This window comes from Pholis gunnellus (assembly GCF_910591455.1).
Source record: "Pholis gunnellus genome assembly, chromosome: 21".
Taxonomy (NCBI): domain Eukaryota; kingdom Metazoa; phylum Chordata; class Actinopteri; order Perciformes; family Pholidae; genus Pholis; species Pholis gunnellus.
In genome coordinates, this window is record NC_136548.1 from 11,915,769 (window position 1) to 11,987,857 (window position 72,089).

General features: G+C 42.0%; 5 protein-coding genes and 1 pseudogene across 6 annotated transcripts; 2 read left to right on the plus strand and 4 right to left on the minus strand.

Annotated features, from left to right (window-relative positions):
- Positions 1-6,484: 6,484 nt before the first annotated feature.
- On the minus strand, positions 6,485-9,675 carry LOC306712788 (neurogenic differentiation factor 2-like; annotated as a pseudogene). The gene is made up of 2 exons: positions 9,332-9,675; positions 6,485-7,568 (listed from the first exon to the last, which is right to left on the minus strand). The product of its transcript is annotated as a neurogenic differentiation factor 2-like (transcript).
- Positions 9,676-14,036: 4,361 nt separating this feature from the next.
- LOC306713268 (protein phosphatase 1 regulatory subunit 1B-like) lies at positions 14,037-22,982 on the plus strand (the record flags this gene model as incomplete). Its single annotated transcript, XM_079182921.1, has 5 exons — positions 14,037-14,165; positions 20,207-20,290; positions 21,774-21,849; positions 22,640-22,768; positions 22,846-22,982. 5 exons carry the CDS (start codon positions 14,037-14,039, stop codon positions 22,980-22,982), a joined length of 555 nt encoding a protein of 184 aa, XP_079039047.1.
- A 2,517-nt stretch (positions 22,983-25,499) lies between these two features.
- On the minus strand, positions 25,500-27,396 carry pnmt (phenylethanolamine N-methyltransferase; the record flags this gene model as incomplete). The annotated part of the gene is made up of 3 exons (XM_079183242.1): positions 25,500-25,935; positions 26,491-26,701; positions 27,225-27,396. The coding sequence occupies 3 exons, from the start codon at positions 27,394-27,396 to the stop codon at positions 25,500-25,502; spliced, it is 819 nt and encodes a 272-aa protein (XP_079039368.1).
- A 5,771-nt stretch (positions 27,397-33,167) lies between these two features.
- On the plus strand, positions 33,168-43,601 carry aldh18a1 (aldehyde dehydrogenase 18 family, member A1). The gene is made up of 18 exons (XM_079182237.1): positions 33,168-33,270; positions 33,424-33,535; positions 34,971-35,122; positions 35,836-35,985; positions 36,293-36,397; positions 36,524-36,676; positions 37,205-37,295; positions 37,741-37,865; positions 38,352-38,496; positions 38,930-39,003; positions 39,233-39,332; positions 39,759-39,979; positions 40,193-40,330; positions 40,487-40,682; positions 40,970-41,091; positions 41,202-41,388; positions 43,035-43,130; positions 43,286-43,601. Exons 2-18 carry the CDS (start codon positions 33,445-33,447, stop codon positions 43,480-43,482), a joined length of 2,343 nt encoding a protein of 780 aa, XP_079038363.1. The 5' UTR covers positions 33,168-33,270; positions 33,424-33,444; the 3' UTR covers positions 43,483-43,601.
- Positions 43,602-47,366: 3,765 nt separating this feature from the next.
- Positions 47,367-48,952, minus strand: crygmx (crystallin, gamma MX; the record flags this gene model as incomplete). The annotated part of the gene is made up of 3 exons (XM_079182922.1): positions 47,367-47,642; positions 47,973-48,215; positions 48,944-48,952. The coding sequence occupies 3 exons, from the start codon at positions 48,950-48,952 to the stop codon at positions 47,367-47,369; spliced, it is 528 nt and encodes a 175-aa protein (XP_079039048.1).
- A 554-nt stretch (positions 48,953-49,506) lies between these two features.
- Positions 49,507-51,545, minus strand: crygmxl2 (crystallin, gamma MX, like 2; the record flags this gene model as incomplete). Its single annotated transcript, XM_079182923.1, has 3 exons — positions 49,507-49,782; positions 50,275-50,549; positions 51,518-51,545. 3 exons carry the CDS (start codon positions 51,543-51,545, stop codon positions 49,507-49,509), a joined length of 579 nt encoding a protein of 192 aa, XP_079039049.1.
- Positions 51,546-72,089: the final 20,544 nt, after the last annotated feature.

Genomic DNA, 72,089 nt, shown 5'->3' on the forward strand with positions numbered 1-72,089 from the left:
GGCACGAGAATAATAGAGTTGATGTAACACAGGATAAAAGAAAAACGATTTAGAGAGACAGCTTGTACTATATCCTGTCTTCATTTTTTTACTTCCTCCCTCCATATAATTCCTACGATCAAACTCCTCTGGGATGTTGACAGCTAACAGCGACTGCAAGGCATTCATACCGTATATTCCTCTTGTTTTACATCCAGTAATAATTCTGCAAGTCACACAGAATGCACAGTTCAGGATATTAATTTTTTTTTTTATTCTACTATTTGGGGGATGTGAAAGCAGCTTTGGCAAAATGTAGAATATAGGGAAGTCAGTGCATTGCAATGCTGTTTGATGGATTCAGAGAAAATGTTGCTCGTTCACTTTCCCAGAAGCACAATGGCAGCATCACAGAGACGTCTTTGGCCATAAGTTACTGTTCAGTTTTAACGTGTTAAAAATACCTAAACTGAAAAGATTGGACGAGCCATCCAGCTTTTTTTTTCCTGACCTCTAACTTGATTTACATCCTAATCTGGCAAGAAGTCTCTACTATACTGCGATATATAAAAAAAGAGACTGCAGTGAGTCTTCAGTCAAATCTTACTCTAAGATGGCAGACACAGAGAGAGACACAATTGCAGGGGTGGAAAATGTTCTGTAAGTCTTGAGATAAACAAATTGCATGGGGTGTGTTTATGTGAAGACAGTGTGTGTTTGTGTGTGCGCGCGTGTGTGTGTGTGTGTGTGTGTGTGCGTTCATGTGTGTGCATGTGGGTGACCAGCGATGGAGGAGCCAGGCGAGGGTGTGATGTACTTTAAGAAGTTGAATGTGTGAGATAGAAGTGACCATGTGCCACGAGTGAGAAGAAACTGCAGAGAAGAAAGTAAAAAGAAGAGAAAGGTGAGGAAAAAAAAAAGTGATATGCTGGGATTGTTAAAGTGCTGTGTGGGAAGAGAAATTAGTGATGGGTGCTCGATGAAAGAAAAGAAAGAGGTAATGTAAGTTTTTGTGTGGGTAAAAAGGGGTTTGGGGGGCAGGGGAGAGGAGAGGAGAGGAGGGGAACAAAAAGAAGCAAACATGCCAGAGAAGGAGAGGAGACGGAGGGAAAGAGAGGAGAAAGGAGCAGAGGAGCGAGGGCAATGAGCTGGATTGAATACCATCTGACAGGTCCAGCTGGGAGTTTGCCCACCCCGCAGCACCGCAAAACCCCTCAATATGGAGGCCAATTACTGCTGCCCGCGTGACCGTGGCATGGCAGCATCAGAGACGCAACCCTCCTCTTCGCCTCGCCTCTCCTTTCCCTTTTCCTCTGCCTCACCCACCCCCCCCCCTCCTCCCCTCTTCCCCTCCTCATTCCCCCCCCCCCCCCCCCTCCCTCCAAAAATAAATAAAAAACACTCCCACCATCTGTGCAGAGTGACAACAACCTCTATACCTTACCATGCACAACACAGACTGTACACTGCACACACATACACACACACTTGGGGCAAACACACACATCAAACAGGACAAATCCTCACTCATGGGCTCTGTGTGCTTTTGTACTCGACGGCAAGTCTGTGAGTGGTTTGGTTTCAGTGAGTTTGTGTGTGTGTGTGTGTGTGTGTGTTTGTGTGTGTGTGTGTGTGTGTGTGTGTGTGTGTGTGAGTGTGTGTGTGTGTGTCCAAAAAACCACAGTGAGGTCTGATACCTTTACACCTTCTGCATGTTTTCCCCCTTGTAACACACAAAGACAGTTAAAGCAGGGATGGGCATTTAGGGAGTACACACTCACAACCACACACACACACACACACACACACACACACAGACACACTACCATTGTTCCAGATGCAGTGGAATTTCCCATTATGCCAGCTTCATCTCTCTTCCCAGAGCTGGGGCGTGGCGCTCAGGCTGGCAGGGTGGTGATGATGGTGGGAGGCTGCAGGGTGGGTGAACATGATGCAGTGGCACCCGATGCCCATTGCGGTGGAGGTGACTCCCCAAATTTAGCCCTGTGTGCACCCAGACAAGCTCGTCTAAGTGGTGTTTTTTGTTTTTGTTGCCCTCTCTTCAAGTGGTGTGTGGCACATAAAACATGTTGCATATACATCATAGAGCTTTCTCCTGTCACCCCTCTCTATCTCTGACACACACACACACACACACAGAGAGAGAGAGAGAGAGAGAGAGAGAGACTGCTGCGACTTTGTCACTCATCTTTTAATATTGAAATTGTTGTTCTGATGTTGGTTTATTTGTGGTTCCCACCTCTGTCACTGTCCTCTCCCGCTCAACAAAACGCTCTATATTATGTTTATGACACTGATTAGTCCCGTGAAATATTTTTTTTTAGATTAATTCCAATAATTAATCCGATAAATGTGTACCTAATCTGATAAATGTGAGTAAAACTCTCCAGATGGAGATTTATGTGCAGTAGGCCTGGGCCTACTTTGTGCTGCGTGTTTCCACTGCTGCGATTTTAGCGGATCAGTTGATCATTTTTAAAGCAGTTAAATGGGGCTCTGTGCGGGATTATTTAATTACAGTGATTGCATGCTATTTTCTAAACATTCATTTGAACAATTACGCTTGAATATGATCCCAATTAATTGATTTTATGGACTTTAGTTACGTCAGTTAAGCCCAATTTGTCATGGATATTTAAAATACCTATTATTACATTACGCTGAAATCCGCCCACTTAGGTGAGCGTCCAAAAGCAGAAAAATATGAGTAAACACACAACATATGAGGAATTCATAAAATAATTCGTTTAGATCAATACAGGGGTAATGCACTGCGTCCTCAATTCGTTTAGTTCCTGTAATAATAACGACAATAATAAAAAAAATAGTGCCAATAATAATTATATGTGTTTTTAATAAATCAATCCCTTTTATTTTTGGGGGGGTTAAAATTGAATGATCTAAATGAGGCTGGATCCACAGGTGAGTTTCACGGGTTTAAAGTCATACGCAGTTTAAAAGTCTGCATGCAGAAGCGAGTGACAAGTCTTTCACACAGCAGAAACATCCGTTTCGTTTCATGCCTCGGTCTCTCATGCTGAAGTGCGTGACCGGAAGAAGAAAAAAAAGGTCTCCTCTTTTGTCCGGGGCCGCGCTTGGACACTCAGCCTCCTTTAGCTGCGGAGAATAATGAACAGATGCTGAGTGAATTAGGAAAGAAATACTGGGTCCCTCCCACAAGGGCCACTTTGGCAGGGGCCGCCTGGCTGCCACGTGGCGCAGCTGGCACCGGGGTTGGTGGTGGTGGGCTTTACTGGTCTCTGGCTTTACTGGTGCTCAGACATTTAGCGACTTGGCAACTCGCTCCGCCATCAAGTCTTCTGCCAGCCACCGCCCCTCCCCACTAAAAGAACTAACTGAGAGGTTAGAGCAGAAAGTAAAAGCAGAAAGGTGTCTCCCACCTTCTCCTCCGAGGCCTGGAAACTAAAGTGGACCAATCATGAAACAGAGGGATGCTGGGAAGAAAGGCAATTTCAGTATTAACAGATTTGACGGTGACCTGAACCTGCCACAATACACCAAAAGGTTTAAATATTCAAATGGCTGCACTCTTACAAGTGTCTGAGGATTTTTCGTTTAATTGCATTTTAAAACCTCTCCATCTGGGAAAAGAAATATAAACTTAAGTTAGTTTCAATCAAGACTTCAATGTGACTAACCAAAGTGTCTAAATAATGTATGGGCTCAATGGCCAAAATGATAAATGTTAGTTACCTTTTAAAAAAGTTGAAGTAGTTTGTAGTAGCCTATATATAAATTCTTAATTGTCTGTAAATTATTAATGTTCTTTAGATTGCACAATAGTATATTTAAGACCCCTAATTTCCCTTTCTCTTCGTATTTACCCAACTATAAACTAAAGCTGATTTATTTAGACAAAAATCTAACTGTTGAAGGATACCATGTTAATGTTAGAGAAAGCAAAGCTGTTATATTTGAGAACAGAAAAAAGTAAAATGACCAAATTTATAATCTCACAAAAATATAAAAAGTATCTTTTAGCTTGTTGTTAATCACCAGATTCCAATTATCACATCAAGATTTCAAATTGATTTATTTATTTGTCTATTTATTTATTATCAGTGGTGCTAGTAACCATTTAGATTGTGTGGTGCGAGGTGTGTGAGAGTGTGTTTGGATGTGTTAGTTTATTATGTCCCTCTTCATTTCAAACCAACGGGCCAGTGATTCACCTGATTTTGCACCTGCCCAACTCTTTCAATGATGTGGTGAGTCAGATGAGCCTTTAGGCCACAATTAAATCAAATTAGGAATGTTGAAAAAATCATGACAAATACATATTTTTACAGTGTAAGTCCTTGCCATGTACAATCTGCTTACTTCTCCTCTATTCCTTTTTTGCCTTGGTCAGTGCTGGATGGGACTGTTTCCACCCTGCGGTGCCCGGTGCTGATTTCCCCTGGACGTCAGCAACAACATATGGGACCCAGGGCAGCGGTCCAAAGATGGAGCCTGCTCCCACTATTGATTTGAGAAATCACCAATGATGTGACCTAGCCTACATGAAGCCAAAGTGTCAAATATTCAATTTAAATATTGTTTAAAATACCAGGAATGTGCATACATTGCAACGTTGAAAAGCCTGAATTTTTATATTTTCAGAACTGCCTGTGAAAATATCAGTTTTTGCAATCAGGAAAGATGTGGTTTGTGAAGAGGTTTGTCAGGTCACTCATTTATTTTAATAGATTACTTAAATGTGTGACCAAGATAATTATATAACTTACACTCACCTGGGAAGTCTGACCGATGCTGATGTGACCAGGCCCAAATCCACTTTCCTCCTTTTCACCTTCATGTGAAAATTCACATTTATGTACGGGATGCCAAGTGTCGGTACATTTTCTCTCTTGCTCCATGTGGCTGAGGCCTTTTGCTCACTCACTAACTCGTCTATTACATTGCCGAATGTACTGAAGACTTAGAGACAAAGAACACACAAAACTAATGGTAAAAATGCGTATTTTCTTTGAATTGGGTTTGTGAGTCTCTCTTGGTTTCCAAGAGCTCATTATAGTTTAAAATCTATCTGTTGTTGCTAAAACATCAGTTGTTTTGTTGAGTTTATCAATACCTCAGATGTATGTTTTCTGTTAAAACAAGAAAAATGTACATAAAATATCTAAATAGCTTTGTGGCAGCTTGCTGAACTATGAACATAGGTTGTTGTAGTGCATGTGTATTTACTGTTCAGACAGTTTTGCAGATCAGGTCCATCTGATCTGAATAATAGCATCTCATTTTCACTAATTTAATAATTCCACCCTGAGGTGATCTCTAAGGAAACATACATTTATCACATTTGTCAGGATAAAGTCCTTATGAATGGTAAATCTAATTAAGGCCACTTCCAAGTTCAACGCCGCATCAATGTCCTGGTGTGTGAGAGTAAAACAAAAAGTGGCCTAAAAAATACAGTGTGATTCTTTTGTCTCGGGCTTTTCAGAGTTAATACCATTTTGAATGTGCCCTCTGCTAATTTTATTTTATTTCTATATCTTAACTGCCCAATATCCATTGTTACTTGGATTATTTGAGAGCAAGCATTTTGTTAAATTAAGCTTTAATTATGAGTAACTGTTAATCTAATTAGCCGATACAGCATTTCAGATTTTTTTTGTCTGTCAGTGTGCTTTTGCCCTGTTCTTCAGATATTTTAGATGCTACAGGCTGAGGCATTTATTAAGAAATATATATAGTGATGTGTGCAAGGTGACTATAATCTATGCCAATATTTAGTTTTCCCCCTACATTATTAACTGTAAAGCTAAAACTAAGATAAATATTAAGCACAATAGACAGTGTGGTATTTTACATTAAATAAAAAAATATTTTCAGAAAAAAAAGTTTTATTTGTGTCATCTCAACATTGTAGACGCACAATCTGCAGCTAGACCCTTCACCTTGTCAAGCTTGATTTGATCAAACAAACGAAAGAGAAGTACCTTAAAACATTTTTGAGGTGCCTGTTGAGACCAGTATCCATTTTGTTTTCAGTATCATTTTTTTAATCTGCAGCCAAAGACTCTCGATGATACAATTTCAGACGAGATTTTGTTTTTTTTATTTGTGTGGAGGTTTTATTATTTGTTATTGTTTAATGAAAAAGCCAGAACCACTGCTTCAAGCCTACATATCCACACAGCCCGATTGTGATGATGTTCAGAAGAAGAATTGTTCGATCATATCAGACAGTTATAAAACTTTATTTTTTATTTCTGTTGTTTATGTCATAACATGTTTAGGCCTATACATCTTTTATGTCAATTGCGCTCATTCTGCATACAGGATATTACTGGACACACGTTGATAGGAAGTACAACAGGGATGACATCAGTATAACACAGAAGGTAATCAGAGGACTTCATCGCTCATCCTTTCAGAAGCTTCTCTTGTTTCCCAAACAATATTACACGTTATATAGGATTGTCATTAGAAGGGCAATGCGTCTGATTGTGAGGGCTCAGTTGTGGAAAAAAGCATTGAGATCCTCATACGGAGCCGCCCTGTCGTGGTGCAAGTGCACGTCGTGGAAAGGCGGGATGTTTTCCGAGTGCGAACCGCCACTGCGCGCTCCCGAGGGCCCGAAAGGTATGCTGTGGCTGGGCCGAGACGTGGTCAGTCCGGAGTAATGCATAGAGTAATGATAGTTCCTGTCCGCCTCAGAGGGCGCCTGCTGTCTGCCGGACAGTCCGCCGTTCAGGCAGACGGGAGGACTGTGCGGGGCCTCGTAGTCCGGGCTGTTATAGTCAGGGGACGTCCCACCCGGCGGGTACACGGCCTCGTACCCAGGACCATAGGATTGGCCCCGCACGTTAAGCGCACCGCTTCCGGGCTGGTAGTGAGGGCTGGAGATGCGGGAGCACCGGTAGGAGTACGGATGGACGGAGAAAGGAGAGCTGGGCACGTGGAAGCGGGCTCCATCTGAACACGGTTCGGTCAGGAAGTTCCTGGTGTTGAGCTGCAGACAACCTGCCACCAGGTTGGTAGTGGGCTGGGACAGGCCTTTGCACAACATCTGCACGTAGGCCACCACATCTGGCCGTTTCCCGTTGCGTAAAATCTCCCCAAGGGCCATTATATAATTCTTGGCCAACCTCAGAGTCTCTATCTTGGAGAGTTTTTGGGTTTTGGAGTAGCATGGCACCACTTTGCGCAGATTGTCCAGCGCCGAATTCAAGTCGTGCATGCGCGTACGCTCCCGCGTATTTGCCTTCATTCGACGCACCTTGGTGCGCTGCACGCGCGCCGGCGTCATCTTGCGTTTCTTTGGGCCGCGCTTCTTGGGTTTGTCTCCACTGTTCTCGTCGCCCTCCTCTTCCTCGGCCTCATCATCCTCGTCATCGTCGCCGGCCATCTCAGACTCAGCTCGACTGCTGCCTTCCAGGGGCTCGTCCAGGTCGTCGTCCTCGAGTTCACAGGGATCGTGCTCTTCGTCCTTGTTCTTACCGTCCTCATCCTCATTGTCCTCCGCCCAGTCCGCTGCGAGCCTCTGGACGTCCGGCAGGACCTCGCTGAACAGACGGCTCAACATCGTGGCAAGCAACCTGCAAGAGACACAGTCGACACTTTATCTGGACTTTTTTGCACCCTGCTGCCGTTTACGCACCCATAGGTGCGCTGACAAAGCACAAAGGCCGTAGAGGCTGCTATATATGTCCCTCCCAATTAAGGCGAAATAGACTACCATTACTAATCCGTAAATTGTCATTAATAAAAGAAAAGGACCGCGGTATTTATCAGTAAATGTATAATTCCAGTTGTCATGTTTATCCTGACATGATCAGTTCATTGATACAAGGCTGAACTGGAAAATGGGGCCTTAAATCAAGATTCAGATCGTTTCCCATTTATTTAGCTAGAAGAAAGATTCCACAAAGAGTGAATAGTCTTTTATTAAAAAAATGAAAAATATTTTGATGGCATAAAGCAACAGTCTGGGCCACCCATCGGCCTCAACGTGTGCCTCGGTCTGTGCCCTCCAGCAGTCCGGCACAGGGAGCGGTGCTAGCCTGCTTCAGCAGGTCCCCCAGGGACGCATTAAGGGTGCGGGTCCCTCCTTCGTCCTATAAATTACCAACCTGGAAGAATTCCAGCACAGCCAGGCCTCACTGGACCATGGGTCCCAAACATTTTATGTCTTTGAATTTAACAGGTTTTTTATTCAATCTGCTTTCAATTCAATTTGATTAATCCAAAAGAGCTCACTTGAGTTTCTGTGATTAAAAAAATATATATATATTTTGTTTGAATCGTTGCAGATATATTATACAACGATGTTGAAATGTGCCTTCAGGGCCAGCACCTCTGCGGGTTCATGAAGCCAATGTTGGACCCTCGAGACCGCAGGCCACAGACAGAAACCATATCAAGATATTTTCCTTTGCTGAACTTTAACCCGTTCCGACGAGTATAGTTACATGTATAACAGAAAGGGATGGAATGTGCTTTATATATTGAGCTTTTTTAATTACACTGACGCGTTTCGTTAATCAAAGCTGCATTCAACGGGAGATTTTAATGTGATATTTCATCATGATAATTCGTTTAAAAGCTTTCCTAATGGATGCATTTCCCTCTATCCATGGTGTCACTGATTCACCAATAATCCAGACTAAACAGACGAGTTATTTATTTAAGCAAATATTTGTAAAAAGCTGAAACATCTTCAACATCTTCATGGATTATTCCAGTATTCAGAGCTCAGCTGTGCGTGTGGAGTCCAAGGACGTCTTTTTTTTCTAATCTTGTAAGCACAATGTAATTAATGCCAACCAATACCTTGTCAATTAGCCTGTGTATCTCTATGGAGAATTCTACCCCCACAGTGCGCTGACGCGCGTCGTGGACACACACACACACACAAACACACACAAATATGCACACACATATCTTAATGTTTTCTATTTTCTACTAAAACTCTTTCTACTCTCCAGTGCTTATTTTCTAACGTAATACGATGCAAATTATGAATACAACAGTGCTAGAGTATATATCTCTATCTCATATCTCTTAGGGATCAATGTGGATTTATAGATCTATTTAACCAACATCTACTTATTAAACGTGGTTAGATCTATAGGAGCGGCGACAAAGAGCCTCAAGAAGAGATTAAAAGCTATCTAATCGTCACATGCGAGAAAAAGATGCGAGAGATTTCAGAAAAAAATAAATAGTCCCTTATTTTGATAAATGCTCTGCCACTCTTAATTCCTCCCTCACAATACAACAGGCATTAACACACAAAGACAAAAAGAAATCTTGATCCATATCTGATATTCTCAAATCGGATCAGAGATGTGCAACCTACCTCCGTGTTGGAGCTCAGTGACGGGGCAAAGCGGGTTTGTTTACACCATCTCGCTCCGGGTGGGCATCACATCCACACGCCCTGTGCACGGATGCTTGTGCAGGCGAGGCGCTGTGTTCTGCTCTCACACCCCTCTCTCTGTCTCTCTCTCTCTCTCTCTCTCTCTCTCTCTCTCTCTCTCTCTCTCTCTCTCTCTCTCTCTCTCTCTCTCTCTCCTCTCTTGCCGCCCTGCTCTGACTGTCTGCTGCTGCTGCTATCCCCAGCCCAAACGCGTGGAGGGATCCGTGTGGCACCTCAGAGGCAGGACTGGGTGGGTTACATACCAGCTCTGATGCCAGGCCCATATGGCTGGCACGTCATTGGCAAGAGCCATCACATGTGAGCCGGTGATTGACATGCGGCCGCATTCACAGAGACTGGCTTCCCCTGGGGGAGAGGGACTCGCCATCTGTCACTGAGCTGAAAGAGAAAATGGAATAAGCAGTGAATGGCACAAAAAAACGCACTGGATTCAGACAGCTTCTGTTAGCCTCCATCTTTGGGAAAAACGGGGTTAATCTATATAGAAGGTTTAGGGAAACAATCCCCTTAGAGAAATAATTATAGCAATCCTATTATGATCAATTTTAGAATGATATCATCCAAATAATATTGGATTGTTAGAGGATTACTTATAGGCTAATGATTTTGTTGGATAAGGAAAAACAACAAATAATCCACATGAGCCCTGTGGGGACATTTATTGAATATTTTAATGATACAATCAAACGAATTAGGCCATTAGGAACAATTAGATTCCTTTAGAAATGCTGTAAACAGAGTTTCCAACGTAAGACAGTAAACTGCATACAAACAAAGGCCTGCAATAAATAAGGAACCCGCCATAAAGATCAGAGTCAGGGTGCAATTTCCTAAACGAGTCAATTGAACTGAGCCAAGCAGAGCGTCTTGGTTTGGGTTGCCAGGCCTGGCACAGGTGCCGGTGGGCGGGCTGGTGCCAAAGGTGGCTGAGGCACAGATTGCGCAGAGGGGCCAGAAGACGGGGCAGGACAAGAGAGAGAGAGAGAGAGAGAGAGAGAGAGAGAGAGAGAGAGAGAGAGAGAGAGAGAGAGAGAGAGAGAGAGAGAGAGAGAGAAGGCTTATCATCGTGATGCCGGTGGACAACAGTTTATTGGCTCCTGCCACATTTTCAGAGAAACAACCAACATGTTTGACTGATTAGATCAATGTATTTCTGGTCATGGTTGTCCAGATGCAGACTTTTGGCCGGGGTCACACCCCAACATGGTGCCCCTGTGTTATAATCCTGAGGGACACAAAATGTAAAGAATGGTCATTATATTTGACTCAGTATATTAGTCAAAAAACATTTTAAATGTCGACGATCTGATTGCAGAAAGGTTCCTCCTTGGTCTTTCTCCACGCTGTACTGAAATGTATTTCCATGGAGGCTTGAGTTCTTTTCCAAGTAACAATACGAAGACAATACACACAAATGATTGTATAATGAGGAGCTGGATATGCATATCTGTCCCCCCATAAAATAACGGTTTGATTATATGATTTTGTTTTATAATTTTGAGGTTTTCATGTTGTATGTTACAGGACATCATGGAATTCCTTTCAGCGCTGAGTGTGAATCTTATACTTTAGTGACCACAATATGTTTTTACCAACTTTGAGTAACAAAACTGTGTTTTAAAATAATAGTAATTAAAAAAAACGTTAACAATTAAAACCTAGATGAGAGTCTAGTTTATTGTATTGTTTTACTCAGATTGTCTTTGAGTGGTTTCATTTAAAGAGGAACATGTTGACATCCAGCAGATTTTTGAGGTTTAAAAAAGTGTGAAACTTGAACTTTGTGTCATAACTGCTCGGTTTTGGGTTTCATAAGTAACCTTGAAATAATGCTGTTATCTGTGCAGCATCAGTTGCTTGTTTGGTTGAGCTCACACAGAAGCAGGGACTCTCAGTTTATGTCCTTTCTCCAGCAACGTGTGGGGGACATCTAACGGTGATAAAAGGTTACTGCATGTCAGGGGGGGAATGAATGAAAGTGATGTCATTCCTTTTGCTCAATATTAAACAGGAGTGATGTCTTTATTTTATAGATGTAGATGTTGTTTTGCTAATTATGAATTATGACTTTCATGGAAAGAAGTTTTCAACCTAATTCCTGTATTTTCAGACCTTTAAAGAATAATATGATATTGTTAATTTACATGTTAGGCCTATTTAATTAAATACAATTCCAAACCTGTTTCCAGCATGTCTAATTTAATACTACATCTTTTTTTTCTTCTGGTTTAAATTACCTGAATGGTTCATATTTTAACTCAGGATAAAAACGAAACGAAACATGTCATAATTACATATTCTCCTCCAAAATATTAGGATTTGATAAACTTCTGTATATTTTGATCATGAACCTTTGTAAAGTTAATATAGAATCCCGTTGTACGAGCTGTTAGAATAACCAAACATGTAATTGTTATTCTCTGTGTAAACACTGAGTGTCACTGTACAAATATCCTGCAGGAATAGGTACAGAAATCCCTGTTGTTGCAGGTGTTTGACCCCGGAAAGGTAAAGGGTTTCGATCGCTGTGGCGGTAACAGTTTGTTGTCGTTCTCTCTTGTCGGTGGAAACAATTGGACTTGTTTCGCGTTTGTTTTCACGGCGAAGCAAACACAAGGATTGTCATTCTACAGACGATCAACGTGTCCGCAGATGTTGTACTTAACGTAGCACAAGTCAAATGGTAATTATGGTAACTTACAACCAGGTCACCACTGAAAGACACCTCAGTAATTTACAGGAGTAGATTGGGCTACTGTACTTGAGTACAATTTTGAGGTAGGCTACTTATACTTTACTTGAGTATACCCATTTTATGCTACTATACTTTTTACATATTTTGATGTTAATACGTCCTTTTACTAAACTGACATTTTGGATGCAGGACTTGTAATGGTGTATTTCTACACTGTCCGGTTTAATTTTACTTAAATAAAATATGTGAATACTTCTTCCACCACTGTTTAGCAGCAGTACACCACGAGGGACTGTTAAGTAGGTTGGCGCCTCCTAGTGTTGGAATAAAAGAAGACACTGTGTCTGAGAGTACTGGTCTCCACATCAATCACTGATGGATAACTCTTTACAGATATCTTTTGTGGTCATACGATAATCCTTTAGATTATTTCTCTGCAGATCTGAACATTTTGTGTGAGAGATTGATCGTATTATGGGATGTTGTGATGTTTAGATATATGCAAACCTCTCTCATTTCATCACCTTTCATGTCACACTTTGTTCCAAGTGGAACACATATTGTTGCAAATGCTCATGAACAGTCCGTCCGTATGTTCATTTGTTTTTCCAAGGACGACAGTTGAACTGAAAGTGAAGTGAGCCACAGATGGGCTGTTATTTTTATTTCCAAGCGGGACGTTTTGTATTTCATCTGAAGACCTCCTACAGCAGGTCTGAGTTTGCTGTCAGCAGCAACTCTCCCTGCAGCTGGCAGAGATCCAGAGCCTCTCTCAAGTTCACTTCAGTACAGGGTGAACCTGTGGGCGGCACACAACATGGGACCCCCTTCTCCAATCAAACATTAGGGCTGAAAGGAAGTAATCAGCCACAAGGACAACAAACAGTTAGTCTTTTCAATGCCTGTTCCTCATTTCCTCTCTTCATCCTTTTGTCACCTCTTCCTCTCCCTCTAATTTAATGCTGAATTCATTCACAACATCATGAAGCACTTATTTGTGAGTGCGTGGTCAGGAACCTCCAGCAGATTGTCTGCTGTTATATTGACATTAAATGAAAATCATATCTGCAATACATTGTTGTCCCCATACTGTTAACCTGCCAACCTGCAGCAAAATATGGCATATTAATTTTTACTCTCCTACCTCAACTGTATTGTAAGCGCACACACACACACACACACACACACACACACACACACACACACACACACACACACACAATATTACTGGCTGCCAACACTCAACACTGCAAAGAGCAACTGTTGCTATGGCAATGAATTTCCCAACTGACTACCCCTTATATATTTACAGTACATATGATAGAGAAGGTTGGTTTTTTTACTCTCCCTTGATAAAAATAGCAATGGCATCTCTTTTATAATTCAATAAAGTTATTGTACTTTGTCGCATTTATTTTAAGTATCATTAAATATATTCAATTTACATGTAAAACCCTTGTAGAGGTTGTGGTTTTTAAAAACAACGACCTTATAACACATTGTCGTATACCTTCCTAATTCAAAGAAGAGTTTTTGAAGCTATGTAACATTACAGGGCTCTCAACAGTGTAAAAAACCTTTATTTGGGGGTTTTTTCCGACGGCAACTGAAAGCATCACAAAGCTTCCGCACGCTCTGCTGCACGTACACTCACTCCTCTCCTCTCCTCTCCTCTCCTCTCCTCTCCTCTCCTCATCACACAACACAGCAGACACGCACGGTGGGAGCGAGAAACACAAACGGACAGTGTGTGAGAGCGAGAGAGGGAGGGAGGGAGACAGACAGGCGCGAGAGAGTAGTAAGTCAGACGCAACTCAAGAGACCAGAGGACTGGTGGGACTTCTATTGCTGTTTCATTTGCTGACTTTTTTTTATTGGACAAAGGTGCGCTCGGCTGTGCGCTCGGCTGTGGAGGACAGGCTGGATGCCATGGACCCGCTGCTGCCCGCAGACGCGGACGTGATGGAGCGAGAGGCAGACAAGGACGCGAGGAGGAAGATCCAGTTCTCCGTGCCTTCCTCCGTGCCCACCCAGCTGGACCCGCGACAGGTGGAGATGGTGAGAGCGAGGTCGTGTGTGGGTGTTCGTGCTCCTACATAGCGGCGTGTGGTGGTGTGCGTGGGCGAATGAGGTCAAACGCGGGTCATACAGCAAAACCCGTTACAGGATCACCGGTGCGTTCTGTGCAGCTTAAAACATAATCATCACACCACTGTTCGGCTGTTAGGTTCAAGTTCCCTGTCATAATCGGGTAAAAGGAACGATGCAAATGTTTCCTTCTAACTTTCATCCTGACTTCTTAAGTACACAAAAGTGAGTGTTGGCCCCTTTTCTAGCATCAGCCAGACAGTTACGTAACCAGTCTAGCACGACTTTGCAGAACTCTGTATTTTGATGGGTATAAATCTGTGGGCAGCAGGGTGTGGGCAGCACTGGGATTAAGCTGAGCTGTGCAGCCTCAGTTTTTGGAGGCCTTAAAAGTGATGAGGCATCGCTGCCCTTCAAAAGGAGTGGAGGAGGAGGAAGTGAGGGATAAAGCCCCGTTAGTAATATTAAAAATGAGATTATGTGCATGAGTAATAATGCTCCGACCACATCTGTGAAACAAAATATAGAAGGTCATACCGTTAGTCATGGAGGTGGTGAGATATGTAAACATAAATTAAGCCGTTATCTGACACTTATGCTGAACCAATCCAAAACAAATGCTGTTGAAACATGCTGACATGGTCAGAAAGAAACTATGTTGGTGAAATAGTGCAGTGTAAACAGGAATAATGTTGACCTGTGCAGGATGGATGCAGACCGGCATTCAGTCCGGCAAAGACGGCCCATAAAGGTCATCGAGGTAACACTGAGATACCATTTGGATGCAATTTCCCCACTAAATGACAACCAAGTGATGCTTTAAGTTCATCCATCTCTTCCGCTTCATGTCTTAACCGCAGACTTCTCCTGATATCGGGTAATATTGTTGGATACCAAATGCAATATCCTCAGTTCTTCCCAAGATTTTGAGATTTCATGGGGCATCTAAAAATAGGCCAATGAATCAATAATAGCTATCGGCACTCAGATATTTCTCACACATCTGTTATTTACAGCCCAACTTGCACTCCCTTTGACTTTGGACTACTTCATGTCTGGGGTGACTGTGGCTCATTGGTAAAGCAGGGTCGTCCTTCAATCAGAGGATGGGCGGTACGATCCCCAGCTCCGCTAGTCCACGTGGAAGATTAACCCCAACTTGCTCCTGGTGGCTGTTCCTGCGGTGTACGAATGGGTATGAATGTTTAGATAGTCCTGATGGGCAGGTGGCACCTTGCATGGTAGCCCCTGCCATCAGTGAATGAATGCGTGTGAATAGGTGAATGACATGTAGTGCTAAAGCGCTTTGAGTGGTCCTGAAAAGTAGAGTCCTTTTACCATGTCTCCATTTGCTTTACTAAGCAACCCCATGTGCCACTTCTGAACACTATTTGGGTTAAACCAACTCTTACTGATATGTTAATTTAATTACTATTTTATCGTAATTTGTAACTGTAACCGAAAAACAAACTATCAGGGAGAGTTTCACATTACTTGTGTTGCTCATTACGTCCATAGTGTTCAATTACTAAGACCCTTTCCACATACACTTCAAACTGTGAATGTTCATTGGCAGCATCAAGTGAACTGAGTCAGTTTTCTCTATAAGACGCTCTGGTATTTTGCTGTCTCCGGACCTAGTAAGATTACTGATAATCTTCCACCATGGATCTCATGGGAGTAAAAGCAGCATCGTTCCCTGGTAAAGCACGAAAAAGGTTCTTACGTCACAACACAGCTTAGGATACATCTTCTTATAGCCACCAAAGCTAACTCTCCTTATAGGATCACCTGTTGCTGAAAATTCATTACATTTCCTTACTGCTTAACACACCAGCAATCCAGTAGATGGGATGAACAGTCATCCAAAACATATGTTTTATAATCCATGATTAATGAAGACTGCATGATAATCCTGCCTTCTATTGTTTCTCTTTCTGATTTCCCAACTCACCATCGCAGTGCAGGCTGCATCTCTGGTGATTAGAAAAACCGCCTCGCGGTGTTGTCACCTGTGATGAGACTTAATGACTCTGAATGCTGCAAACCACTGCTCTCCTTGATAATTGACCCCAGCATGTTGCTGTTACTTCTGGGAAGTGGTTCTCGTTACATTGACTTTGACAGTAGCTGATCAGGAGCATTTCTTGTTCACCTTTTTTTCCAAACCACACTGGAGATTTGACTTCACTTGCCACCTGTAATCCACCACCGGCCTGCTCAGATATTAGGTTGGTTAATGAATTATTTACACAAGCCTGACCACTCGAGAGTCTGCAAAGTTGCTGTTCTTCAAGGCCACTTTAAGTGCCAAGAAGGTTGTTGTTACATCAATAGCCTTCTCGTACAGCCCTGTGATGATTGCTCAAGGGTATCTCATCCCTTTGTCATCTTTTTGAAAGGCCGACGCTGCTGCACATTCCCACTGACAGTGACTGAAACCTGTGTGAGTTTCAATGGGAACAGCAAGCAGAAGGCTATATGGGGTATATGTGAGGGTAAGCCAAGTTGTTGATTGCAGCTTTTCCAAAACACAGCCATAAAATTAGCATTGAAATGGCAGGAAGTAGCATGGGAAAACCGATAAGGTAGATAAGTAGAGAGAAGGAATTCGGAATGAATAGAACAAAGTGTTGAGATGGACAAGAGGGAGAAAGATAACTGACAGAAGGTATATAAGAAAAGGGAAGAGAGAAAAATCATCAGCCAAGGAGAAGACTGATTAGAACCAAAGAGATTAGCTGTGGATGACTGAGGCCTGAATCAAGGTCAGCTGATGCCAAGAACCCATTTTCGCAATAAATAAACCCGCAGTAGGCACAATATTTTTTAAAGGGGAAACGCTTCATTTAAAATTAACTATTGTGGTGCTGCAGAGATGTCCTGACCTACACATCATAATCAACAGAGTTAAGAAAACAACTTTTTTGGCTACAGATCCTGGAAAGAATATTTTTCATTGATAATGAGAATAATCCTGGAAAAAATATAGTTCCCTCAAACATGTCAAATCATATCGCAATTGCAATACCAGCCGAAATGATCTCGAAAAATATTTCTTTTCATTTTGTGTGTGGCCCTCCCTACCATCCCTACAATGACTATCAAGGCAAGCTGTCTGGTTGATGAGGGTTGAAAATCAGATGTGAGATTTTTTAATCAACTCTAATCTATTTTTAGAAATACATCACTGGAAACCAAGAGGTCAAATGGCAATCGTGGGTTTCATTTGTCTTTTCTTGAACATCAAATCAAGCTCTACATAGGATTATTCACAGAAAAGCCTTGTATGAACACAGCAAGGGATTTATGCCTTCACTGCATGGTCTTAATTGTTAAGTGGATATTTCTCTAAAAAAGGCTCTTTAGGACACTGTGCCCACCCGGCGCTGTCATTGTGCTTTATGAACATCCAGGTTAATGACTCAAAATTGAATGTACCGTGAAGGTCATAACCTGCCGATAATAAAGTGGAGGATTATTGATTTACGATGGGAGGACTATACCGAAGTCCTGTGCTGCTTCAATTCCTCTTTCTAGCAGTTTCTGTGGCAATGAGGTTGTAGTTGCTGCATTTCAAATTTTCGCTGGATAGCTCTCAAAAACTGCATAAACACATCAGACGAGCACAGTTGGCGCAGCGTTTCGTCCAGCTGTCCTCACTCTCACTGGCCGCGGTATGGTGTTCTGTGACTGGTTGCACCAAAATGAACGACTTGATATGCCTAAACTTAGTGTGTGTAAAACCGTGGGCATATTTTATAGTGAATGCACAGACGCTCTTTAAGCACCTCACAATATAAAGCATTGGGCCTGTTTTTAAAGTCCAGCGTTTTAAGATTGTAAAGAAGGCTCGTTTTAAGTGAGTTTCATAGGTCTTTAAATGGCTCATTATTTTGACCTCTCTGGCCATTGAAACAGACAAGTTAATACAGGATTCTGTACACGGTAAGCTATTTGAGTAGAGGCCAGTTGTGAGCCGTTGTCCCAAACAAAACTAAATGATTGAAATCAAAAACAAATCTGGTTCAATAACTGTTCAAGACAAATGAAAACAAAACTAACCCAGCCTTGTATAAATTATATCCCTATAGCTCATTTCTACAATCCAGTTATACTGCTCACAAACACTGAGCTAAATGATTCTCCTCACATGTAGCCCATTGAAGCAGAACACATCTACTAAGCTAAGAATCCAATCTACTACCAGCCAGCTGTATATGCTGAGACATTTGAATCAAATCAGTTGTGCGGTGCAGCTTCACTGAGCGCCCACAGGTATTGCCTGGCATTTCAGACATGCACAACAGCAACCTGATGAAACTACGATGTTCCCTGTAGGTGCTTGACCTTCTGGCAGCCATGTTAACGAAACACTCAGAAAAGGTCACTGTGTCTGAAAAGGCTCTCAAACACGTGTTGAACTTGTGGTTTGGTCCTTTGAATGCATTTGGTTTTGTGTGTGTCCGTCTATGTGTGTAAAACCCCTCATGTTTGTTAGAGTACTGCATTTAAATATTCATGTTGACACATTTTTAACCTCTAATTGGACGCCGTGTAATTCCTATTTGAGTGTGTTCTCCCACAACGGGCAGCGTATTTCTTTCTAGTGCCTGAATGATGAATATGTATGAATCCAGGGCGCAGAGTGAAGCAGAAGCAGTAAATAAGTTACTCCAGAGTGAAAGTCGCCCACAAATCTTTTGCCTACACTCTCAGTTGTGATTGGATTGGCAGCCACTTGTATTTCACAACAATCGTATTACCATAACACGTTACAAAGGAGAGGGTGATGAATCTATTGTATATTTCATAACACTTAGTTATTGTTAACCAGAGAGGGAGGTGTTTTATTATGTATTGGCAACATTTGGCAAAATGTACTTAGAATGCAGAATGGCCCCAGTAGTGTTGGATCTACTATTATTATTATTATTAATAATAATAATAATAACAAATAAGAGAATTTGGAAAAATAATAATAATAACAATGACATTAATCATATGCCACATTTAACCAAATTCACAATTCCTACAAAATGTAATTTATTGGCTCATTATTATTGAGCCATTAACATATAATGAGTACTTTAATGCTATAGTTTGTTGGTAATTTAAACTACTTTATATACTTTGGCGTAGTTTAAATCAGGAACAATGCATTAGTTACTTGTAACAATATTTGTAAAATAAATGTAGTGTACGAAGTACAACATTTCCCTCTGAAAGGGAGTGGAGTAGAATTACAAGTATCTCAAAATGTGTTATAGCTGCCTGCAATTAAAAATATTGATTCAATTGAATAACTGAATTGTATATTCCATGTTATTGTAAAGTTGTGTTGTATGATGGTCTTCTCACATCAGACTGAAACTGATGAAATTTAAAGTACCATTTCAGTTGCATAACTGTTGGTTCTGATGACTCACTCTGTTTACCTGAAGTTAAGGCAGCAACAGGAATGCAGAATATCTGTTTTTTGAGCCCACAGTGTGTGACCCGAGAACAGAGGTCAGGTTGTATCCAATAAGTGCAGTAGTACAGTTGAAACAATACCTGCAATACCAGCTGGAAATCATTTTATGTTTGTAACTGAAAGATGGAAGATTGGTTTGGCTGATAAAAGATTGTTCAAGTCGACTTGCATCCGATGGTAAAATAACATATTGGACAGAAGAATTGAAAAAGACCTGAATGATTACGACCAAGTGATGGGAACATGCAGTAAACACATTTAAATAATCCAGGCAGCCACCATCTATGACAACGTAATCCTTCAGGAACAATCTGGACAACCATCTTTTAAATGTTGTTACGCAATGATATGCGTGTTCTCATTGCACAGAACAAAAGACTGCAGACATAATGCCAAGAACCACAAGGCTGTTGTCACACCTTGTTCCTCACAGGGCCGTCTGTGTTATGAGTTTGCTTAGCACATACATATATGGAAACATACACAAATGTATATTTAGCATGGTTTGATAAACTCTCTCTTTCTCTTTGGTAAGATTCGACGTCGGAGGCCGACACCAGCCACGCTCTTCAGACTGACAGACCCGCCATCACCAGAGGAAGAAATTGGCTCTCACCAGGTAGATCAGATGGTCTGCACTATTTGGTACTTTGAAATCCACCAAAAGAACTTAAGAATCAAAGAGCAAAGGCTGGCCGGAGTCACTTACAATTTTTCATCACATGTCAATGATTTTAGAGTTGGAAGAGATGCCGATTGGTTCGCTGTCAATCGTTGCACCAGAAAAAGATTTGACAAGTTTGTGTTTTGAGTAAGGGGTGAGAGTTTCTTCTTGATTGTTTCACCCTCTTTTTGTTATCAAGCGTTATGCACACAAAGTGAATGCTGCACTCTTTCTTTGTTCTGTGGGGGTTGTAGAAAGGCATTCTTGGAAAGGTTGTTTATTTGCATTGGAGGCAGGAGTATATTAGGTGGGATGAGAGAGAGAGAGAGAGAGAGAGAGAGAGAGAGAGAGTGGGTGAACAGGAAAAAGAAATTCACCTGAGAGCCAATTGTGTATCTGTCACGTGTGTGTGTGCGAGGCAATAGGCTTGAGGTCCAAAATGCAGACAAACACACAAACCAGGCCAGAACATAGGATGAGGGGTAAATGTATGAAAGGCAGGTCAGGAACAGGCTTATTAATTGGCAGTCTGAACGGTCAAACAAATCCAAGAGGTCACCACAGATGAGCAGACCACAGACAGGTAACAGGTTAATGTACAGGAACAAGTCACAATAAAGCAATAACAGGGACAGATGGTCGGACGCAGAGGCGATGAGCAGCACTGACAACATGACAAACTGGCATAAGGACTGGGCTGATGAGATAATGAGAGGCAGATGTGTCAACAGGTGGAGATGATTTAGGAATATGAACAGGTGGGAGTCAGGTTCCAAGGATTGGGGGGAAAAAGTCCAAGGGTGTCTGGATGGACAGCTGGAGAATGGCAGTTCTGGGAAGTTTCTCAGAAATGGGTTAGGGTTTGACTTGCTACGATAGGAAAAGCACCGGTGTAAACAATGAAATGAATGATGGCTGAAGCTGTCTGGATTTCAGCTTCCTGGTTGCTGCTTGCTCACTGTCACTCTCACTTTGAGCCCTTGAATAGAACAGAGCCATTGTTAGTGTTTTTTGCATGGGCCTTGGATAAGTGAGAAGTGTCTGGAGACAGGAACAGAGGGGCTGACAGCAAGATAAAAAAACAGCTGAGGTAGTGGTCGTGATAGTATCTACACATCAGTATCTCAATATCATAAACGGCTGAATATCTAGTGGAGACTAGATATTCCTTTGAATAGCCTGACAGTTAAATGCAATTTAGTTTCTGTTGTGTCTCTGTTTTATTAGACTTTTTCATCTGTAAGAATGTCTCATCTTTGCTGCCTTTCTACCATAATGCTACTAATTAAAAAATTACAAAAGCAGTTTATTATAATTTGGAATGTATCTGAGGCTACAACACTGTGGGCCAGTGTGGGATATTTCCACTGACGACGCAGGACTAAAACATTTACTGTACTTGTATTCGTTAATCCCATTGGATGCTTTGCTTCTGCAGTGGGTTCTGGGGGAAAATGGAGCCTTGAAAGCCAAATTGGTCAACACGTCAACCTACCAGCCCCCCTCACTAAAAGGTAAATGCACTGCCTTGAATATATTCGGTGTGTTTCATATATGTATTTCAATTTACGTAACAAGATGAAAGAATTTGGGAGACCTGATTCTTTTATGGTAACTCCCATTTGGTCTGTATTTGTTTTGGAATATGTTCGTATCTGTGTGTGTGTGTGTGTGTGTGTGTGTGTGTGTGTGTGTGTGTGCGTGTGTGTGAGTGTGTGTGTGTGTAAGTGTGTGTAGGTGGGTGTGGCTGTGTGTGTGAATGTGTGTTATGCGAGATTAGAAGCAGAGACAGCTGTGAGTCCATTCTGGATCATCCTGGATTATAGGTTGGGCTCACAGCTGCAACATGGTTTTCACACACATACACAGATACAACCATCGTCACACGATTATAAATACACACAAAAACATTACTATTTGATGTGAATATGTATATAATATATTATGATTATAGTGGATTTGTCTCTTACGATCATTACTGTTGCTGCTTGAAATGTCTACATTGTTTTACTGAAAATGTATTGGTGTCATGCCTATACATATGTACATAAACACCATCTCTTCATTTCAGAAGTGAGAATACTAGATAATCACACACATGTTAGCAACTTTAACTTCTCACCTTGCAGCAGTGATGTTCAGCTGTACACCATGACTCCGTGACATCACAGACAGGTGCAGGTGCAACAAAGCACACTTCTGACCACACCCAGCCACTTCCATCAGTGATGCTTGAAACAGAGTGGAATGAGCAGTAAAATCAGTTTGTGCTCCTTTATTCTATATTCAGTTTTGTATTTTCAGCTGTCCAGAGAATGGCCCTGGCCCACCTGGCCTCCCTAGACATGTCTTCTGTGGACAAAGATGAGCCCTCTTCTGGGGAGGAAGAGGAGGAACGTGAAAAGGAGAGCCAGCAGACAGCCTCAGCTACAGGTGGGTCGAACACGACAGTCTTTCACATTTAAGCCATTTATCTGTACATCTTATACTGTCATTTGTGCCCCACATAGACATTGCTTACAGGGTAAAAAGCAAACCTCTCAGGGAACAGTGTGCTCCACCGGACAGTTTGACAGGAAGTGCTGATCTGAGCCGCCACGGAGATAAAGAGAAGGCCAAAGAAAGAGAGGAAGAAAAGGGAGAATGACAAAAGAACAGGGCTCCGATGGAGACAAAATGTTAGCGTGGGACAGACTTGCATGGCACCCATCTGGCCAATGTGTGTGCGCGTGTATGGGTGCATGTATGAGTGTGTGTGTGTGTTATCTGGGTCTGTGAGCGTGTGCATGCATGCGACAAATGAGTTAAATGTGGAAAAGAGAGAGAGGAAAACAGACATTGAGGAAGGTCGGCGTATTAATGAGGAAAACTTTAACCTGAGACCTGCGAAGGAAATCACGTCTCGATCAGCCGAGGAAGCGAGAGCTAAATTCCAATCAGCCAAGGACACCGTACAAGAAACATGAGAACTGCAAAGAACTGTGACATTTTCCCGTTTCTATTCAACAGAAGCCTGAGACTATGGGTGATTTTTCTTTGTGTGAAGAATCAGATTATGAATCACCTTTATTCACACACATGGACAGGGCAAGTCACATGGTGCTGGTGCTCAACCACACGTTTCAAAAACAATTAGAAAGAGCGGATAATGTACGCAGCAGTATAAGCCAGCATATACACCATTTTATGCATATTGTAAATACATTTAACATTCTATTTCATCTGTAGTCTGACGGTCAAAGTGCAACAATGTTTGTGGGTCCTGATGAAGTTGTTGTTTTATAGTATTTCTCACACAGTTCGACCGCAAATGTAGTATGATACACGGATATGGCTCGCTTTATTAACATTAAATAGCATACTATAGTATGATAAGTATATAGAACACAGTAATGTCGCAGAGCCGATCCCTATTCGAATTTAACAATCCACCCTCTCAGTTTGCTTTCCTCAACCTCAATCTGCGTGCAAGGTCAAGGAAACCAGCGGATGTATTACAGACAATTTGAGCGCAGTCACAGCCACAGCAGACCAGATTAAATCATATCAGACTAATCCGGCTAATAACGATAATGCACCACAGTTTTACCGGTTTGATATAAACAGGCTTTTTGTAACACAGCGATTAGCAAGCAGGATCTGTTTTGGGAAGGCAGAGATGATCGGTGGGAACTGAAAGAGGACATATTCTTCCAATAACTATGAGTGTGAAGGTTAATTCTTGACCATGCATATAGATGATGTTTTGTGTTGGTTGCTAATCAAACAATTATAATGGGCATTTGGTGTTTGTGTGATTGTATTTAAACTTAATCTGCTGGAATGTCGACGCCCCAATCATATTTCTTTTCTAAGAAAAGAAAGTCAAACGACTTTATTTGGAATTTCACATGGGGTCAGCATGTAATTTGGACATGTGGCAAAGTGGTGTTTGAATACAGCAAATGACGGCAGACAGTGAGTTTTATTAAATGAAAACCCTGAACAAGTTGTTGAACTTTCATGATCTTTATTCTTGTCCATTTGTGAACAGCCTTTGATGTACACATGAATATGTGTGTTGTTTACCGCGGGTCACTATTCCCAAAGAAGTCAGAGTATGCAGCACAAACCTATGTACTCATACAAAAATAATCCCTCTTAACGATCACTTATGACCCACCAGTGTGTGTTGCAGTCCCTATCTAGACCCTGCTCTCCGCCTGTATTTCCAACATGCTTGCACAGTGTGCATCAGGTCTGGCGTTTTTACACAGTATTGCCAGAGCACATTTTACTGTACAAGGCAGTACAAACAGGGGAAAGCATCGTCTCCCAAGATGCAAACAAGATCTCTCTCCCTCCCTCACAACTTTGAACGCTAAATGTTTATGAACTCAAACAGACCAATGTAAAATATTAACATTAGCCAAATCAGAAACATAAAAGAATACGTTTTTGGTCCACGGCTGATATTTGAGCAGCAACTCAAGATGGCAGAACACTGACGCCCAGTGTTCAACACTTCTAATTACACAATCATATTCTCAGTTGTATGGTTAGTTCAGTTGATACCATAGCAAATATAATGATTAACCAATGGAAATATATGAAATGATTTATATATGATCTTAGATCAGAAACCATCATGAAATAGAAAATTGTTTTATCCGCTTTATTCACATCATCACAAATGAACAAGACAGGCAACTCATTAACCTCTTAACTGAATAACAGCAAATTGAAAAAAGAAGCATATTAAAATGTGCTGTTTATAAACAGCTTGCAAACCGCTGTGTCGTGATGTGATATGCTTACACTAAAACAAAAACTGGATGCATTACATTCTTGATGCTGTAGTTTGAACTGCAGGTGGCGATGTGTAATTACATTTCTAACACTGACAAAAGTGAACGTCTCCTTATTCGCCCTCAGGAAAGACATTTACTGGACCAATGAAATAATGTGGAATGAAATAATTCATTCACATGTGAATAGAATATCAATCACAATCACAATCAAAGCAACCTCCCCCCTCCAAAAAATAAAACACATATTTGTGGGTATTATTATTAGCATCACAAATAACCTAATTCTTATTTTAAATGTCAGCTGTGCTGAATCATGCGTATACCTCTGCTTAATCAATAACAATTTCATCTGGATACTTCCCACTTAGCTTTTACTACTTTCTTGCTTTTGCAAAAAACACCCCAGAAACATCATCGACCCCCACCCTCATGTCCTGAGGCAGTATGTAAACCTCCAGCCTGATCAGGGTGTAGCCGTTCTCCTTCAAACTAGCACAGACCTGGGCCTCGTTCAGTGGGACCACGGGGATCTTTACGCCAGGGCCCCCAAAATAATAACTCTCTCCCAGGGCTCCGATGAGCAGGAGGTGGCCACCGGGCCGCAGCAGCCTCCCGATGTGGCCCAGGGCCCTGTTGAAGGCAGCCAAGTCGGGGCTGACGCTCTCCAGACAGAAGCAGGACACGAGACAGTCGGCCCCTGCTGAAGGAAGGTCGTCAAGGGCCAGAGGCTGAGGCCGGTGCACGTCTACGGGGACGACGTCCGTGATGACCTGACGGAGCTTGGCAGCTTTCTCTGTCCATGCTGAGGGCCTGAGACAATATCAATGAATCACCAAATTAGATAAAAACAGCTAGTGTAACAACAGTGTTGTTACACAGTATTAATCTGCACTATAGTAATGTATCAATTTTATTACAATTCAAACAACATGACATTTTGCACAGACATTCATGGTCCTTTTGGGGATCCACTGACTTTCACTTATCCAGTGACATACATGTATTTGATCAATTGGTACAAAATGTTCATGGTTCCAAAATCATGCATCCGACTGACTTTGGTGAGGCCTTTACTGCTACCGTGATGTTAGCATGTGGTTTTGAGTGAAATGGAAGTGTTGGATGGATTTTTGGATCACGCTCAGAATGAAATACTGCATAATCAGTTTGGCGACCCCCCCCCTGACTTTACATCTATAGTCCTATCATCAGGTCATCATTTACTCAGTAAACACAATGTACCGTACATTGCAAATCTAAATTGTTTCCTCATGAGGATTCTAGTCTAACAACCACTATTCTTAGTAAGTGATATTTAAAGTTGTGTCAAGTCTTCAAACAGAGTTAAAAGGGATCTGGTCGCACCGTCGTCCCTCCAGCTTGCAGACATGCTGCAGGTAAGGTGTCCAGTCCAGGCTGCAGCCTCCCTCGTCCTGGAGCCAGCCCCTCAGCTCCTGCCTGTTGACCTCCAGGAAATCTGTGAGGAGCACCTTGTTGAAAACCTCACAGCCACTCAGCACCTGGTACAGGGTGGGACCCGAACCTATGTCCACCAGCAGCTCGCCATTCACATCGCCTGGAAAGGTAAGTGCGAGGATGAGTAAGACAAGTGTTAGCCTAACCAAAATGTGTCCCTAATTCCACTTTATCACTTCAACAATTTCCTTTAAATTAGATGAAATGTTATTTCACACTGTTCAACTTTACCCCAGTTTCACATATTCTGCAATAAAGTGTTGCACCACTTTGTTAAAATTGTATTAAACTTTAGAATTAAGTATGAAAAGAATATATACAAAACAAAGATCTTTACATGTGAACAGTGTTTGGACCCACCTTAAATCTGTGTGATTATTGTATGTATTAGATTCAAGAGAAAGAGTGAGAATAAAGGAAAGGAAACAACATGAGCAACATCCGGCCTCTGGAACATTTGCCTTTTACAGGAGTTAAGTATTGGTGCGGAATTCAAGCAATTTTACTATTACTGTATTTATACACCTATCTAAAGGTGTTTAAATATGACAATATCATAGTAAGTTTTAATCAGGAGTGGTTTGTTTTTTTATTCTACATGATCCATCACCCCATCGCCTTACCTTCAGTGAAAGCTCTATGCAGGCATGCCAGTTTCCACGGCACAATGCTGTCCTTTCTTTCCAAATCTGCCCGTGGTGGAGTGTAGTTATATTGCAGATACGCTGCAGGATCAAATCCCTGGTAGCAGGCCGCCATGGCTGCCACTCCCTTCTCTGTTCCCTTTTCGTCCATCCTTGCACTAACACCCGTGTTTAGTGGTTCAGCCTTCAGGTGCGCTGCTACCCCATCAAACGCCTTATATACCTCTGTGAGTGTTTTTCTCATGTGCTTTGGGCTACTCTGAGCTTCCTGGGCAGAGATAGCAATCCTGTTTTTGGGCCTGTGTTGCTGCCTAATAGCTTTTGTTCTGTTCTCGTTCCCTGCCCTGAGGTGCTGATACCATCAGATCAGGGGGGCTTCCTCCAACACTGGACCCACTAATGGACTTTCAGGTCTTCCACCCACCTCTCAGAGGCCCGCCATATCTCAACAATCATTCTAAAGGGCCTTTTACACGCAACCAATAGACCAGTTTCTACTCAGGCAACCCTGTTTCAAAGACACAAACAAATTTGTCTCCATTTTTATGTCGCCATCTTACTTTGATGATGTCTGAACAGAGCGGCGGAGAGATGGGGAATGGTGAGTCGTAGCAAGGGAAAGGAAAAGTCTCTCATGTTGACAGGCAATAGTAAATGATTACAAAATTAGAGGTTGTCGTATGGCGCAGAGAGAAGCTGTTATTACATTGAGTACTAATGGTTTCACTCAGGAAAGACACTGACAGCACTTTTTCAATAGATCTGTAATTATTTCTTGGTGTAACTTCATACACGCATTTTGGGGACAAATTAAACTTTATAGGATATTTAAATCCATAACCGTAATAAATTCAAGGAATGAAAGAGTCCTTTATGTGTCCATGCAAAGACAATTAAATCGACAGAGTAATATTCAGTAATTGCCCGCCATTAATACTGATATTCTATGGGATTGGATGCTTGATCACAATTTAAACTTTTGTTCTGCTTTCTAACATCGACCTCCACGAAATGAGGAAGTGCTTATTTCTGGGGAAAAAAGACTCCGGCTGTTTGTACACTGGTGGTTTACATTTAAGATTAATGTCAAACTTGACAGTGTTATGTCAGCTCTTCAAATACATTTAGTGACTCACACAACAAGTATTTTCAAATTATCCAAATTAAGAATGTCAACAAACGTCTGTCACCTCTCTGTAGATGTTCAGTGTGGTTATTTTGCGCCAGGGAATGGGACAAATCCTATTTATTGCTCAATTGAAATAACTTTGTGTATATTTTAAAACCACTAGCCACAGCGGCCAGCTGACTAAACAGTGAGCTTCAACCCCTGATTGAATTAATTTTCCGTCTATTCCCAGCGTATCCCAAAGCAACAGCTGAACTAATCTATGCCATGTTGTAATCAACTGTATTCTCCCCAGGAGTCTCTTAACACCTCGTTTATCCCCGGCAGCTGTACCAGAATCCTGAGTACACGCGCTCAAAAAACGTGACCGCCATCAGACATCCAAAACCATACAGTGTCCAGGGGACACAAGGTATTTTGGATTTGGAATTCTGCAAAAAAGTCAAGTTAAATTGTAATGAGAATTTATTTCAAACACAATCTATCACTCATTAATTAAGCTAAAGGTACAATAGAATATTTAGGTTTTGTTGAAATATTGAATATCTTTATCAAGAACAAAAGTTTCAGCGCAGGAATCTTGGCAACTTGGCCTTCTTCACCACAGTCTTCCTCTCACTCGTCTCTGACGCTCTTTGCTCTTGTGGTCGCACAACATTCTTCCTTCTGTACATGAGCTGGACTTTGTTGCACCTTCGGCCCCATGGCAGAGGGGTCTGAGACAAGCTGATGTGGTCGTCTGGTCAAGTGTGTTTTGGGATGTGGGTAATTCTTGCTGATGGCCCCCGAGAGGAATCTCTGGAGGAGCTTCCTGGCCTCCCATTGTTTTCCTGAGCGCTCTGCCTCCATCACTGTCCTAAGAGGGTCAGAAGCACAAACAACTGTACTTCTTTCTCAGCGTGTTGGTTAAGTGTCATTACAAACATATATGCCCCTGTCATTATACCTTGCTTCATTTTTAAAAAGCATTCAGTGTGGCTCTTTCACTAACCTGTGGGGATGCTGTGGTACGAGGGTGAGGCTGTGCCAGTGAGCCATGTAGCTCTGTCCTGTCTGCCAGTCCTCCTCCAGGACGCTACACTCCAGTTCAGCTCTACCCGCACCACCCACACTGCACATCCCTGCTGCCTCCGCCAAGCAAACCGACAAGCAATCCTTTCTGGATTGGATCCGTCTGAATAATAGAGGTCAGAAAAATTGTACAGAGTGCTGCTGGTAATCATCTGTGGGCAGCAATAAAGCACCTCTAAATTAATCTAATTGATGTGACTATGATCACTTTCCAGGATAATGTTGCTCCTGCTCACATTTTGTTTTTTATTTATTTATACATATTTTAATTGTTCTGCCTTGACTGTCTTTAGCTCTGCTATATATGCTTTGATGTAAGGTTGTGTAAGGTATGTCTTGTCTTATTTTAAGAGAATAAACATACAGTTTGAAAAATTGGTTGTAAATTGAGGACGTATTTCCCTTTCTGCCTCAATGAATACAAATCATTCTCTATTAGATTTTGTCCATTTGCACAATATGAAATCTAGTCTAGAGGCTATATTATCTTGCTGACATTGTTATTGATTTATTGTAACAATGAAATGTTTTTTGTTACATTATGTGTGATTCACATTTCATGTTATGAAAAGGAATATGCTAAAAAAAAGTATTAAAAAGGATACATTATTTTTAAAAATACAGTAATACAAAATAAATACTGAAATTTTGAATAACGGATAGTAAAATGGCGATGCAACTTACTTTTTACGCTGATCCTTTCTTCTAACAAACCTTCTTTCCGCTCACTCTTTATGCCGCTACTGTTCCGTTTGCTTCCAGCAATCTTTCCCTTTGAAGTTTGCCTGTGTCAGAACTTTTCCGCAGATAAATGTTGATCTTCAATGGAAACAGTTCAGCTTCTCTGATCTGCTTTTTCTCCAGTGGATAACGGCTCAGCTTGACTATGTGGGTTGAGTATTAGAGGGGTTATATAGTCGCGTATCTGCAGCTATTTTAGACTGGCTCTGCTACCACACAGACATGTTGATATTAGAAACAATCAGCCCGTTTTCATTCCCCGGGAGTCAAATACCAAAGCTTTGTCACACTCTGCGTGGTCACATGGCACTCGTTAGTGTTTGCATGAGACTCACTGGGCTCTTAAGTAACTACAATGTCAACCCATCCGAGTCCATGATTTAGACGCTCAGAGAAAAAGCTCCAGGAGTGTGATTACATATAAAGACAGAAAAAAACCTCACATAGTTTGGAAGGCAGGTTGGGTCAAAACAGAACTTTCATCCAGAAGACTGGTGTGTTCTTTGTGTCCCAAAGTTACATTAGTGGTGTTTTATATTCTGTTGTTCATCCCAAACCGTAAATGGTTTTGTTTCCTAAACCCAAGCAAGTGTTTTTGTTTGAATTCACAATCTGAGAACATGATGAAACAATCACATGCTGCTACTTTGACCATATAAAGAGGCCCAATGAAGGAAGCACACACTCCAACACAACAGAACCAAAATATCTGTATAACTGCAATGCAATATTCACGGCAGCAATCCATCGAAAAAAGGTTTTACGGAAGTGTTACTTTCAAAGTGATATTGTGTTGTGTTGCAATCCGTTACAATGTTATGGTGATATATTAGAGCAAAGTATTAGTTAGTTTGTTAGAATATGATTCCTTCCTGATAAAACGTTACTGTCGTCTGTGAATGTTGTATTCATTTTGTTCATAGGTACATTTTTCTGTTACAAAATTGATTTGTTTGTTTTAGGAGGAAAAATCTGTACTTCTACCAATAAATTGATCAAAATGTACAGACCAGCGATAAGTCAAAAGGTTGTGCAGATACAAACACACACAGACACGTATAGTTAGTGAATTAGTGGAGCCGGGAGTAAGGTAGGGGTCAGTTCCTTCCCATGAGTCGGATGGAAAGATAAAAGAGCGAAGGGGAGGAGGAACACAGAAGAACAGATAAAGGGTAAGAGCGGACAACAGAGAGAAGAACAGGACACATATAATGGAATAACACACATTTAGCCAGAGCTACAGGAGCCAATTTAGTTATCTAAGGTCTAGAGGCAGTGGGAGTCCGACAGTGTCAGTCAAATCTGGGTTACTTTTCATTTTGTCACAGCATGTTGGTGCAGGTACAGAAAACTTTCATCTCCCTGTGATTTCTCCACCACATGGTGCAAATGAAATGTGCACAAGTTAATGAAAGAACTAATTAGGACAGCTGGTTCCACTTTGTCCTCCTATTAGTTTCAGATTGATGAACTGAGAATAATTAGAAATTAACTTTGGTGGCCCTGTATATTTATACATAGTGTAAACTATGGAGTTAATTGTGTAAAAGCAATGTAGAATGTGTTATGCCAGCAACAATCATAAAAACCCAGTATGGGTTGTGTGCCCGTATTATATTCTCTGGTAATCTAGAGTCAGCATGCTCAATGACATTGCTTTTTGTATATGCCGCAAACATTGTGTTTATAAATTCCACTTCACTGCAAAACATCACTAAATTTCTTTTCAGGACCAATATGAACATAAGTCTTGTGTCTGCATTCCCTGCAGGTATTGGAGGTATAGGCGTGGCAGAAGGTCATCAGCAGAGTGGAAAAACCTGAGCTCATCAGCAACACTGGCAACACATGGGCCCTGTTTGCCAGTGTAATCTTTTAAAAACCCTCTTTGAGCTCAGTTGGCCCCTCTCTCCTCCCTGAGAAACCCATTTGGTTTTTGGTTGACATTGTGGCTACAGCGACACTATACAACATTGCATACACACTTTTCACTCATGCACTAACCTACACTGCTGAACGTACTGACTCCACTGTTGGTTTAAGCTTGCCTCTTATGTTGCCTTTAAGTAAATAAATCGTTTGTAAATTTGCTTGGTTGTGTGCATCTCACTCTTCTGTTATGGCCGTGCGGCCCGGTTTGTGACAATAATAAAATAAGTATGCACGGGCGTGACTCCAACATGGCACCACGACATAAGGTAATTACACGAAGAAATGCATAGCAGATAAAGTATATGGGTACATGTTTTATTGATTATAAATTGGATAGACTCATTTAATCCTGAAGTGTTCAAACGACGGACAAAACATTGAGAACTTTGCTTTATGGATGTTAAATTTCCCCAAATTTATAACGTTAATAAACTGACAGTCTGCTGAACTTTATGGTTTTTGTTTTTATAGTACAATATTACATCCTTGGTGTCCAGCTTGGTTTAAGTGTTAACATAGTCCTCAATTTTCTTCCAAAATCTTAATATATACTCATTAAAATGTAATGAGTATACATTAAGATTTCGGAATGATTAAATAGATGTTTAGTTCTTGATGTTTTACAGAATATACATGCGTTATTTGTTAGAACCATAGACTGTATATAAAAAGTTTAGAACCTCAAATCTTAAGAAAAATGTGTTAGTGCTTTAGTTTGAAATGTGTGTCACTTCCGTTCGTGTTCCGCATTTCGCCGGCTAGCCCGACGTCACATCCTGCCACTTCACCGCCACTTTACGAGACTTTTCTGTGTTTACAAACTTGATGTGCAACATTGCATCTTAACGTCAATGCGACCATAAGTGATGCGTTAATCGTTGGTCTTCTGACTCTAGCGGGAAAACAATTTACAGACGCTGCGGGGGCAACGGTCGTTGCAAGCAGCAGTGGCAGTTTCATCAGCAGCTCTGTCACACTCAGGGGAGGAGTCGTTCACATGCAAAGTCCACCTCTGTTGAAGTATTTCTGTGATAAATGATGAAGTAACGGGTTCACGAAGATGAGAACAACTCAATAGAAGACGTTGCTCAGGGGCCAGGGCAGGTACATAGCCCACACAGGACAAGCCACACGGGGACTTCAGGAGGTTAAGTAAGAACAGAGCAATTACATTTTGACCTCACCTCAGGTTACAAGGGATCACTTTTTATGCTGCCATTTAGATACAACACCCACCTCTAATTTCTTGAACGTGTTTGATGCTTATATGTTGAGCATTTCTCTCTTTGTATGTCTTTGTGACAGTATTAAACTACTAAACTGACCATGCTGCTGCGAAGGCTGACCCTGTGTTCAAGGATCCGACTGGATTACCAGAGACACGTATGCCGGGTGCTCACCAGACCACTGACACAAGGCAAGTCATGCTGCACCACATTGTGATAAATATATATATTATGCATATTACGTTCTCGATCATCCAGTAGTGTGTTGTTATTGCAGATCTTTAGATATAAAAAGAGGATTTTGTTCTAATATAGAGTCTCTGAATCGATTTCTTGATTAATAAAGTGACAGAATATTACATTATTCTAATATGTGATTCATCATTGAAGTCATTTTTTCTTGTTTTTAGATTTTCAGGTTTGAGGATTTTCTGCATTTCTTTGTTTTATGTAACAGTAAACTGTTACAAGCAATTTTAAGACATCGCCTTGGGCTTTAGCGACGTGTGAGGAAACATGTTCACTGTTTTCAAACATTTTACAGACCTAACAATTCATTGATGTATTTAAAAATAATCAACAGATCAATAATACAATCATTGAAAGATGCAACCCTAGAATTAACAAGTTTTGATAATTTATCAAGCAGTTTATCAAGCAGAAATACCAGATATTTACTTTCCTCTGCTTTATATTACTGCAAATTAATACATTGAAGTTTTGACTGTTTTTTAAAAATGTTTTCTGACACAACATAGTCTAAATGATTTATTAAGAAAATAACAGACATTTATTTATAATGAATATAATTAGATTCAGCTTTAATACGCTCTTGCTTGCAGATTCGAAAGCATCTTTCTACTGAAAGTGGACAAATAAGTTCATGATTGTGTCCATGTCAACATAGTATCTACAGGCAGATGTGATGAATGTCAGAGGTGCACCCAATAATACTTTGCTGTTGTAACTTACTGTGTAAACTTTGACTAGAATGTTGTTCCTGCAGGGACCAACTCTAGTCAGAACAAGATGTCACAGACCCCTCTCCCTCTCTCCCTCCCTCCCTCCCTCCCGCTTCATTGCCTCAGAGAGATGTGTACTGTCAGCACAGTCTTTTCTGCTTCCCCTGCTGATGTGGCGGTTTGAAGGCTGTGGTTATCTGTTTCCCAGGTTACAGATGAATCTATAAGAGGGCTTTACTCTGTTTGTCTCAGTCATATCATCCATGAAAACCAGCAAAACATGCCTGTTTGTACATGGATGTAATGACGGCAGTGTTTTTGTGTGGAAAGGTTTATATCAATAAATGAATAGGATATATAGATTGAACGTGCCGCCTACAGCAGTGCATTGATTTTATTCCTCTCATGACTTTACTTTTGGATTTAATTTAAATAGATTTGTATTAATAAATGGATCTCCTAACTTAGCTCCCCATGTCTTTCAAGAATGATTAATTAATCTCAATAGAATAGTTTGCCTCTGATTTTTCTCCTCAATGACAGGTGTATCTTTTTCTATTCAGGCATCATTTCATTGTAGCTCAAAGTGACTTCTGAGCGATAAAACACCCTCTATCACAAGCAGTGTAAAAATAACATCTTCGCCCTCTGCACCTCTACACAGCTCCCCAGGGGAGGGCCCACGGCAGCTCCTTTGCACATCGCGGTGAACTGCGTCAGGCCAAGAGGATCGTAGTGAAGCTCGGCAGCGCTGTGGTCACACGTGGAGATGAATGCGGCCTGGCACTGGGGAGGCTGGCCTCCATTGTGGAGCAGGTAAGAGGCCAAACACCAGCACGAACTGCACGTACATGTGGAACATTATTGATGAGAAACTAAATACAAGCTTAAACAGCATCTGTTTCAAGTTCTGTGATATTTTTTCATCCACTGCAGTTTGTTGATCTGTAGACGAGCTCCCAAACATACATATTTATCTGCATAAGTATACTTTCTTTCTGATTCCAACTTATTTTATTTGTTGTTAATTGATTTTAATGTTGTTACATACTCAACTTTACTTTTCTCTTCTACTTTTCCTTTACTACACATCTATGAGATGTATCGAAGCGCTGTAACCTTTCATTATTAGAAAAAGGAGCACAAATCATAATCGCAACAAGATTATGAATGAAACATTTGAATGAATATAGTTTATTTGAAAAGAAAATTCAGGCACATTTAATTTAAATTCTAATTGTAACTTTTCTTGCTTAGAGCACCAAAAGCGTAACTCCATTCACCCCATTGTAATTATGTAGAGGCAGAAATCTCAGTGACAGATACCTCAAAACACTCACAATTAAAGCAATAACTAACATCATGGCTAGTTACAACAAGGGGTAAGAAAGAAATGTTTTTTTTCGTCATTTTGGTGGACCAACCTTTTGAAGCTGATTCCTCAGTGAGTCTGAGCAGAAAAAAAACACAAAACAAACTGCAGCCCCAGCTGTCGTGTGCGATTCCTAATTGGGTGTATCGTTGTCCAGGTGGCCATGCTGCAGAATCAAGGCAGGGAGATGATGATTGTCACCAGTGGAGCGGTGGCCTTTGGCAAGCAAAGATTAAGACATGAGATCCTGCTGTCCCAGAGTGTCCGACAGGCGCTGCACTCAGGAAACAATCAGCTCAAAGACACGGTAAGAGAAGGTGGAGGAATGTGTTGAGCCTTAAGGTAACGTTAAATCTACACTGAGTCAGATAATTAGATTAGATTTCTGTTGCTGCTCTCCGCGGGCTTTCTTTCAATTATGTAAATAGAGATCACCTCAATGAGACTGGTACCGATCCATTAGAGGATTTGTGCTCTTACTTTTCACTCCGTTACATACTTTATTTCCCCACCGTTCTGCAGAACACCTGGCATAGTTTGATTGAAGCGTGTTGCTGGTTGAAGCCGTTTACTGAGAGAATCAGTGTAACTACGTTTACTGCATTTCTGTTCAGTCTTTGCCAGTGCTGGAGGCCCGGGCCTGTGCTGCGGCGGGACAGAGTGGCCTGATGGCCCTGTACGAGGCCATGTTCACCCAATACAGCACTTGCACTGCACAGGTACTTCTATACCTCCATAGGAAAAGAATCCCTTTTTAAAATGCTGAAGATTTGTATGCATTATGCAGAGTGACATCTTTTAATCTGTCTCTCTCACTCGGCGCTCTTTGTTAATTCTGCTGTCAGGTCCTGGTGACAAATCTGGATTTCCACGATGACCAAAAGAGGCAGAATCTGAACAGCACACTGCAGGAGCTGCTGCGTATGAACATCGTGCCCATCATCAACACCAATGACGCTGTGGTGCCCCCGCCGGAGCCCAACAGCGACCTGCAGGGGGTAAATGTGGGTACAGACAGCATGGGGTGGCGGTGGTGACGGTGGCGGTGGCAGCGGGGGATGCTGAAGTGGTTGGTAGAGACGGTGTTCCTAATGTGTAGACAGTCACTGTTCATTAGCGGCAGTATTCTCTTTCATCCACACACACGCTGAAACCCTTCTGCCACCCGGAAATCACCTCATCAGCTCTGCCTTCACCCATTAAGGCATGTGCATGCAGGGAGGGTGTGTGTGGCAGTGCATGCCGTCACTTGGGAGGAGGTGCTGTCAGAAGGTATGGGACTAACTTCTGTACATAGACCCATCCTCTACCTGTCCTGCAGGAATAACCAAACACTAAAAAATATCTAACGTATAACACACCTTTTCTGCTTCTCTCTCTCTTTCTCATTACATACGTATTTAGATATTTGTTTCCGTTTATCAGCTTGCCTCTATCCTTCAAGAAAAGGCTCAGACGGGTAAATGTCAGATGGCTGACTTTCTGTCTGCAGGAGCTGACATCAGCATTTTTCTTTGTTTCTTAAGGTGATCAGCATTAAGGACAACGACAGTCTGGCGGCGCGGCTAGCTGTAGAGATGAAGGCTGACCTCCTCATCGCGCTGTCTGACGTGGAAGGTATGTGCGTTACCACAACAACAGTCTGGGTCAGCTGTTAGGTAATAACACCATCTGTCCGCGCTCTTCACCGGGAAAAAAAAAAAAACCCCACCAGCCCATCTCAGGGTCACATGAGAGTCATGTGAAAGAGACAAACACAGACCTTCTGCCTTCATGTTTGAAATTGATGCTGATGGGGTTAGCACAAGGTGTGTGTGCGCACACGAGTGTGTCATGAGCTGAGCAAGGGTCCATTCAGTACCAATTGAGTAGATTTAGAAGGTTGACTGAGAGTCATCAGTTTTATCAAATTTATTTATGCGTCAGTTAAATGCTGACACTAGTATAGACACTAGTATAGAGTGTATTTTACTAAAGTTGGAGGGCAATGTGTCTTGCTGCTTTGTGTATTTTAGACGCATGTGTGAGCAAATAAGTTGTGTAAGCACCGTTGATTTCTTAGGACTGTACAACAGCCCTCCTGGAACAGATGACGCTAAGCTCATTGACATCTTCTACCCTGGAGACCAGCAATCCATCATCTATGGTACAAAGTCCAGAGTTGGAATTGGAGGCATGGAGGCCAAGGTATGTCAAAAGCACTCAATCACTTTGTTAAAAACTCTTTTTTATTTACATTCAAGTCAAAAAGCCTCATCTGAGTGCAAAGCTTTTTGTACAATGGATTTTATACTCATGTTTAGAGGAAAAACATGTATGCCCAAGCCTGTTAATGAGAGATTTAAATTATAGTACTCCATCAGTCACAGCAACATGCATCTTTTTTCATAATGACTACTTTTACTTTTGATATTTTAAGGACATTTTGATGTAAAAAAATCTGTATTTCTATTTCAATTTATTTTGAATGCAGGACTTTTACTAGTATTTTCACATTGTTAAGTGAGATAAGAAAAAATACGTAAATTATGTTCTGCTTCTTTATGTAATGTATGTGGAAGGTAACGTATGGTTTTGACATTTATATTGAGATTGTAAACTCATCCTTTAAAAAAGTAAAGGCTTCACATAGAGACTTAAGAATCGCGTGTCTCTTTCTGTGTTTATTTGCAGGTCAAGGCTGCCATGTGGGCCCTGCAAGGTGGCACCTCAGTGGTCATTGCAAATGGCACCCACCCCAAAGTAACGGGTCATGTCATCACTGACATTGTGGAGGGCAAGAAAGTGGGAACCTTCTTCTCTGAGATCAAACCTGCTGGTGAGTTCACCTGGGTTGCATGCCTTCCCTCTCACGTTCGTGTTGTTGCAGACAAAAAAAATCAACCCAGTATAATACAACAGTCCTTCAGGAAGGTTAGAATGTTAGAATGTTCAACTTCTGTTTTTGTCAAAACAGAAGTTGCTATGCTATGGTAATTTTGAAACTTGTTTGGGGTGCTATCTGCTATCTAACATTGTGTCCACCTCTCTATAACCAATACAGTTCAACAGCACCACTATAGCCTCCAAATTAAAAAGATCAAGTTGAGTCAACACCTCTATAAAGGTTTTTGTTGAGAAACTGTTTTAACCTTCATGGGTTATGATTTGTTATAGGACTGTTGTATTAGACTACATTAGTGTTAGGTAGGTGTACCTAATAAGCTGGCTACTGAGTGTACTTTGAGTGTCTGTCCCCGATCCCTAACCAGGCCCAACTGTGGAGCATCAGACAGAAATGGCACGAAAGAACGGAAGAACCCTGGCTTCTCTGCCCCCAGACCAGGTGCCACATTGTTTTAAGAAAAAAAAAAAGACTATTCTTGTGTTCAGTTAACACTGTTAGTTGTGTTTAACGATTTCATTTTATCAGTAAAGATGTGTTTCTATTGTTATGAACAACAACATTTTAGAGCTAAACTTACCTTTTTATCAGAAACAGAGAAACACTGACCTCTTGTGGATGGATGTGCTGTATGCTCATCCTGCCTGTGTTTGGTTTACTGTGTTGTCAGAGGAGTGAGATCATCTGCAAGCTTGCAGAGCTGTTGACTGAAAAAAAGGAAGAGATTCTGACTGCTAACAAGATGGACATGGACCTGGCTGTAAATGCAGGTAACAGAGGTCCACAATGTGTCCGTTTGTCAGGTTTACAGAGGATGTGACAGTGTTGCACCTGGCAAACTTTTAGCACTATTTTAAGTTTTTAGAGTCCATAATATGTATTAAGTATGTGGCATGAGCTAATAATTCCTTTGCAGAGGAAAGGGTGGTATTTCCGGGGCTTACTTAGAAATATAAGCTCTTATCAAAAGACTCTTCTCTGACAAGAAAGAATCAAATCTAATTATAATCATGATATTGCAACTTAAACGTACCTCAGAGATCATTTTGTAAATATTTCCAAATGGGCAGTTGTGTTTATATCTCTCCACCAGAGGGCGACTCTGTCATTTTATCCTTCTGTGGTTTGCCCTCAGTTAGTGGAAGCCCATATCACCTGATAGCAAAGTGCAACCTTGCTCTCCCTCCTTTCTACAGGCCATTTGCCACCAGCCATGCTAAAGCGCCTGAGTTTGTCACCAGCCAAACTTAACAGCTTGGCCATAGGTCTGCGCCAGATTGCCGTGGCCGCCCAGGACAGTGTGGGTCGCGTGCTGCGCAGGACCAGGGTGGCTCACAACCTGGAGCTGGAGCAGATAACTGTGCCCATTGGAGTTCTCCTGGTCATCTTTGAGGCCCGACCTGACTGCCTGCCACAGGTATCCAGGCAAACGGATCCGGCAATTTGACTCTGTACTGACAAATGCAAACAACATAGATAAATTATCAAGATGTCACACCAAGAACACCTTTGTCTGTAAATGTATATACATTCCAACAAATCTCTCTTGATTCTCATTCATGTTTTTTTGCAAGACTCTTTTGAAATGACTGCAGTAATATCACAAACCCTGTGTGTTTTTACCTCCCAGGTGTCAGCATTGGCTATAGCCAGTGGTAATGCCCTCCTGCTGAAGGGAGGAAAGGAGGCAGCCAACACCAACCGGGTCCTCCACCAGCTCACCCAGGAAGCCCTTTCCATGTACGGAGTCAGAGAGGCAGTGCAGCTGGTAAAATATGTTTCCTATACATGTATTCATTACAAAGCAATACAAACCTGACATATAACACAGTTTATGGACTGGGAGAACGCAGAAGTCTGGATGGAAATGCATCACCTCAATTAGAAACGTAGCTGCTGTGGTTGACATGTATTTTGTTACAAGGTGAGCACTCGTGAGGATGTGGAGGATCTGTGCCGACTGGACAAGATGATCGACTTGATCATCCCTCGAGGATCATCCCAGTTGGTTAGGAACATTCAGCGGGCTGCGAAGGGCATCCCGGTGCTGGGTCACAGCGAGGGAATCTGCCACGTCTACGTTGATGGGGAAGCCAGCGTGGACAAAGTCATCAAAATCGGTCAGCATTTATAAATCCCCCTGATTACTTGTGCTGCAGAAGTAACCGTATTAGTAAATGTACACGACTCACACATTTGAGTAACTGACGATCGCCTCTCGTGGAACAAGCGGTATTACAAGCAGATGCGGGCCCGGGGTAGCTGGTTAGCTTGCTAATTTCAGTAGAAATCTCTGCAACAAAATGCATAGACGTCTTTAACATCGGGTCAACACCGTAACTTCCTCGCATTCTGTTGATGGTAGTTCTAACTACTACTAACATACTGTCTATTTTTCCCGTTCCAGTCAGAGACTCTAAGTGCGACTACCCGGCTGCATGTAATGCCATGGAAAGCCTGCTGATTCACAGGGACATCCTCAGGACGCCACTGTTTGACCAGATCGTTGACATGTTGCGCACCGAACGGGTAAAGCACCTTACAAGTACTTTTACATGTCATCCAACATAAGATGAATGATTAAAAAAAAAAAAAGGACTTGTTATCTCATTTGTCATGTTTCTGTGTGGCGTCACTAGGTGAAGATTCATGCCGGCCCTCGGTTCGCCTCCTACCTGACGTTCAGCCCGTCGGAGGCGAAGTCCCTGCGGACAGAGTACGGGGATCTGGAGTGCTGCATTGAGGTGGTGGACAGCATGCAGGAGGCTGTGGACCATATTCACAAGTATGGCAGCTCCCACACCGACGTCATCATCACAGAAAACGGTAGGTGGCCCAATGCGTTCGTTCTAGTATTTTCTTGCTGTGTCTCTCCATCAATTTGCATTTTAAAATGGCAAAAATCTTTCATTATTATGGTCATATTTTACCTCACCATGGTCTAAACGGCACTGGTGAGTCTCGGTCTATCTTGCCTTGATTTATTCCTCTTCATGAAAGGTGTCTGATATTCATCGTCTTGATTCACCTTCCTCGTTCATCTCACTTTCTGCCACAGGGACTAATGAGCAGTGACACGTTGTTGTCAAGATGAGTGCACAGCCTCCCTGTGTGACGCCAATGTAGGGGACAGAGCTCATTTAAAATGTAGAGCAGATGCTAAAACACAGTTTACAGGAGTCCTCCCTGTCATAACTTTGGGTCGTGTAGCAGTTTCAAAACATTTTTGTCTTTTTAAGTGAGCCGTCACACCGCCTCTTTCTAATTCGTGTTGATTGAAACCTTCCTGAGTATCTCCTGATTTTAAAGGCAGACAGTGTTGAAGACCAACATATCGCCATTTTTATGTCTCATTCATTTGTCGGGCAATTTTTGGGGGTATCATGAAATCTTGGTGTGAACTAAAGGTGTCGCATAAATAGCAGCATTTGTAACATGGATAGACTCCTATAGAAGGAACCATTCTGAGAAAATAATATCTACAATAATGCATGAAAGAAACTCATTAAAGGTTGATATACAAATATGCAGAATATTTGAAAGTCTCTTCAGGCAATCGTATAAAAAGTGAGCAGCGTATGAAAAATTCAAGGCTGTGTTCCAAATCCCATACTTCATCTTTTTTCTTTTAGCACAGACTGAAGCTACCCTTACAAAGTACGTACTGTTGCATTCTTTATGCATGAAATTGGGACATGTTACTTTGAACTTTGACCCTCTTGCTCATACATCCGTCATTTATCTTTGCGGCTTCTATCAGTGAGCTGTCGTCGGTCTGTGCTCATCTGCTGCGCAGAGGATTGTGGGACAGAATAGCCAGAAAAGCGTGCACACCGCAAAATGCAACCGCATGCAACTAAACGTCGTGGTATTTTTGGCATACTGCATTTGACATACTGTGTGTTGGGACATACTGAATCATTTTCCAGCATAATAAACAATATGGGTAGTGGAACACACCCAAAGTGTGCCGTTCACATTTCTACATTGAGGATTTTTCTCACCTGCAGTGGAGGATGTGCTGCTGCCATCTGGTGACCACAGAAGGTACCTCGATGAATTAAAATGCACTCAGTTGTTTGTCTCGGTGTCGGCTAATCTCAAAGAAGAGGGATTAAGATGAAGAATGGATACAATAAGTAGCAAGATACACTGGATAGAATATGGACATGGATAGTTAGGTAGGTGTTATAGCTATTAGAGACACACTGGATGAGAGAGAGAGAGAGAGAGAGAGAGAGAGAGAGAGAGAGAGAATATAAACTAGGTATAAACGTAAGTATAGATAGATTTATTCGTGAATTGGAAGATAATCTGTGATGTAATCTAGAGAAAACCTGCATTATTTCAGCTCAATTTCTATGGCACCACCACGATGAATAGTTGTTGTCACATACTTGTCAATGCCTGGAAGGGTCTAGCGATGCAAAGTTGTGACCTAGTGGCACCGATAAGCTGCCTTTCTCTTACAGAGGACACAGCTGAGCAGTTCCTGCAGCTGCTGGACAGCGCCTGTGTTTTCTGGAACGCCAGCTCCCGTTTCGCTGATGGCTTCCGCTTTGGACTTGGTAAGTGTGGTGGTCTTATCATTTGTCTTTTGTTGCCTCTTTTTTTCCTACATATTCTTACTTGTATTTCAATTGTTGTTCACTCTCAAACTGCTGCAGAGCCTCTTTCAACAACACAAATGTTTAACATTCTCACTTGCTGTCTTTGTCTCTAGGAGCAGAGGTAGGTATTAGCACTGCACGTATCCATGCCCGAGGCCCCGTTGGGCTGGAGGGGCTGCTCACCACCAAGTGGGTCCTGAGAGGTGACGGGCACACAGCAGCCGACTTCTCTGAACAGGGTACCATGAAGTACCTCCATGAAAACCTGCCCGTCGTGCCACCTCTTGCTGGGCAGAGGGAAAGCAACTAGCCCAGAGACTTTCACAACTCTCACTTGGTCGAAATGGTTTGCATTGCCCACCAGCAGCTCCCTCTGGGGTCTTGTTGCAGATAATGGCTGATGTCACTACTGTTTACACATATTTTAAATTCTACCTCAGCTTATGATTCTTTTATATGAGTTGGGTAAGTCCCCCTAATAGGCTCCGGCAGGATGTATTATGTGGCAATCACAACACAATACCTCCCTAATAATAGATTAATTGGAGTACCGTGAGCAAGAATGAAGTTAACTAAGATTACGTTCTTTGAGACAGAGTAAATACATAATATTTACATATCAATATCAAAGGACACTGAAGTGCTTGAAATTCTTCTTCTAATAAGGCAATCTCAGGAATGACACTGACACTAATTCACAGAAACATTTCCTTCATTTCATCGTAATATGTGTATGAAAGAAATTCAAGATCTTTATTGTTATACGCATAATTTCAGAGAAGAAGTCGTCGGCAATGAAAATCTTCTCAGGCTCCCACCAACAATGTTCATTTAAATATGTATGCAAAGATAAACATGCAAGTAAAAGCGGGACTCTTTAAGACGTGTACAACATTGACTTTCTTTGTCAATGTTATTGTGTAACGTCAATGGTCAGCACAGTTGGTAATTCTCTGTAGCCCTTAAAAACACAGTAATATGATGATGGGCATGTTGTATCTTTATCTTAGATACATTTATTAGATATTGTATATCGTTCACAAGTTCCTGCTATAATTGTAAATATATTCTAAGTGTAAGGCCTAATTTTATTTGAGCTGATTGCATTAACTCATTTCCCACTAGCTTCATGCTGATTCTACAGTAAACACTTTCTTTGTTTATGTAGCATCCCTTTTTGCTTTTCTTGTTGTAATTTCATTTTCTGAATGTACAGGTATTCTTTAGATGATGTGCTGATCTTTATGTCATTTCAGACTTGGAACTAATGCAACATATCAAGTTAGCATTTAATAGAAGACAATGTTGCTTTCTCTCAGTTTAACCAAATCCGGGTGTGTTATGGATTAAGATTTTCTGTACTAAAACCTAATGACGTGATTAACATTTATACACAAGTATCCGACATTTACCAGTTTTGTTTTACAGCAATACAAGTTAGAATACTTGTATGACTCCATTTTATTTAAATTTTTATTGTTACAAGTTGTGCTCATTTTTCCATGCTTTGCTGCTTTCCTGCGTGTTCATTTTGGCGCCCAAAGCCTCTGTCAGAGCAGGAACGGTAATTGACAAGCTGCCTCCTTCAAGCTGGAGGGGCAAATGCGACTGCTTTTAAATTAAGCTCTGTAACATTCCAGCCTCTGAGCTCCTGTCTGATGTCTTGCAATGCACACTTAAGGATTGGTTTGGGTTGTATAATAGCGATATTGTAGAATAAAAAATAAAAAGAATATTTGGATATTTTTCTTACTTTCTTTGATTTTTGCATTTGAAATGTTAAGGATTTTATACGCTCATCTTCATCTCTGTCCTGGCACTAGTCTTTTTACTTTCACAAAGAACACAAATTAATGGGGGGAAAAAAAGTCGTGCTGATCTGAAAAACAGATGTCTAAAAAGAGCCTTTTTAAAGTTGCCCATAGGGGAATTCGCGTTGCTGGAAGTGGGGCAAGGAAGATGGAAGACAATACTATAGAGGTTTAATTATCCAGCCATCAGAAATGAAAAGAGGGAGAAGGAGAACTGAGACTAATAATGGAATCACAGGCTTACGTTCTGGGTTTCTTTCGTTTTCTTTCTCTTCTCCAGCATCTAAAGAATTCATTCTCTAAAACGCACTACTTACCCTTCAATCAGCTTCCCATCACCAAGTCCAAAGGGTTCAGAGATGAAGAGGGAGACAAAACTCGGATCTCACTCTTTTGTCCTTTTTATGTTTGAAGCGATTGAAAATATCGTCTAAATGACTTGAGGTAGAGAAGGAACAATCCAGGGACATTGAGTATTGCCTGTTTGATGCACAGTGTGTTATAGAGCTGTATTTTATAATATTGCATCAAAGTTGTTTGCTCCAGTAACGCTAGCTATTCAGGATCATATGTGGATACCTAGTTGCTTTATTAACACCAGTTTTCTACTTAAGTAATAACGTAATTCTGATGAGTGTTTTGTTGTGATATGGAAGGCTTTCATTGTCAGGTTATTGACTGAAATCTCTATTATGTTAAGGTTGAGCAGTGGATTTTGCATTGAATTTATCATATACTGGCAATAAGCTGCGACCCTGTATGTAGACTCTCACAATTCTCAGCTAAATCGTTCCCAAAGTGTCTGATACTCCAGGTTTGAATCCAAGTCAACAACTTATTTTACGTTGCCATGCTATTTTTGATCAGCCCAGTTCTGTCCTCTGCTGATGTACCAACTTATGTCTCTTAAAAACTGAACTTAGGACAGATTGCATTGATGCTTTAAGTAGAACTAGTAGATTGTGCAACATGACTGTACTGAATATTTAAGCTGTTTACAAAGTTTTCAGGTTTTTGCAGGGTTGTAACCATACAATTGAAACCACCAGTTTTCTGTAGATCTATGCAAGTCTAAAGGGCTTACTCCCTAAATTAGGTTAATATTTGGAGACACTGCCCCTTTTATGATTTTAGATTAACTTCTATTTATGGCTGAGAACTCATCTCTTATCTGGTATCGCCCCCAGACCCCAGCTGATCAGCTCCCATGTTGCACCCTGTTGATGTTGTCCACAGATATAAAAAGAGTGATGAGGGCAAATCACTGGACTTGTACAGCAAAGCAGACAATCCTTTAATTGGACATTACTCAAGGCCAAAAGTCACATTTCTTGTTGTGCTTGATCTTAAGAGACACTCAAATGCACTCCCCACTGGGCTTAAATTTTTTTTGAATCAATAATTAATGGTCAAAGTTATTTATTCATCTTTGCCAATTACGCAGCGTCTAATTAACAATTTCAATAATTGATATTTATTTCTGAAAGGGTTCAGTATCTTGGGCTGATGAAAAATGCATGAGCAGGGATGCGGACTGGGTTTTGTTTTTTGTTCTGAGAGAGCTTGATGCTCCGGGCTAATACCAGACCACTTTGACTCCAACTCTTTGAGTTGGCACTGGCCCTGTGATGTGGATCTAATATGGGCATCTTTCATGGGCCCAACGCGCTTACTCTGTACCATGTGATCTCATAAAGACTCCTACATGCTCATCCTCAGATACCCTTTTTTTGGTCTTTTAATATTGAACTTCAAAGAATAAGCTTCTGTTTCCTTGATTTTTTTTCTTTGTGTATGTGGAATGACAATATCACGGCAAACTGTAGAAACTCTCGGTCTAGGACCTCGGTGGTTACATTTCGATCTAACTCTGTGGCCTGATGAAACTAAGTTCAATCACCATACTAAAGAGAAAAATATTCCTCAGATTTATGAAAAGTCATATCCCCCTGATCTTTTTATAGTGACAGCTGTAGTAGCCAATAGGAAATTAACAAAGGCTCCCTTTAGTTGACTTTCATCAAGTTTTCTTTTATTGTGATTCCAGTAGGACAGGAGGTTGGGGACCGGCGAGGCAAATCATTTTGCTCTGGGACGACCAAAGCAAAAAAAAGATCATCACTATTTATTGAGCGTTGCTTGAGCACTGAGTTGGGGAGGAAGTTTACCCAGCAATGCAAAGCAACCCAACAAAACCAGAACCCAACATCAGACACACCAAAACCCGCCATCATTCAAATGTATGATTTTGGGGTTTGGGGTTAGGACACCACAGTGTTGAGACCACACTGAAACAGTGCTGGCATTAGGGGGGAACAAGAGGGTGGGATGTTTAACAGTGGGGCTCAATAAGGATAAAAAAAAAAAAAGAAGAAGCTGGGAATCAGTTGAGCTCAGTGATACGTCTCAGAGAGCCGCTGGTGGGGCTGTTGCTTCCCCACTCGCTGTGCCTCCTGTACTCTCCGGGACGCAAGAAGAACTGGCGTCCCCTGTAGTTGGGGTGTTCATGCAGTATCCAGTAGCCCTCCATGACGTTGACAGAGGAGATGTCACGGGTGTGGAAACGCTCGTTCAGATCCGGGCAGTCGTCCATTAGCTCCATATTCTGACCTCCAAAGTCAGACCGCTCAAAGATCTTCATCCTGTAGTTACCATTATACTAGGGAGGAAATGGTGATAATGTCATTTAACACAAGTATTTATTAAACTTTATATTACCACAGTAGAATAACTTGACAATTTGAAGTTATTGATAGACTAACTGATCCAATGACCCAGTCCATATTTCTCATAACACACTTTTTTTTTAACTTCAATTATAGGTCAAGGTACAAAGAGATGCTTTAAAATAGCCTCAGGTACTGGCACAAAGTGGTGAAAACAGTAGGACCAGGCTTGAGAACTAAATGATCTTAAACTGGCACATCTACAGGAAGCTTTTTAGTGAGAACATTGCTGCAAACAGGGTAGGGCATCAGTTAAAACTCACAGGTGGCACCATGCGGCAGGAGCGGATGCAGTCATTGAAGCCTGCCCAGCGTTGGTAGTCGGGGTACTCGCCCTTGTTCAGCATGTACTGGTAGCCGCCATAATTGGGCTTCTCATAGGCCACCCAGCAACCGCTGTCCACCTTTATCGAGTTACAGCGGCTGAAGTGGTTTTGCATCTCAGGACAGTCACTATTGCACTCATAGTGACGACCCTGGAAGTTCTTCTCTTCGTAGAAGATAACCTGCAAGTGAGGGATGGGTGGACGTTATCACCACGCGGGTTTATGTCAAAGACCAACTATTATTTGCATAGTTTTACAACTCTGCAGACTCTTCAACAAAGCTAACTTTTAGTCTCATTTAGATTCATAACCATACCATTTGGTATTCTGAGCCAGGTTTGCAAGTGAGCTTTGTCAAACAAAGTTCTTCTACAAAATAACTGCAAGTGAAATTTTGAAATAGATAAGCTTAAGGGAGTTTGAAGAAATGTCCCAAATGCTGTACCAGAAGCAAAGTTTGATAAAATACTGAACAGCATGTGGTATATTTTAATGAAGAGGAAAAAAAAATCTTGGCCCATTTATTTTTATTTTTTTACAGGAATTAGGACTCCAAGTTCAGTTGAATAATTGCAATGTTTTACTATCCTCAACAGAAGACAAAGGCATCTTTTAATTAAGTATAACTAACTAAGTCTTATTGTGCCGCTTTTATTTAGCTTTTTTTTTCTGCGATTCTTTGCCATTTCTAGCTTACTTTCCTGTATGAAAATATGGTAATTCTTCCCACACAAGGTTAAGTTATCACTCAGCGAAGGTCTTTCACATTTTATGTGACAAAAGGAAATTATTTTTTAGTGTTTCTATGCAGCTTATTTACCCTTTTAGATGCAAATGATCAACACGCTACGCACAACACACAACATTTTAGGAGCTTTTACTGTATAGATTTTAAATTGCATGCTTACCTTGCCCATTGTAACTGTGTTAAGTTCAGTCCAGACCAGATGTCGGGATGTACCAGACCTCTTTATAGACCCTGCTGGGATCAGGGCTTTGCAAATGTGAAACAAAGCTTTGTCGTGTCAGCACAGTAGGCTGTATAGACAGCAGAACACTATAGGACTGGTGAGCTGCAGCAGCCGCTTTGTCTCTGTCAAAGCCACGTCTGTCTATAGAAAATACTGTACAACTGCACTTTCTCAAAGGGCTACAATAAGAGTTGCAACATCTGCCTTTATTGGCATGAATGCCAGAAACCTACATGCAGACTGGGAGGATAGGCAGGGCAGCAAAAAGGGCAGGTTGGGTTTGTTTCAGTGGGTATTTGACAGTGACATAGATCATTGAGCAGCAACAGGCTTTTATCAGTTGAAGATGTTCACTTAGCAAATGTGCTACTTGGCCAAAGAGTCTTATTGTACATCATTCTCATGTTTGCATAATGCGTGGATGTGTTCAAATAAGCTCACGAAGCACATAGTTATTTGAAAATGAAGTTTTTAATTTGAGTTGCGCATGGGGTTAGAGTTTACATGACAGTCCTCATCCTCCTGAATGAGCCCACCATGGGATTGTGGCAGCCCCAGTCACCACAGGCCCTGTACTCTCCGGGGCGCAGGAAATACTGGCGTCCCCTGTAGTTAGGGTGCTCATAGAAGATCCAGAAACCCTCCATGATGTTGCAGGAGTAAATATCATGGTAGCGGAAGCGATCGTACAGGTTAGGGCAGTCATCCATGAACTCCATTGTGTGTCCCATCATGTCAGGCCTGTTGTAGATCCTCATCTTGTAGGAGCCTCTATACTGTGTGTGAGAAAGAAATCAGAGCACGATTATTATCATTCTTTTGACGTGAACCTGAGAGAGCTCTTTTGGTAGAGCTTTCAGCCCTGAGCTGATATCTTTAAACTTTAAATTCAAGAGAGTCCTTGTACACTTACTTACATACTTACTTGCTACGGATGAGAATGAGCACCAACTCTTTTAGAGCATGACAGAATTACATTTTTTTTTCCCCCTCACTTAACTGCCAGAAACACTCAATGTGACTAACAGAATTAGAATGAAGGCACCAAGTCTTATGGGGGGGTGTATCATATTCCCTTTTAAAAGCTGACTGGGTCTCCTTGTGGGCCTTGCAACAGAGACTTTTATGCTCTGACCTGCCTGAGTTTCTGTTAATGACATCAAAAGGCCAGTGATTGACATTCATTTCTTTGATGCACAAGGTGAGTGGTGGAGGGGGGGGGGGGGTGAGAGGACTACCGATCCCATCTGTCTGTTTGATTGACTTACAGGGGCGTACATCTGGCAGGAGCGTACACAGTTGTTGAAGCCCATCCAGCTGTGGTGGTCAGAGTACTCGCCAGGGCCAATGATGTACTGGTAACCCATGTAATGAGGCTTCTCATAGGCCACCCAGTGACCACCGCTGACACGGATGGAGTTGCAGCAGTTGAAGTGCCTGAAGGTGTCCATGCAGTCATTGCTGCACTCCCAGTGGCGGCCCTGGAAGTTGCGGCCTTCGTAGAAGATAATCTTGAAAAGGAGAGAGAGAGAAGCATATATCACTCAGGTTAATGTTAGGTATATAGATCTACTAGTTGCAATACTCATGAATGAACTGCAGGGGACACTGCTCTCCCTTGAACAAACTCCATCACTTTTTTATGAGTCCTACCGAGTGTACAAGCCTCTCCTGTCTGCTGAACACTTGTATATTATTTTTCAGAGCTTGACAGGTGAAAATCAAGGCAATTGAAACTATTGTTTCAGCTGACTTCTATTTAAAGAACTCATTATATGCTCGGCCAATCTGAACACATTCAACTTTGTTGTCACTGTCACACAAACACAATGAATCTGTCATATTTGGATACCATATAATTGTTGATCTCCATAGACGCTTTCCTTTTAAACACCTATAAGTGTGTTTTTTTCTCTCAAAAATAAGTTGTCAAGAGTTAGCACTCCATTCTATTTTTTTGAATCTGATATTTTAACTCGAATGAGGACTTTTTTGAGTGCCTCTCTTTGCCCATTGCTGCATTTTCTTTAGCTGGTACACTATTTGACACAAGTTCCCAAATCCTGCCATTTTCCTTCTTCACTTCTCCGTAAAAAAAAAAATGTTGCTATATTGCATGTGAGCTCATACCTTTCCCATGGTTGTAGGACTGTGGATGTCTAGCGCACCATAGACCTAGACACACTTACAGGTCCTTTTATACTCTCCCACTGACGATGAGGCCTCTGACACGTCAGGGACTACAGTACTACTCTTTACCTTTTCAGATGCCAACTGCTGTTCCCTTTGTCTGGCAGCACACAGTTACCTTATCTCCTGTCTGCTAGAGTTTACCTATAGAATTGACAACCGCCTCCCCCCTCCCCACTCCCCAAAAACCAAAAACACAACTGCTATTCTGTGTTTGTATGACCCTTGTTCTTTCATGACCTGGTGATGCAGCCTTTTGAAATATCACACAAAGGCCCTTTAGGTACGTGGCCCCCCAACAACAAAGCTTTAAAAGTGTACATGGGGTGAGGTCATTTTTGGGGGCCATTCTCTAAACTAGTACTTCACCGTTTCAGGATTTCATTTCATACGTGGCCAGCGTGGAAATTTGGATCATAGTTACTTTTCAGTCAGTCCCAGTTTAAGCGAGTTTGGATTGGTATGTTCCCTAAGTACGTACGGGTCACAATGTAATTGTTATTCAATTCCTGTTAAAGGAAAGCGGTTTTGATACTGTGGACTGAGTCAAGCTTTTGTGTTGATGTAATCTACAGTGATATGTTGTCTCTTTTTGCTTCCATAGCCTGCAGTTGTACTATGATGCCAGACGAGACTGGTCTGTTTGCAGATGTACAGACAGAACTGTTCAGTGTGCGTGTGTTTGTGGGATATAAAAGGAGGGGTTCGAGGCATCTGTGTGTTTGAGTCTTTGTATAAAATGATAGATGTTTGGACTTGAATCTTTGGCTTGTAAGCATAGCCCAGAGCTGAAGGGGAAAAGGCCAGAAAGAGTTGCCGCCATGTATTGTGTTCCCAAAGCCCAGCTGATGCCAGAAAGGTCAGTCTCATCCTTTAGCCTTTCATCGGGATAAAGGGCTCGTGCCCTCTCTCCACTTTGTGTGCTGTTTGCAGCTTCAACTGTGTAAAAAGGCAAATGGTTTCAGAAAGCACAATAGCCATTATGTTCCTGGGCAAAAACACTGCTACTGTGGAAGCATATCCAGAGCCATATGATTCTGTTTCGGTGTTAAGGAACAGCGTTGATAAGCTTTTGCTCCTTTGATCATTCATTGACTTGAAACTCTCATAGGCTTCAACAGCTTTCATGTTTGAAGCTGCACTCTTTTTCTATGACATAAGTAGATCATTGATATCCTTTCATCACAGTGTGCAGCGTAATTGTGGCAGATTATCAGATGGGATGTTGTTTTTGTTTTGTGAGTTTCTTGAGGAAATATTTACTCCGGCGGAAAGGTTTTATCGGAACATATAAGAAACAAATGTGTAGATTTTCCTCATATGTTCATTCTTAGATTAATGGTTTCTTTCATCGGGCTAAATGTAAAACCTTTGTACTCCTGATGCAAGAGGGCAGCAGAATGACAGGGAAATCATACTCCGGCTGGATCGCACATGTTCAAGCGCCGCATGGTGCAGAAGCAAGTGTTCACTTTTCTCAGGTGTCTTTGAGCGGGACTCTGCCTCCTCTGCTCAGCCTGACCGCTGACCTCCGCATTCAGAGAAGCATATGTAACAGAGGTGCAATGCAGTGCCTAAACCAGGAATAAAACTGACTCATTGTCATTGTTCTTGTTTTCATCACTGAGGAACATCAGCTAACCCTAACTCATTAGTCGGGACCTTGGCTCTCTCCACGTCTCTGTGGCTTCCAGAGGGGAACCTTGTTTCACAGGCTCTCAAATGATCATCTTTAGCTGCGCTACAAGACATCTCCTCCCCACCCTGAAGGGAAAGTAACATCACAGAGGCCCTTGCCTGCTTTCTCAGTTCCCCCCGGAGGAGAAGAAAGCTACCCGCTGTGGAGCATACCACTCTTCATCTCAGAATGATGGAAGAAAAGGAAAGGAGAGGGGAACAGAGTGGGGGGCTAGATTTGCAGCTCCATTGTGTCCGAGGATCTCATTGTGCAATCTGTGTAATCGCGTGGGAGATGACGACACTATTAGCCCGCAGAATGACTGTCAGTTGGGGACCTCGGTGATTGATGTGCACCCCACAGAGATTGGAGAAACTTTGACAGATAGCAGCCCCAGCACTAGTTAACTTGCAACCTTTTTTCATCTCCCCGGCATCCAAAAGAAAAACCCCATCCGTGTAGCTGATACCTAATTAGAATGTGAACGTGCAATTCACTCAGTAAAACACATTTCAGGTCAGAGGAGACTTCTTTCAATTCAAAACAAATCATATTCCCTTAATCCAAACCGTGGTCTCTCTGACCCTGCTATATACAATAAGCCTCACCCCTAAAATGTTGTAGGCAGAGATAGGAGAGCAGCCGTGCTTGCAGTGCCTCCAATGTGCTCTTTTTCTGAACAGTCATTACAGAAACACTGTGGTACTGAGGTGTAAACAAGGGGTCTATGTGAGTTTTGCTCCTGAGAACTGGCTAATCTGGTGCTGAAAATGTGGTATGATCGGAAAGCGCTTGCCAAAATGCCTCCCACGCCGGGAGTAGAATGAGGACCTCTCTTTTGCTGAGAGATCATCCTCTCCATTTTTTCTGTCAGAAAATCTCCAGGCATCCTCCCTCTCTTGTCACTGCCAGCGCGCAGGCTCTATCGGGATTGCCAGACGCAGGAGCCACTATGAGCCTGTGCCAGGGCCAGGATTTACCGCGATGCGTCTGATGTGCTCCATCTTTTTGCTGGGGGATAATTAAAAGAGGAAATGGTCTTGGAAGAACAGAGTGGAAAAAGCAGGAGGAGGGGGCTTGGACCGAGCAAATGGATGCAGCTGTCAATTATGTTGAGTTGTTGATATGTTGTTTGTTTTCCCTTCTTTGAGATTTTTGTGTTGAACTGTTTCCCCATCAGGATTTAGTTTTAAAGTTTGTGCTAAATCTCCACTCCGTACATGTAATTAAAAAAACAAACATTTAGGCTAATTAAGAACTACTCTTAGCAATGAAATCACCATCAAGATGTTTCTCTTAGTTGCATTCGGATGACCTGCAGGTGATCATTTAGGTGCAGCTGTGAAAGAAAAATCGTGTTCTTGTTTACGTCAAGCTGTCTTTCAGGAAACCTGGACGGTTGAAATCACTCAAGCATCTCGCGTCGTGTGACTGAATCGATTTGAGATGCTCCACCACACAGCGTGACCCCAAACTCTGTAAGAAGCAGGACAAGTCCTTCGTCTTTCAGCAGACACACGAGGGGAAGTGACGGCTTTTAGTTGCTCTCACTCCTCATCTCCGCACTCTGTTTTGACGTGGCGTGTCTCCCATGCCCCAAAGCTTTAAAGGTTTAAAGAGCAACTTTTCGCCCTGTAATCCAGGTGCCTTTCAAACAAGTCACGCTGTTTACTGACACATGACAAAAAAAGTTCAACCCCCTTCTCATCTCTCTGCTTACAAGACTGTAACTCACCTCAGAGCCCGGTAGTCAACCCTCCTGAGCGCCCTGAACAAACAGAGCCTCAGCGAGAAGGGGCCGCTGCCTTTCACCACTCCCTAAATTTGTAATCAGATGCGATGCTGTTGTTCACTTCTTCAAATTTGTCATCAAAGCAAATGTGTTCTGACAACAGCTAGTGACAAGCGCACCAGAGGAGAGGCAGCAAATCAGCTTTTTCACACCGCATATCAATTATTGATCATGTTGCCCCCCCCCCCCCCCCCCCCCTCCCTCCCCAGCAAGTAGACACCTTGTGATAATGAAATACATCAATTTAAAAAATAAATAATAAACTGGGGTCGGCTCCATTGTTGCAAAGCCTTAAGAGCTTGATTGACTGCCTGCACATTTTCCTGGTTGGCAGTCAGGCAGATCAAAGGAGGGTTCCTCTTATTGCCCAAGGCCACTTGCAATTTATTTAGAGGAGCAGTGCTGCTGTCCCAGCAGGTAACATTATTGGGCAGAGACACTCAGGATAATCATAGCTTTGAGGTGCCTCTCAAATCCCACCTCTGCTGGCTCTATCATGCATGCGCAAAAAATACACGCATATGATTTACAAAAGCCCTTCCTTATTGTATTAAATTAAGCAGTAGATAAGACGTAGTGTCACCCAATTGCTCAAAGAGAGTGACCTTAGCTGCCCTAAATATAGAATAGGTTATATTGGTTTTAGTTCAATATAACAAGATGTATTGTGTTTTTGACTTTGTTTAACTTAAGACTGAATTGCGAATTGATTGTTATGTTATATTTTATTTCTCTAATAAAATTAATATCTTCAGATATAAGCTAAAACTTTTGTATCCAACAGTCTAAACTATTGTTTTATCTAAAAATGTCCAGTATTCTCACAGGGGAAAATGTTCCATGATGTGACATAAAATAAAAATGATTTCTTTGCAAAATGATGTGCAATAAACATGATCGATTGAAGAAATTAATCATTTGAGGGGAAAAAAAAAAGGTGTTGTGTTACCCAGTTACATGAAAGATCAAGTCACATTTTATGCCAAAGATTTTGTTTGTAGTGCATGGCACCTTAATAATGTTACCAGTCTTTCAAAGGCCTTTCCTGTGCACCACATTAATAATACAAAAGAGAGAGCATAATACCGGGATGCTTTTTTTTGTTTGTCCAGAAGCACTCGTTTGCTTATGAGCACACAGTATAACACTCCTAATATAAGCTTTACATCACTTTCCCATAAGACCCAGTTAAAACAAACTATTGTAACTACTAACCAGTTTAACTATGTATTTATATATCACTGTTTTACAACTTGGCTATAACATTTATGTGATTAAAATCCATAAGAGATTCATTTTCTTCAGATTAGGAGGTATTACCGTCAGCCGAACAAAGTGAAAATGTATTTAATTTTTTTTGCAGCAGCAGTTAAGTGCTTGAGAAAAAAGACACATTATTTAGAACATGTTAAAATGAACTTAGTCCTGCAATAGTATTGATTTTTTTATATAAAATAAAAGCTTGAAGTTTGATTTATCTTATTACAAAGCAATTTGGTGGGACTCAACAGATCAGACAGGCTCCTAATAGTATTTAAAATGAGCTTTTCCCAGCCAGCTTTGTGTAAAGAACATCTTGTTTAGGATAGCAACTTATAAAAACAAAAACAAAGTTAATTCACTCTCCCATTTTTTACATATGGGGTAATTATTTTAGTATCATCCTTGATGTTGACAAATTCAAAATATGTATGTAAAATATATCTAAATATGAATAGATAAAAACATGAAAAATATCAACTTTGTTATGTATAAAAATTGATCAGTGGAATTATACTTGTGCCTCTTTTGAACTGCAGAAATGCCCTTAGCAGAATTTGCAGAGTAGATATGACTATTTTAATGTTTTTAATTGTTTATGAGATTTATTTATTGTTCTCTGAAATGACTTCCCTCCGCTTTACTCTTATCAAAATCCTTCAGGATTTGTACGGAAATAGCCACCTTTATGTTAGAATTAAACTAATTTCTAAACCGCTTTTTTTACATAAGTTAGTCAAGATATATTGTTGTTCTTTTTAATAGTTCTAACACATTTCAATCGCACCCAGTTTGTCCTCACAGTTGAGCAGTTTCAGAACAAGTCCCAAGTAATTTGCCAGGTAGTTCCAAGCACTAGAGGGCACTAGAAGCCAAAGCATTGGCTTCCTGCAGGATGGCCGTTTTAAGTTCTTTATACCACAGCCATATCTCTGAGCAGCTTGTATGTGTGTTTGTTTGCTTGCATGTATACATTTGTAAGTAAGCTTGGACTCACATATACAGACATGAGTTAGACAATGGCATGAATTCATGTGGTACATCGCTCTGTGTGTGCGTGTGTGTGAATGTGTGTGTGTGTGTGTGTCAGTGCCATAGCTCCTGTCTGAACTGAAGCCTATCAGTGCTTAGACATAGTTTTACCCAGGGAAAAGTAAAAAAAATAAAAAATAAAATCGAGAAAAATCACTAACAGGCTGGCATAACCTGTGTCCCAGCACACATGCTGCTTGGCCACTTGTTTATAGAAGTGACACACGTGTTCGCTGCAAACACACACACACTCACATACACACACAAACAGCGTAAGAGTTGATTTTAGAATTCTAGTTTCAAACAAACTTAGACTCAACACACACATTCATGTGTACACACACACATACACACACACACACACACACACACACACACACACACACACACACACACAGCACGGTCACTCAAAGTCTCAGACAGACAATGAACAGTTAGCTTTGTAGTAGTTTCAAGCCAGTGTGTGTTTTTGAACTGCAGATGTGGATGCTGACTGAAGGATCAGTGCACAAACTGCAGGACTGCAGAGATGGCAGTTCTCCCATAGGGTCTGGCACAGCCCCGGCCTTTTTTCGCTGTACCCCATTTACACTGTTCATTTAGCCATGTTGAAGAGGTGGTGGTGGTTTGTATCTGTGTGGTGTGCCGGGTGATCATTTGAAAGTACATCCTCAAGCCTGCGTGTGCACATTGTACGCCATATGCCACTTGTTTGCTCCTAGGCAAATGTTTGCGGATACACAGTGTTTTAAAAAGATCTCATGCTGGGGCATTCAGGACAGCAGAATCTCAATTTACTGTCCATCTTCTTGTTGGTATTGGAAGCTACAAATCTTAGATTTATGAATTCTACAGAAAAGGCTTATCTCGGTGGAAAGCGCCGGTTCCCATTTCTACTGGGAATAAATTGCACAGCCATGATGCGAAGGTGTGCGAGATGGAATCAAGAATGTTATTAACATTCGTGCACAGTTGTTTTGTGCTGAAGGATAGGGTAGTGAGATGCATAAGAGGCTTGACTTGATCTGAGCGATGCCTCAGAGGAGCAGGAGATTGGCGCCGCTGTCCCTGGACTGCGGCGAGAGCGGGCCTTCAGCTGAGTCCCTGGAAGACCGAATCCTCCACTCAGGGGAGTTTCAACCAAATTAAAAAACAATGAGACACCAAGGGAGAATCTAATGCCAATTCCCATCATCAAGACCCACATTCTTCACTGTTTTGCTTTTAACTTTTGTTTTTTTTTCTTTCCCTCTCTGTCTCTGACTCTCTCTCTCTCTCTCTCTCTCTCTCTCTCTCTCTCTCTCTCTTCTCCCTCTGCACTGTTGTTTTCTAGTTTGTTTTCCACCCGTACTCCTCTGGCTGTCGCCGCGCGCTACAGCCACTTTCAAAGGCTCTGCTGTCACGCGCCGCCTTTGAGTCCCGTTTGAAATTTTAACGTACATGTTGTCAGGGTGCCGTCAGGAGTGATTGACAGGTCCGTCCCAGAGCAACACCGGGCTTGGCAGGCTGGCTGTCTTTTGTCAGAGGCAGCCGAGGAGAAGCAACAAAGGAAAGGAGCAGAGGAGGAAAAAACATACATAAATAAAACAAAACTGCTCTTACCCATTTCTCAATAAAGACCAAATTAGATTAATCTTAAGGCAGTGCAAGGCACGCAGGCAGTTGTGGAAAAAGACTTGATATTTTCTCTGGCTTTGTTCCCTGCCATTGATGGTGCACTGCTTAGACACCCTCTCAACAGGACACCAAAGGCAGCACGGCAAGAGTTGTATAAAGAGCCAGCTGTACATATTAATGTTAATTATCACCTCCCTTCAATGCAGTGAAATTCCAAAGTACAGAGTTTGTCCCGGCCTCACCTTTTGTTTGAAAATGCAGATGTGATGTTTGTGGCCTTGTCAGCTGCTGGTGTTTTAAAAAAAAAAAAGCAGGTGACCACTTTGAATCTGGCTGCAGGATACAAACAGAAAATCCATCTACCTCGAAAAGATGAGTTGTCAGCATTAAAGGTGGATTTTGAGGGATTTTTGTGCCTGAAAATTAAAATATTGTATATGTGAGAAATTGGATAGCGTGTTTTTGAACTGACGACTCAACAACGCACGGTTCAGAGATGTCTGGCTGTGAAAACTCTCTTTCCAGCCCCCCTGATGTGATTCAACCACTCTTAGATGGAGGAGTGTGTGACAACACAAAACCACATCCTCTACCTCTAAAAGAAAATATAGGACAAATGAAAAAGCTGTATTATTGTTTAGCGTGATATATTTCCTCGATATATACCTCTATCTTACCTCTTTAGTAATTAGCTCATTCACTTTATTGCTGATACTTTCATTTCTGGCTATTGTTTTCCCTCAGTTACAGGTCACCTTAAGCATTGCCAGAGATGTTGTAATTTCCTATTTGGAGATAAGAGTCATTGATTACTCTCAGTCTCTTTTGACAATCCAAGAGCAGAAGTGCAAGATAAAAATATTCAGTGTCTTACAGTCTTTGAGATTCATATCAACTGTCAGCGTTGGGGTTGCAGGGCAGTATAGCTGGGCTCGAGGCCCACAGTAGCGAGCACCCAGTCTGCTAAAGTGTCTTTGAGCAAGACACTGAATCCTTGCCAGCTTCAGCCTGATCTCTGACCTCCCCACGCAGCGAGCACGAAGCACAAAGAGACTTTCTCCGAATAAAATCAAAAATAATGAGAATAGAAATGTAGGTTCATGTGAAAGTTGTGCAGAAGTTTGTTTGAACAGTGCAATGCCGCAGAAAAGAATTGAATTGATTCAGTAGTGTACATGAAAATGAGGGCATTAACAAGTCGCTTTGAAAATCAAGGACATTGTCGTCCCATCTCCCTTTTGGTACAAGCACCGCTCTGTGTGAGGGGAGTTGAACAACATCAGCCACAGGAACTGGAACAGCGAAAATACAGTTGTACACCCAGTGTTGAGCAAGCTGTTCCTGTCAGTCCGGGCCGATGATTATGACATGAAATCTGCAAACATGATGCAGGAGAGCGAGGGGTGTGGGGAAAAAAAAGTCCTTGAAGCAATTATAGATCAGAAAGTGACCAAGAATTGAAGGAAAGGCCTGTTTAAGCTGAGCTCTGTGAGGGTGTCTTATTGTTCAGTGAAACGTCTTAATTTTGAGTTCCTGCAAACTCTTTTTATTTATTTTTTGAGTGTTGGGTTTGTCCTCTTGGCTCTGTGTTGCAACCCGCCAAATAAATAATTCCCTGGAATTAGGTATTTTTACAGATCCATCTATTTGAGCCGAAGACAACTTGTGTCAACAACTATAGATTTGAATCAGAGGGGAAAGTGTAAGCCTTGTAAAGAGCAGAGGGGGTTTTTCTAGTGTGGAGTACCGCACATGATGGGATGAGTGACTTCTACTCACTTGCCGAAAGGTTAGGCTTTTCCTTCTGCCGGTTTCTTTTTAAAAGAAAACATGTCGGCTGTTTGATAACTGCTTGACATTTGACAGTCTTTTCAGACCAATCAGACAAGTTTTTTTTTTATTTTTTATGTTTGGCCGTCTGGAGGAGCAGCAACAAGGAAAAAACATACAGTATTGTCACTTTCCTCAAGCCTTTCAAAGGTTGTCTTTCGCCACAGCTATCAACATCAGATACCACGAGTGCTGTGCTTTTTTCTTCTTCTTTCATTTGTGTTTATTTTTCTCTTCTTTTTTTTTGGGGGGGGGGGGGCCTAACCCAGTCTGCTGAGACCTCATCACTACCATCAGAGCTGAATTCAAGAAAAAAACACTTTCCAGTGTCAAAAGTGTCAACCGCCTAACCTTACTGCAGCGCTGCCACACCGCGAACCTTCTCCTCTTCACTTCTCTGCAGTTCTCAGAATCAGCTCAGCTGGCTGCACTGAAGCACTCTGTTTTTTTCCCTTTGGGGCTTTGTCGCTATATCTTTCTTTATAGTTTCAGAATGTGTTCTACTGTAAATTATCAACTGTATGTTATCTTGGAGGAAAAGCGAAGAGCTAGAGGGAAGCAACAAAGCCACCAGTCTCCCTGGTTACATAATTCATGTCAGCCATATTCAAATAAAATTTATCACATTGTCAATCATCGAAAAGCAAACGTGTGTGTGTGTGTGCGTGTGTGTGTGTGTGTGTGCGCGCACAAGAGCACTGATAACTCTGAAGTGATAAATTAATAACGTCCTACCATGGGAGCATGTGAATGAGCATGTTTAGTCATTCTGTTTGACAACAGAAGGAAACGGCCTATTCCGTGGGGTAGAAATCAAATTTCATACTTTTCATAGATATTGTTCCCTCCTCCAAAATGTTTAAAATATGGAGTCTTGCTCTGGCAGGAAAGTGGCTCAAACAGCACTTCACGCTGAAGTAACTTTTGTTTGGCCGTAAACCAGGAGAACACTTTCTCAAGGAGAAAAAACAGTATGTGGCCTGAATGTCTTTGGATTAAGGTGGAATTGTTTATTGAGGACAACACTAGTCCACGACTTGTGAATAAGTTGGATAACCTTGAAAATAAAGGTAGCGCCATATGCTCGTTTATATGTTTTCTTTGCGATCATCTTCTCTGGACATTTCTCTCTGTTGTCATTTCAAGGATAAAGACATTTTAAACAAATACTCTTACCTGGCTGACCTGTGGTACCTAGCTGAGAGTTATTTTCTTTATCAAAAATAAAAGAACCATTGTGATGTAGTTGATCACATACACACAAACGATGACTCGCACGTGTCCTCAAACCAGCAGCATACTGTGCCAGCCGTCCCACACCTGCTCTCCAGTAAAGTAAACTCTGCGTCTTTAAGATCTGTCTATAGAGAAAGATTCCCCCGAATGCATAGGCTTCAACATGTGAAGAGTGACTGAATGGATGATTAAAAAAGACTGAGAGACACACAGACTTCTCCACTGATTTCAGCTCTGAAGTCAGCCAGCCAGGTGTCGAGTATCTGGGTGGATATCGTTTGAAAAACTTGTAAGAGCCTGAGAGAGGGAGTGACTGATTTTAGACTCCTGAGCGATTATGAGCAAGAACAATGTGCCACAGATAAACAAGCCCTCACATCTCAAACTGGAAGTCTAAAATGTTTGAACGTTTGAAACTTAAAAATAAATAAATTAAAAAAGACGAGCCTCCCTATCATCGGCATAGAAAGCATGAGTTTTCAGCATGTGTATATCGGTACAGACAGCCTAACACCATATGCACCCACTACCTACTCCATTCTGTCCTGCTTTGCCCGAGCGTACTGATAGAAGCGCTGCTGCTGCTGCTGCTGCTGCTGTCTAAACGGAGGTATGCCAAACAACTCATTCTCTTTTTCCCTCTCGTTTCCTTTTGTGTTGGGCCAATCTGACCCCTGTCTTGCACCAGGTGTGCATTTCCTTGATCCCGCTCTCCTTCAACCCTCCCCTTCATATTTACACCCCTGCCGCCCGCAATGAATGATTCACTTGGAGAGGCTCCCTTCCTCCATCAGAAAGCTTTGCAACTATACACTACAGCCCAGCCTCCGTTTCTCTGATCTCACTATGTTGTGTAACGCTTGAAAAACCCTTGCGTTCTCGTACTTGTTTCTTTTTTTTCTCCACGCTCTCTCTCTCTTGCTCTTTCTCTGAGTTACATTCAGTATTGACTGTTTATGCTTTTTAATGTTGCGGAGAGGGCCCGGGGCTTGCGGATGGGGGAAAAGCGCTCTTCTTGACACACTTACGCCCCCGTAGTGAACTCTAGCTCCCAGCACTCTAGCAAGTACACAGACCTTCTTTTTCCTCTCCCTCTCTCCTCTGTCTCTTTCGCTCCCTCTCTCTTTCTACAACTGGGAGCTCCTCTGAACATCAGCACCCTGTGTTGCTCCACTCCAAAGATCACCTTATGGAAGATTAAGATGCTCAAATGCTCAAGCAAAATATTTACACAATAACCCCCCTTTTGCATCAAAGCGGAGGCAGTGGAGTTGAGTGGAGTGATCTCAGGGGGGAGTTGGAGGGCGCCAGAGAGTGCAACAGTCACCTCTGTGCAGAGAAGGCCTCGGTCAAACCTGACAGGGAACAGAAGTGATCTCTCCATCTTCAGGTCCTCCATGTGTCTTCCATCTGTCAGCCCACCTTCAGATCCCCTTTTGACTCATACTCTCTTTCACACACTTACTTTACCGATCGATCTGCTGAAATCTCTCCAGCCCAGTTGTGATGAGGAATGACTACCGCAGATGATGCCTAATGTGAACACGCAGACTTTAATAGTTATTCGTCTGCTGGTATATTTAACTCGCTTTTCTTCTTATCTGGCTGCCAGAATATATTTTTCCTTAGTCAAGCAGCTTCATTTTGTGTGGGTATTCTCAGTAGAACAGTGTAAAAAATAAATTGCAGCATACGATGAAGCCAGACCAGGGAGCCATATGTTGACTGCTGTAGGCAGTGTGGGTCAGCCAAGTGTCTTGGATAAGTCTCTGGACTCCCTCTGCACAGCTACGCGGCAAACGCGATCTAATTTCAATGCAAAGTGTCGTCGTATGCCTGCAGCTAATACGGAGCGACAGCTAGCCGCTCGCTGAAAGGCCGGTGTCTGCTCTTTGTGTCGGCGCCGATGCTTGTGATGGCCATCTTTAACAGTCTTCAGTGAGTGTGGGCAGCCCATGTATTATCACTGGATTTTCTTGTGTGTCCCTGCCGCTTTGATATCCAGTGATTGACTCCTCACTGGCATTTTCAAGAAAAGAAAAGGAAACTTCAATTCCCGTTCATCTTTCAAGTCCCGTTAATCTGCTTAAAGAGCATTTCATGGTCAAAAATTGCATTCAGGCGCCTCTTGTTCTAGAGGCAGCCACTAATAGAATCGGTTTGAAGGCTGTTTGGAGTGTGTTTAATGAACACTGGTACACAGTCAGATCCATCAGCGCTGGCTCTTTGGCGGTGACAACCAGATCCTGTAATGTCGATGTTTGGAGATAAGGCTACAAATTAAACAAGCACATCTGTCCCATTGTGCCCACAAGGGAATATACGTTATGGTTCAGGAAACAATGAAACACAACTCCATCCCAACATGTGACCAGATAGATAGCTATGATAAGAAAACACTAAATGGGATTGTAATGTGAAAAAAGGCCGGGGTCTGTTTCTACTCCTTAATCACAGAGCCCGGTGACAGACCAAAGAAGATGCTTTCACCGTCAGACAAAGGAAGAGAGAGAGGCTGAATCTGTGGTGGCTAGCTGGGACACAGCCCCCCCCCCCCCCCCCCCCCCCCCCCCACCGCCACCGCCACCCCGCACCCTCCCTTTTCAACTAAAGGAAGACATCATTATGAGTAAATGACATGAGGCGGTTGGTTCTGTTCCACTCCTGGCCCCCCCAAGGACTCTTTTGCCCCACTGTGTAGCCTGTTCCCATCCAGCTTTGCTGCTGGCCAAAGGCCTTCAGAAGCCCGGGCTCAGGCTGCAACTCAAAGAGATGGACGCTCGCACATTATTGATTGGACACTCGATAAAAGGTCATGGGGGCCCTCCTCTGCTGTGGGGTCCCGCGCTGCGAGTAAGCCCCTCTTCATCCAACCACACACACACACACACACACACACACACACACAGCACTGTCCCCTGCATCAGCCACCTGGGGGATAAGCATATCTTGCAAACAAGCTAATCATTCTCCGTTTTTTCTCTCCCTTTTTCTCAGACGCACACACACGCACACCTACACAAACACACACACACACACACACATAGACAAACTGAAAAGCGCCTGAGTGGCTGACAAATGTCAGAATGGCTTGTATGGGATTTTTAAGAAAATTATTTATTAATTGAACTGGTTAATTAGGTCCCTGAGGCTTGCACGCTAATTGAGAGCCACAGAGCTGGCGAGGCAAGAAAGCCAAAACAAAAGCGATGGCTCAAACAAATGCTTGAGAACGGCTAACTCTCACACTCAACACACACACACACACACACACACACACGAGCAAACACATACACGCAGTCGCCCATAAATTAACGAAAGAAATAAACAAACAACTGTTTACATTTTTTTTCTTCATGGGCTTCCCCTTTTCCTCGCATAATTTTGTGACCTGCCAAATGTTCTCCTCTTCTTGATGTTCCAGCGATGGAGAGAGATGCGCAGCCACTGAAATCTGCCACATTGCACAAAGCATCTGTCTCCACACAGCGCCCTGCATTCATTAAGTTTGCACCAATTAGCAGCCATAGCTCATAGCACAAACATCCATTTGTGCCTCCCACTTTGAAAAATCTTCCTAAAGTGAATGTGTCCCTCAATATGCCCTTGTGTCACCCAACTTTATCTTCACAAAGTCTCTGTTTCTTGCATAATTAGAGAAGAAATCCATTTCTTCTCCTATCTTCTTTCAGGCTCTGTCTTTGTCCCTTTTTATATCGCGCTCGAGTGCACCTTGAGAGCGAGTGTGCTTTTGTCAAGAAATCACACCAAGGTTGTCTGAAAGACTTATGAGATGGAGTCATAGGCGGAGGTTGGTTCGGGGACCAGAACACAGAGAGACGCACGCTGACACTTCGACAGTTACACCTGTTTCAACAATTATCCTGCTCTCTGATAAGAGCTGAACTCCTTGGATGTGTGCTTCGTCGAGTTAACTGAAAGTTTTCATTGGTGACAAAGTCTTGTGTATTCTAACTTCCAAGCCCCCAGTTCCATAGCATTTGAAGGTTGGGTTATTGTGAAGGAAAAAAGAAAAGTAGCTGATGCTGAACATTATAAATAGATCTATAAACCTCTTTGTATTTTAATTTAAAGTGCAACATAGGAACATAAGATTTTGATCTGTGGAGCAGACTTAAAAGACACATGGAGCTTAATTGGTAACCTCACTGCAGTATTGATTCTCCATGTCAAGTGATGGATGATTTAGGGATTTCTGGTAAACAGGCGTTGACAGTGAACATCTAGGTCGGATGGTGTTTTATAGGGCATATACTTCAAATTTACACCATATGTAGAACTAATTTGAAACATCCTAGTGTTTCAAATCCCACACAGCCTACATTTATATATAAATATACTTCTTCTTTTTTCTTATCCACACAAAAATCATTTGAGGGGGGTTGGCATGTTTCCGGATGTGAAATTTGGCAGACCCGCCCGCACACATTGAAATTCTAATCAACGTAGCATGTTGCAGTTTCTACAAAAGGTCAATGTTTGATATCAGGGGTAATTTTGAAGGCCTTTAAAACAGTCCTCCTTAACATTCATGAGCATACATGACCCCAGCAGCTAGAGCGCTATCACATTATGATTACCCGCTTAACACTACCGCGTTCCGAAAATTGCCCCCGCCCCCTCCCCAAGTAAACTCTGCCTCTGACCTGCATTCCCTCACTCTTGAGGGACCGCTTGCGCTCTGTCTCGGAAGGGAGAGTCGGATGATGGGGCACTGGGGTCAGATGCTATTGAGCGAAGCTTCAAATAAATGTATGAATAAATTACTCGATAAATGAACGGCTGGACTGAAATCACTGGAGAAAACCAAAGATTTGAACCTTGCAGAGAGTAGTCGTAGAGAAAAAAAGAGAAGGGGAAAAAAAACTATCTGAAACTGCTCTTTTCTCAGTTTGGAAGCTTACAATTTTAATTTCTTAGCTGAAAAGCAAAGTTTTTTTATTAATGAAAAGCTCGGCTAAAATCATAAGATAAAGACTCGGATTGAAGTTGAATGTGTTGTGCAAAAAAAGTTGCAGTTTGATCAACTGAAAATCAGTTGTCTTGGTAGAGAAGCAAAACTGTACCAGCTAATAAAGTCGAGCCTAACATTTGTGACCCGTAAGTCAATACAACTTGTTACCACACTTTTAGAGATGGGTTAAGGAGCTCGGACATCCAGACGATGTCGGAGGAGAGTCGCTGCTCCTTCGTGTCAAAAGAAATCAGTCGAGATAGTCTTGACATCCGATCAGAATGCCTCTTTTTGAGGTTCTCTAGGCACGGCCTACTTGTAGGAGACCCTGTGGTAGACTCCGATCACGCTGGAGAGATTATGTACCTCATCTGATTTGGTGACGATCCCCCAGGGGGAGCAGGAAAACGTTGCCGGGGAGAGGGAAGTTTGGACTTAGTCTGCTGCCACTGCGATCTCGGATATGTGACAGAAAACAGATGGAAATCACAACATACATATAATACACAGGTCTTCAATGACAAGTCCAATTACTAATTATGTGGCACCTCCTCTCTTACATTTTTTTAACCTGCAGACAAAATGAAAACTTCACCAGGATGAAGTCTCTGAACATGTTTAGCATCCGAAGGCCAATTTAAAGGCAGCGGACATATTCGAGCCAGAAAGTGAACACAACAACTGCCTTTCTTTAACCTTTAGGGCTTTGAAGTCGCTGAATCCAAAGGCTGCTACCTATGATATATATCTAGTGCTTCAGCCAACACGGCGTGCTGCGTCTGTTGATCATGGATGTATGGTGGTGATTCATTCTTGTCCCACAACTGTGACTGGCAGGTGCACAATGTGAAACGAAAAAAGAGAAAGAGAAAATCAAAAGAACTTTGCTCCTGTGAAAATGTTCACGGTGCCACGGCAGTCGTAAAAAGATGCTTATTGTGTACAAGCCACTGAGTCAAAGTCAAACATGGATTCCATAAAAGATGATTAGTAAAAGCAGTTCAAGTTGTGTAAATTGAGTGTTGCCAACTCAGCCCAATCTCCTCCCTAACTCAAATTATAGTGTGTTGCATACAGCTGGTGTAATATGCATGAGAATGCCAAGATGAATGTTTGAAAGGCGCAAACCGGAATGGTGTACTGCCAGGGGCAACAAGGTCCTCTATGCTGGTCCAACAATTACCATATGGACAGCAATTTGATAAGTGCAGTTCTATTTTTTATCGTTTACAGCTATCAGTCTTTAGATGTTTGTTTAGGGATGTCCAGTGTAAAAACATAGATCACAATCTGTGGTAAATTTAAATCTGAATTTTTATTTTTATTTTTAATGATTAAAACAAATCTGTTTTTATATAGACTGCAATATCTACTATAAAAATCTATTTATATTCAGCAAAATTAGACTATTAATCCTGACAAAAAGGCAGCATCAGAGAACATGTAAGCAAACCTTAGCTGATCTTCGTGGAGCCGTCATGAGGGACCTGATCCTGGCTTTGTACTGTATTTTTCTCAAACTTTACTGTAGATGTGTCAAAATATAGCATTTTCCTTGCAACTCAAAAACAATGTAGCCGTCCACACATAGAACAGCTACCTACACAGTACATGCCTTTAGGATAATGTTTGATATCGCTATGAAATTTAACATCATTTGCAAAAAAGTTGTTGGAATAGAGCAATTATTGTGTGATCAGGATGGAGTGCTTCAGTTATTCTGTCTTGTATACATCAGTGATTAACTCCAGTAGCACAGTGTGTGAAACTGTGACATATGAGTCTTTTTTTTCTTTATTTTTGTTTAATTTGTGCGCAAACACTACCAGTGCAAATCACCTTTACATCTTTGAAACTAGATCATCTTAACATACGAGCAATATGGAGAGGTTTTCGGATTTTACTGAGATGTGTGATCTAAAAAAAAAAAGAATGTACCTTGCTGTTTTGATTTCAATCACTACATTTTGATGAGAAGAAAAAGCCATAAAGCATCTGTCCTGTTTTAGTTTGACATCAGCCACAGTGTCATCTGCAGCTGTGTCTATGCACAAAAGATTTAAGGGTGTACTGTGGCTGTGCCTCAGCCTGATGAAAATCCCCTCTACACAGCAAGGCCTTGCAGTCCCAATCCCCCTCAGACCGGCAACGATCGATTGCTGGTTGTTATTGACATGACACCTGCCGAGCTGGGCTTTAAGCTATCGAAAACCGATGTGGCAGATCAAAAATAGGACGCCAGCTTTCATGTTTGTAAACAGTATCGATTTGCATAATAACCTTAAAAATTAGTTCCCCGGATTAGGCAAGGACAAACCTGTTTCAGCGTTTGTTATGATGCTTGCAGCATATGCCTAATTAGAGAAAGAAAAAAGGCAGAGGCTGTGATCGGCTTGAAAAACAGGCTGTGATCGGCTTGACAAGTCGGTGCATCGCTGTCAACACCTTTTGGTTCGCCACTGTTAATGAAAGCCATTTCCCATTAAATAATAAAATAAAAACGCACCTCTAGACTTCCACGGCAGACAAAAGCGCTGATGCGTCACTTTTACACGGATGCAAATTATTGCTGCGTGTCACAATCATTTATTCATGAGGAGGCCTTCTATCTCTTGGCGGGTTTACCTGTGCCATGGAGGTGCTCTTTCCTCCATCGTGCCACGGCGCTGAGAGAGATGTCAGCCTCCAGGAGTGACGAGGAGACAGACGTACTAAAGAAACAACACGAGCACCACTCGCTTTACCAGACGGGTCCAGTTTAAAAGCACTGAATTATGTATCTTAGCGGCTGACACAATCACAGAGTGACTTGTCAGCATTGAATATCTCCATTTCCTGTCTCAGACAAACCGTGACCTTGTTGGCTACCAAGGAGCATTGATTAGCTACAGATGCCTACAGATATTCAACTGATGCCAATTATAATGACATTTACAGAGAGCTTGTTAAATGCCAGAACCATCAACTTCATGCTGGGCCTTTTACTAAATAGAATACTCACATTAGAGTATCAAGAATTTAAACCTGCATTTCTATAATTCTTGTGTATTTTGATACGTTTGCACTCCAGTGCTGCAACACAGGCATCACAACAAAAGATGCTGCAAGGCAGAGATGAAGGAGCCTTCCATTTCAACTCCCAGTTGTGGACATTTTTCGTATAATCCGTTGTAACACCATTCCTGCTGCAGGAATTCCCCAGTGAAAAATGCAAAAGATTAAAAAAAAAAAAAAGCACAAGTTTATGGAAAAATAAAGGGCTAGTGGTGTCTGACAAGCCTTTAAATCTAGGACAGTCATCCCAAAGAGGACTGCACATACTCATTGCAGGGACATAAAAGCAGAGTTTTGACTGATCTGCGAGGGCGATGGAGATGGTAGGCCATTAGTTGGATGGCGTTATAGCCTGTGAAGACGTCTACAGCACCCCACGTGTTTGAAAAATGTTGCACCGGTTTTTATACTAAAAGCTTTTTCTTTTTTTTTAAGAACCAAACATATTTATTCTGGACGCGCAGATTCAGGGTGTCAGAAAAGAGTTTGATGCAGCACAGAAAGATTCCATCGATTCATACAGGCGATGTTTCTAATTTGTTTCTTAACATTTTGTTACAGCTTTACTATAAGCTATAAATCAAAGGTCAACAACGATACATGTCAAAGCACGATGAATCCATGGAGAGCAGACGTAGTGTACATATAGATGTGGAAGGAAAGCCGGAGAAAAGCAAGAACCATAATAACGTTCAACAAAACCTCATGGCTGGATGTGGCAGACTACCACAGCCAGAATGGTTCTCCCAGACCCACCTTAAGAAAACAATGCCATATGTGCAAGCTTATTTACGAAGTGCTGACACTAGGGCCTGAAAGAATTAGTATTCTGCTCGGTAAATGTTTTCCTCTGGGCTCTGTCTTTGCAACAGCTTACAGATGTTTCAGCCATGCAGAGAACGCAAGGGTTTTCCCACCACGGCATGAATGAAAAAGCATGTTGAAGGTTTTGTCCCGGCCAAGCTCAGAGAGTGATCTACAACTTATACTCGGGTGCACTTTGCTAAGTACTACCTCCTGCACTGGCCAAGGTTTCAGCTGACATGGACGCTATTTAGTGCCGCTTCCATGGAGTGCATATTGTTCGCCACGGCTTTGTCAGGCTGGCGAGTCTCCAGCAACAGATGTACTGGAAGCAGTGAAAACAGACTACCCTGCAGGAGTGTAAAACATGTTAAATGCATTATAAGTCCGTTCATAAACTTGCAAATCCTACTAATTGTTTGGTGTTTGCTGATAGAAGAGGTAGAGTTTGTGAAAAGGCTATCTTTTTTTGCTCTTTTTCCAGTTTCTCTTTCCAACTCTCTTGTTGTCTCTGTTCGCCTCGCTCACACGCACACACTATTGAGGAGTCATCAAATCAAATGGAGCCAATCTTGTTTACAAGGAGTAGCGCGGGACCAGCTGACTGCAGCGGCTGCTCAGTCCCAGCCTTTACTCCCATTTACTAGTGTAACAAACCGTCAGGGAGGGGAGGGAGGCAGGGGAAAACATTGTTATCAGCAGGCCAGATAAACCCCCTCCAGAGGTAGCGCTGATAGAGAGGCAGCCCCGCCGCTGGGCAAATAGAAAGATCATATCTGGTCCTTGCACTGACGCGGCCAATCAGCCCAGCAGAAGCACTGAGGCTTACTCGAACAGGGGAGATGTGGGGAAAGAGGAGACCAGAGCATCACCGGGTCTGCTCCTCTTTTTAGATGGACTTTTAGAGGAGAAGCTGGATCTCAACCGTCTCTTAGAGACGGCTGAGAGGAGAGGGGCCTCTGCTGGAGCTGCAGGGCTCTGGGTTGGGTGATGCTTGTGTGTTGAAAGAGGTTGCTTTTACAGGTGGAAAGGCTCGAGTTCTGGTTCTTAAATCTTATTCTGGTCACCATCTCTAGCTCCACAGCTACTTTGCAGAACCAAAATGCTCTTAATTGAAATACCCGGTGTGTTGATCGACTGTTTCCGGACATCGACTCTATGATCAATAATGATTGCGGGTTGGCAAGATTTAATATTGATTGTTAGTATTTTTCACGTCTCTCGATGTGAATAGGGAGCGGGGGGGGGGGGTGCACCCATGCAATTATAGTTATATTAAATTATTAGAAAGTCAATCTTGACCTTGACCATCAGCACTTCAGCTACCAAAACTAATGTGTATTTGATGCGATCAGTAATGACATCAGTTCACCAGCTTCAGTGGAGGTCCTACAGTATATCATCACTCCTGCAGACCTCTGCTATAATACTTTTCAAGGCAGACTTTGAAGCACTTGTGTTTGTGATAGAATATGGAAAACACACTTTTTTTAAGGTTTGAAAATTTACTGCCTTCAAATTGATGATGTTTTTCCGACCGTCCTTGCTGTAATTGTCATTTCCCAACTTTTCACTGCTAAATGGAATTCATTCTTTGTTTTTTATTTCCGAGCAT

Bases quoted from the DNA above. Each gene is read 5' to 3' on its own strand.
- aldh18a1 (XM_079182237.1), top strand. From the start codon at position 33,445: ATGCTGCTGCGAAGGCTGACCCTGTGTTCAAGGATCCGACTGGATTAC. The intron at 35,123-35,835 runs GTAAGAGGCCAA...ATCGTTGTCCAG, and splicing joins TGGCCTCCATTGTGGAGCAG to GTGGCCATGCTGCAGAATCA. The intron at 40,331-40,486 runs GTAAAATATGTT...TTTTGTTACAAG, and splicing joins TCAGAGAGGCAGTGCAGCTG to GTGAGCACTCGTGAGGATGT.